Source organism: Amborella trichopoda, chromosome 6 (assembly GCF_054954075.1).
Source record: "Amborella trichopoda isolate Santa Cruz 75 chromosome 6, AtrichopodaSantaCruz75HAP2 v2.0, whole genome shotgun sequence".
Lineage (NCBI taxonomy): Eukaryota > Viridiplantae > Streptophyta > Magnoliopsida > Amborellales > Amborellaceae > Amborella > Amborella trichopoda.
The window spans coordinates 43893199-43965287 of record NC_142341.1 but is presented as its reverse complement, the minus strand read 5'-3'; the positions used below and the strand labels follow the sequence as shown (position 1 = coordinate 43965287).

General features: G+C 33.6%; 3 protein-coding genes and 1 non-coding gene across 5 annotated transcripts in view; 3 read left to right on the top strand and 1 right to left on the bottom strand.

Annotated features, from left to right (window-relative positions):
• Positions 1–13339: 13339 nt before the first annotated feature.
• On the top strand, positions 13340–16191 carry LOC18428534 (cytochrome P450 71AP13). The gene is made up of 3 exons (XR_016058582.1): positions 13340–14591; positions 14740–14767; positions 15198–16191. It is a non-coding gene; the product is annotated as a cytochrome P450 71AP13 (transcript).
• Positions 16192–39193: 23002 nt separating this feature from the next.
• Positions 39194–45797, top strand: LOC18431179 (putative 2-oxoglutarate-dependent dioxygenase AOP1). Its single transcript, XM_020665349.2, has 3 exons — positions 39194–39698; positions 42486–42807; positions 45677–45797. The coding sequence occupies exons 1-3, from the start codon at positions 39325–39327 to the stop codon at positions 45707–45709; spliced, it is 729 nt and encodes a 242-aa protein (XP_020521008.1). The 5' UTR covers positions 39194–39324; the 3' UTR covers positions 45710–45797.
• Positions 45798–57216: 11419 nt separating this feature from the next.
• LOC18431181 (cytochrome P450 71AP13) lies at positions 57217–66087 on the top strand. 2 transcript variants are annotated; one of them, XM_088871002.1, is made up of 4 exons: positions 57217–57645; positions 62055–62141; positions 62239–62573; positions 65084–66087. In XM_088871002.1, exons 2-4 carry the CDS (start codon positions 62066–62068, stop codon positions 65690–65692), a joined length of 1020 nt encoding a protein of 339 aa, XP_088727128.1. In that variant the 5' UTR covers positions 57217–57645; positions 62055–62065; the 3' UTR covers positions 65693–66087. The 2 variants fall into 2 exon arrangements, with proteins under 2 accessions (XP_088727128.1, XP_006841358.1); XM_006841295.4 differs by having other exon boundaries at positions 62055–62573.
• Positions 66088–70990: 4903 nt separating this feature from the next.
• The window catches only part of LOC18431164 (cytochrome P450 71A9), an 11359-nt gene continuing 10260 nt past the window's right edge, over positions 70991–72089 (bottom strand). Inside the window, 4 exon segments of the mRNA XM_088870900.1 lie at positions 70991–71530; positions 71532–71677; positions 71786–71804; positions 72017–72067. Coding sequence (XP_088727026.1) covers positions 71065–71530; positions 71532–71677; positions 71786–71804; positions 72017–72067 — 682 coding nt within the window. The 3' untranslated portion in view covers positions 70991–71064.

Genomic DNA, 72089 nt, shown 5'->3' with positions numbered 1-72089 from the left:
TGATTCATATACATTCACATATGTATATATACTATTGAGTTGACAAGAATCATATGTATATATATATATAATGGAACCAGCGTATCTAAAATAGTGTAAGATTATGGGGGAGATCAGCTGGCCAATGTTTAGCCCGATTAATGCTGCCCTTTTGGTGCAAGCACGCTCCATAACCAAAAAAAATAGTGACGGAAGGGGCTCAGCTGGTGGTGATAGGATTCCCACACCGAGTTACCACATCGTGGTATCTATGTTTATCGCTAATACCCCAATTTAACACGTTCAAAATGCGACTCCCTATTGGGCTTGTCTTTTCTACTGAATTACCCAAAAAAAAAAAAAAACAAACAAATAGTGTAAAATAATAGGGGATTTTACCTGGAGTACAAAACACATACACTTTCTCCATCAAAATACCTACTTAGAAGTACTTTTTTAAGGATGAGTTTTGACAATCTCGAATTTTAAAATCTGCTTCAGAATCGTTGTATAAGTATGTTCTTGCAAAACGAATCTTGTCTTCTTAAACACACAGAGCAGTATCTTCTAAATTTTAATTCTTAAACACCAGATCATCTATAATTTGAAAGGTTAATGTTCAATCTTAGGACATTATTTTTGTCTACCAAAAGTAGTGTATAGAATATTGTTTTGGAAAGTACACAAAGAGGCCATTACCTTTAATATAGGGAGGTCACAATCACTTTTATCCATCAGATTTCAAATCCGGTGGTTGTGTGTGTGTCATTGACTAAACTCAAAATTCAAAAAAAATAAGGCCATCAAATTTTAATTCAGTCATTCTTCTTGTACTCGAGTTTCACTTTGACTCAAGCATTAAGAAGGAGCCAACTACGGGGTTCACCTCCAAAGAACAATACAAAATCATAAATGAAAAAGATAATCAAAATAGAGTGGGGTGAACAATCACTCCTCACAATAGCCAAATAGGGTATTCACGCGTCATACTTCCAAAGGAATTAACGTAGAATGAATACCATAAATTATTCCATTAACGGGGAAAGCCTTATGAGTTTATCCATCCCAACCAAAGATTGAGGGATTAGGAAACCGAGAGTGATTCATAGGAAGAAAATCAAGGTCCAAGTGGAGCAGTTCAAAAGAAAAATCAAATAGAATTCAACGATCATTGTCAAAGAGATATTGGATGCCAACCTGAGGCAAGGAAAATCTGAGGGTAACCAATAATAGAACCTTTAAGCCTCTTGAAGAAGGAAAAGATGATCGAATTCCTACATAGTCCTTGGACGAAGTACCACAAAAGAGAAACAAAAAAAAAGAGCTCCACCGACTCATTTACTTCGCCTCTTCCTTCGTCATCTTCATCTTCATCTTCTTCTTCTCAAATAAAAAATAAAAATCTGCTAGGTTGAAAATCTGAATGGAACCCCAAGCGTTGAGAAAAAATATCACCGGGCTTAATACCTAAAAGGAACAACAGGGCGATAAAACAAAAAAAAAATTCCGAAAGGAACCCCAAGTGTTAGAAAAAAAGCTACGGGGCTGAATAGCCAAAAGGGAGCCCGGGACAATGAAAAAAAAAAGTTATATCTCTTTTCCATCTCTTCTTTAAAGTCTTTTTTCTCTCTAAACATCTTCTCATCCCTTTTCTTGTATCCAAATGGTGGCAAAAGAAAAATCAATGAGCATATAGTGAAGGACCTTGATCATCTGGACTTGGAAAGGTAAGTGGGGAGGAACAAAACTGCAAATCCAAATAAATTTTGAGTACTCAGGGGCAATATCTTGTATTAACTGAGACATTGGTTTACTCGACAACTTCATAGAATTCTCCTTTGAATTGAACTATAAGAGCCATGGTTGGAACATAAAGGAATACTTGATGATTCCTTGTTCCAAAGACCCAATCAAGAACCCAACAAGCTCATGTCTTCGAAAAAAATAGTAATAAAGAAAATGGGCAACACGGTGTTGGATAAGCTCACTGCAGCAATATAGGATAAGTGAGGATAAATACACATACTTAAGGTCCATTAATAATTGGACAACCGACAGATCTACCGCTTAGACCGCAATACATCATTACAACTATAATCTAGCAAAATAAGAAACTCAATGTAGGAAAATCAATATTTTGTAATCCACAAATAGGAAATTTAATATCTTGCTACTATAATCGTCAACATGTGGGTATAATTGATGAATGTCGGGTTTCTTATGAGTTCAGCTGATTATAAAAAAGGGATCTTTAGGTACAATAGTTGTACTCATTTATGTTAATGATATTATCATTACAGGTAATATTTAAGAAAGAATCATGAAACTTAAAAATTATCTTCACAAGATATTGACATCAAGGACCTTGGTCAACTAAAGTATTTTCTCGACATTAAAGTAGCACAATAAAAAGATGGACTCTTCATTTCTCAAAAGAAATATGTCCTATACCTGTTGAAAGAAACTGATAAACGGGGAGTCAAACTCGTTAACCTCCCCGTTGATATTAATTGCAAGTATAATTCAACAAATGGTAATCTCTTGAAGATGTGGGTTGTTTTCAGAGACTTGTAGGCAGAATGATTTATTTGATTGTGACACGACAAGATATAATATATGTAGTTAGCCTTGTGTGCCAATTTATGCGTGCTCCTAGATCATATCATATAGTGGTTGTCAATAGGATTATCATATATCTTAAATTGTCACCCGACATAATCATTTAGATGAAACAGAATGTCCACATTAATATGACTAGTTATTCTGATGTTGACATGGCAAGTAGTCCAATTGACAGGAGGCCTACTACTGGCCATTTGTATATTGATCAAAGAAACCTTAATTAATTTGAAAAGAAAAAAGAAAACTTAATTACTTTGAAAAGCAAAAAAAAATATAGTTGCTCTATCCAGTGCAGAGGCTGAATACAAAGCTATGACTTCAACTATAAGTGAATTAATATGGCTAAAATCACTATTTTGAGATATGAGGTTCCCAACGGTCAATCCAATGGAGATGTTATGTAATAATCGCCTCCAATCCAGTCTTTAATGAAAGAACCAAGCATATAGAAGTTGACTTACACTTTGTGAGAGAAAATATTTAGTGAAAAAGTATTAGCACTCTTTATGTTCGAATTGAAGACCAATTTGCAGACATGTTTACCAAAACTATTGCAAGTGCAAAAGTCCAACTACTGTCCAAGTTGGGCATCGTAGATATACCCACCAATTTGAAGGGGAGTGTTGACGGTAATACTAGCAAGATATTAAGTTTCCAATCTTGTGGATTACAATATATTGAGTTTCCTATTTTGTTTCATAGTTGTAATGAGATTTGTTTTCTAAAAGACATGATTCATAACTTTATAGATCTATGGTAAACCAGAGTAATCCTATGAATGAGAAACTGATTTACCCTCCATGAAGGTAGGCACCATTAATGAACCATGTATATGTCTTGTTGATATTTTTCTCTCTCGCTTGTCATTAATTCTTTTATTGCAAAATATACAGCCTCCCTCTTAGACTGCTTCCAACTTCTCCTTGAGATGACTAACACGTTCTTGAATTTTAGCTATGAGGCAACCTGCCATGGCCATGGTACTGCATTGTGATACCATTTATCACGAGGATAGTTTTTCATGATCAAATCCGTACGAATCTTGCGAAAGTCGAATTTGGAGCAGCGAATGGAGAACTTCCATAAAAAGCGTAACATATAAAAAAAAAAAGTCCAAACTCATTTATTTATTTTAAGGGTAAATCAGTAGAAGGCCTCTTACCCATATTTTGCATTAATCGATAAAATTAATTGATTACCGGGGTTTATTAGAATCGCACAAAACCGTTCATATCAGTTATCGTGTAGGCAAGGGGTTATAAAGCCTCGAGAATCCAAAGCCTACGCAGGCAAATATAGAGCGTACAGGCTGACTTGCCGGAGTCAGCATGAGACCCAAGCAGATACCGACGTGTTTCAAACTTACTGAGGCGATTCTACATCGAATCGGCAAAACAAGCGTTCTTGGCATAACTGCCATAATCGTGTAACAAACCAAAACATACGTAATGTCTAGGATAACCTTATTTCAACTTTCTGGTACAATGCCAGTTTTTTTTCCATGCATACATATTGATTTTCGATGGCCAGCTAAAGCACCATTTGGCCCCTTATTTTTCTCTCGATTCTATAATCGTAGTTTAGGAAACAAAGACTCAACCATGGGGCTCGGCCCTAGGCTGAGACGAGTAACTCAGACTACGTTACTTTGCCTATGTCGGATGAACTCAAACCAAGCCAAAAAGGGTTAAAAAATATATATTAAAAATCATTAAAAATTAAAAATATGTTTGAAGTGAAATTAAACAAAACACATTTAAATGAGGTTAAAAAAGTAGTCAGATTTTGAAAAATATCAATTTGTGACAGGGGTACTTGAAAAATAATCCAAAAAGAAAGAAAAATGTAAAAAGAAAGATTATTGGCCAAAAAAAACATATTCCAACTACATTTCTTGTTTTTTGGGTTATTTTCTATTTTATTTTCTTTCAGATCCCTGAGTCCGCCATCCAACTCGGTTGACTCGGACACACCAAGGTCGCCAAGGCAGATTCATCCAGGGAGCCCGCATTGGATTGCCCGAAGTATCTGCCACTGTATGACATACCAATCTCATGCACTAGAGAAAGTCTTCTAAGCAAGTCTTCTACGGGTATTGATGAAATAAGAAAACCCTCAATGAGGGAATCCTGCGATTCATATCATGTGGAGTTTGCATCCATGTCATGTTCATGTGAAGAAAGTAAATTTGCATTTGAGCGGTGATAATTTATTTGCTAAGTTAGGGTGGAAAAATATTAAAAATTAAAAATAAACAATTTGAATACCACACCCGGGCGCAAAGGCCGGAAGGTTTGCTCTTCCTTTTTTTTTAAATTTTTAATTATTTAAATTTTTTTTTTTTTGGTTGTCTTTCTTCCTTGAATGTTACACAATGGGAAATCCCTCTTTGGAGCTTCAGTCACAAAGCTCCACAAGTGGCATCACCGACTTGTACAACACATTTATATCTGACTGCTATTCATCGATCTAAATGGACGGTGGAAAGCTTTAGTTATAAACTTACCTTCAAACAATCTCCCAATAAAATAAAATAAAATCCTACACTTCAAACTGTTTTATTTTTTAATTTGTTAAACAAATCATTTTAAACTTGAAATTTGGGGAATGCCCAATTATTAGAGGTTCGCAGCTACTAAAAGTAAAAATATTTGTCGTAAATAAAATAACAAAAAAATCCCGGCAAATTATGCAGGTATTTTGGTCGATTTTTTTATGGAAGTAGTCGGTTTACGATGCTCCCGTGGGAGCGTACTGCACATTTACTCCCTGACGCAAAAGTATTATTTGGGACAATTTTTTTGGAAAAATACAAGAAAAAACTTCAAAACTATATTTTTTATGCAACTTATGTCCAACCAAACTTTTTCTCTCACTTTTTTTTCCAAAATATACTTTCTATACAAAAACCGCCCAACCAAATTAAAAATAAAAAATGCCCAAACTACTCTCTATTACTTTTACCTTACCCATGCCTCTCTTTCCTCTATCCCACCAAAATCGGGGCCCCGGCACTGTGTAAGTGCCGTCCAGCAGTAGCGCTTCGGAACTGTGTAAAGTTCGGTTCGACAGTAGGGCTCCGACACTATGTAAAGTATGGTCCCGTAGTAGGGTTCCGGCACTGTGTAAAGTGTCGTCAGACAATTGAAAAGGGGTGTTCCGGCAGTTGCAAAGGGCGGTCCGGTGAGCTCCGGCAATGTGATGGTGCGCTCCGGCAATGGGGTACTGGGTCCAAAACTAAACATCAAATCTATCCAAAATGACTTTTGTGTATGTTAAGGGCATTTTCGTCTTTAAAAAAATAAACATTTACCTTGGGGGTATTTGCACAGAATGTTTGTTTTGGAAAAAAAAGTGAGAGAAAAAGTTGAGTTGGGGGTAAGTTGCATAGAAAGTATAGTCTAGGGGGTTTTTTATAAGTTCTCTAATTTTTTAGTACGAAGTGGACCACCTAAGAATTACTAAATGATTATTTAAAAAAAAAAAAAACAAATGAATTTGAGTTTTCTGAAACTTAGATCTTGCTCTTTAAAAATTGTAGGGTCTTTTTTCAATCTTACTATTTAGAGATTTCATTATTATTAATTTTTGTAACACGGTTAATATACCAGTTGAAGAGGTCACATTTACAAAACTTAGATTCCTAGAAGTACTCCTGCATTGGATTTTACCACACGGAGAGAACAAAATCCTTGTGCTTTTAATTGAGGGAAAGGATTATATAAAGATGAGGCCCTAAACAATCAAATTAAGTTGCATCTCAAAAACTTATTAGAATAGAAGAGGTTATTTCAATGCTGAAAAGCCCTCAAATTTGATAGCCTCTAACTCAAGATTTGACATAAGAAAATGTAGATTTTAAGTCTTAGAAATAATGCATCGTGTAATGCATTATCTAGACCGTCAATTTTTAAGTGTTCAGATATCTGCTCAAGCTACACTATTTTTAAGTAATTAAATTTTGTTATTAGAGATGAAGATAAATTTTCACGCTATCATAAAAATTGATGATACTGAATCAAAATATTTCGATACTATTTAAATGAGCGACTTAATTTTATTGTCTAGGACCCCAATCTTATGCAAACCGCACCTTTTATTGAGTATGCCTCTTATGAGTGCAATAGCTCAAAATAATTCATAAAATAAAAAAGGATGAGGTTTTTATATGTTCTTGGCTTTATTGTAACAAAATAAAACCTCAAATCCTCATCCAAAAAGCACTTTCAGAACTGTACTTCTCAACGATGGCTCTAAAATCAATATTCAATACCGACAATGAAATTCTAAATTTAAAAAGCGGTACAAATCATTCTGACCTTTGAAAACTTATTTTTTGGGAGAAATGGAGAATCTAGATAATTTATTATAATAACTATATTTTTAGAGCTTGAAACTTTTTTTTTACCACCATAATATTCAAGCCAAGATGATTGATGTATATGTTTTCTAATGCTTGAATTACAATTTTTTATGGATGAGTTTTCTATAAGGTCTAGGCTTTATATAAACAAAATAATGCCTCACCTCAAATCCTTGTCCAGAAAGACTTTCAGCGACAAAAATATTTATGATAGCTCTAAAATCAATTTCCAACATCGAAATTAAAATTTGAAACTCAAAAAATTGTACAGATCTTGCCGATCTATGAACACTTATTTTTAACGAAAAACAAATGGCCTCGATAATGTGCTACAATATACATTATTTTTAGAGCTTGAAATCCAATTTGTTTTAACAACCATAATGTCCAAGTCGAGATAATCATTGTAAAGGTTTTCCAATGCTTGACTTGCAATTTTGAATGAATTATAAGGTGGGGATTTCTTATTTTGATATCAAACTATTTTACAATTTTTATGTTACTTACCAAACCATTTTCCAATAAACAAAATGAAAAAATATGTACTTTGACCCATCCAAGGTATGATCAAATTACGACATTATGAAATGGGCAAGCTTTCTATGCTTCCCCTACAACATAAAACTTGTATGCTTCCCCTTATCCAATCGTCCATTTTGAATGGAGGGCAAAGATTGCCCAATCATAATGCCATGACTCTACTCTATTTTATTTTTATTTTTTTATAGAAAATATTTTGATGCTAAATTTTGGGCATCCAACCCTCCATTAAACTCGCACATGTAAGAAGTATAAAAAAAATATTCTCAATAAAATAAAATTACCAAAATATCCCTGAAAGTTTAAAAAGGTATTTTGGTAATTTTATTTTATTGAAAAGTTATCTTTAAATATTTTTTATAGGTGCACCCCAATGAGAAGATGGCACGTACTAAATTTCATATTCATATAATTTTATTAAAAAATTAAAAATAAAATACTCTGATCTATCGGATCTAAGATCAAACGATGAATAACTCACTTGATCAAAATTGAACGGCTAGATAACAGGAGAAGCATAGATCTATATGCTGTAGGGGAAGTATAATGAAACACTTCGCTAGTTTCATGGAACACTTTACAAGTCCAGAAGTGGCATCATGTAGGACAGCTGGTGATAATATTTGCCCAATTTAGAAGGACATAACATGTGATCGGTTCATTCTCTACGGTATTGACCCACAATTTAACGTTATTTTGTAGGGAGTTGACGAGGGCGGCATTATATCTCGCGAAGTCCTCGTGTATTAAAGATTGGGAAAAGTTTTTATGGAGTGGAGACTCTAAACAATTAACTTAGAACCTACTTCAAAAACATCACTAAAAAAGGTTGTTTTGATACTCAAATTTATCATTTTGATACCAAGATGTATGGACATGAGAAAAAAATGAATTTCAACTTTTGAAAATAGTGTATTTTGTAATGCAGTTTTGGACTGTCAATTTTCAAGATTTTTAAGTTTTCATAGATCTACTTGATCTACACTATTTTTGAAGCTTTAAACTTTATAAATAGAAATAAAAATATATTTTAAAGTTATCACAAAGATTTCTATTATTGAAACCACATTTATGAATAAAGGTAGCTCTAATTTGATTGTTTAGAGACTAGGCTCTATACAAAGCTCACCTCATCGTATGAAGTCAGTCTCCTATTTGGACGGCTACACTTATAAAATAGGATGGGATTTCTGCATATGCACACTCCCACTAAAATTTATCCTAAGAATAGATTTTTAATCCAAAATTTTGGGATTCATGACCTACGTTAACATGACCATAAATATTAAATATTTGTACACCGTCTAATTTCATTTTAGCCACTTGGGTTCGGTAGGCTCTTGAACCACGCAACAGACCATATAAAATTGAAGGAGTGCGGAAATGATGGAGAAAAGACAAATTAGGGAGCCTTGCTCTAGTGTATTTTTTTTTTCTTTCTTTCTTTTTTTTCTTTTTTTTTTAATAACTTTTTTTTTTCTTTTAACAAACGCAATGATCTTTATTGATTATGGAAAGTACATCAGAAAATAACAACTACGAGGGCAAAATAAGAATGTGATCAGTGTAAACCCTATTTTTAGGAATCTGCCATGTCATTGGCTTTGCTATAAACATAATGAAAAGCAACTACGTGACTCTGACAATATCCATCATTTCGAGCCAATACTTCCTTAAGAACAATAGATGACTCCATTTTCCAGAGCACCCATTAATCACATTCAAAGAGTCTTCTTCTACCGGCCAACCTAAATTAGCACAACGATCCTTCAAAACCTTTTGCAATGTAATACCACTAACATCTCAGCACAATTTGCCGTAGCAATGCCATAAGGATCATAAAAGGAGAAAATTTCTATGCCTCTCGAATCCCTTACCACTCCACCAAAACCAGTAAGGCCTGAATTAGCCATAGAACTCCTATCAAAATTAAGCTTAACACAACCATGAAGAGGAGTTATCCATCTCCCTAGAGGTCTAATTTTCAACAATGGCTGAAAAATCAGGGAGTGAAGGCTAAAGAGAATATCAGTTTTTGACATCCCAATACCTTATTTAGTATTGGATAACCAGAGCCGCACATTAAGTGAAAACTTTTACCTAATACAAACAAGCTCTAAATGTACACCTTCGAACGTTCTCCTCTTCCTTTCCAGCCAAACTTCCCATAAAATTTATACCCTATAGATCTTCCAAATAATTACTGCTTTATTTGGCAAAGTAGGAATTGATAGTTAATAAAAAATAATTGTATGCCTTTGAGGCAAAGTAAGAGGGCGCCCTACTAGTTGAAAATCCCATATCCACAAACTGAATGTGAATTTACAATGAATAAACATTTGGTCCCCACTCTCTTCATCGTCTTTGCACAAACTACATATATTGACAATATGCCTACCCCATCTTCTCAAGTTACCTACTGTCAATAGTTTGTCCTGGCACATAGCCCAAAGGAAACATTGCATTTTATGAGGAATTCTCCACTTCCAAAATGAGTTGAGATTAAATTGCTCCCATCTCAATTTATCACGAAAAAAGATATGATAAACAAATCTCACCGAGAAGGCCCCATCAGATGTTAGCTCCCATACTACTTCATCTACTTGATTATGAGAAACATACACTTTAGACAACTCCGCCATAAGATTAGAAAATTATGTAATCAGCAAATCCGGTAATCTGTTATAAATGAACTGAATGTCCCAATTTACCCGCTGCATTTCACCCTCAAATAGCTCACAACCTTTCAAATTCTCGTTTACAGCCTTTTTGTAGAGGACCTGAAACCAGATCTTTAAGACAATATCACCCAACTATTTATGATTCCAAAAGTCTATCATAGCACCATTTCCGACTTCCCACCAAATATTACACACTACCACATTCTTATTGAGATAAATACCCTTCCAAATCTAAGATTGGGCTCATCCACCTCGTCCTTTACCCATGTATCCTGCATGAATTTTATAATTTTTCAAATTTTAGGGCATATTGCCTCTAGTTTAACATGCTAATCCTATGTTCTAGAAACTAACGATTGATGATCTTGGCATGGAGGCGCCATGTAGTATGAAGGTTTCTAGTCTTGGAACTTATTTATTATGTATAGAAAATTGAGATAAAATTCCTTAATTTAACTATACTTAAAAAAATAATATTAGTTTTATAGTTTAGCTGATATCTCTTTTGATGGTGGTTTCCTCTGTCCAAAATTTTCCTGTTTGAGAACTCCAACTTCTCAATCAGGGACAAGTCACTTTTTGGCAGTTTTGAAACATGAATTAGTTTAGAACTTGAATGTTCCAGACCAGCTCACATGTCTGTTATTTATTCAACACTGGTCCAGAGTTTGCTATCGTGCAATGGTAAGTTTAGAACAGAGTAAAAAGAAAGAAAAAGCAAAAAAAGGAATAGGTATATCAGGTCAAATAAGGAAGTACTCTAGTTTGGAACTTCGAGTTTCAAATCGGGGTATTTATAAAAAATTAAAAAAAGAAAAAGAAAAATTAAAAAAAAATTAGAAATTTACATAAACAATGAAAATGGGAGAAGTTTTTTTAGTGGAAATCTTATTCTAAATATTTGAATGGCTCCATGTAGTTAACTTAGTAGGCCAGGAAACCAAATGTTAAGAGAATTATTGGAATGCAGACCTCTCTACTAATACTTTAAAAGATAGATTTTTTTTGGGGGGCATGTAACTTCTCGAATACCTCCTCACCTCTCTATGAAAAGTGCTCCAACCAAGAAACCCTAACTGCATATTCCCTCCAGGAGAAAGCAAGAACTCTCAGGTCAATTATTGAGGTTAATGATTTGTGATGTGCACTATCATCTTGGTTCTAGTAATCAAATGAGAGAGAGAATTTAGGGGGATTGAACATTCGACATGCAAAAGAGAATATTTGGTTTAAAAACAAAGCAAAAAGATCAGGTCTATAAAAGGTATGTAATCTCCATCCGATTGTTGTATACAGTGTTTTTCTTATCATTTCTAGTGCCTTAGGAGTTAGGACACGAACTTCTGTAACAATATATAACAAGATGTATACTTGGTTGAGAGCGGGCAACCTAAAGATTGCAACATGGACGTCCTTTTTTTGTTTTTTTTTGGTTTGATAAATCAGCTAGCAAAGTTTCCAATCATTAACGGGCCCCTTAGTTTGAATGGTACTATTTTATTCAGCGAGAGATTGAAGGAGAGAGGGAGATCATATCCAAACATTTGCAACAGTGTGAATTTTTCCATGTTTCACACAGTTATCTAATGGTGATGACTCTTGTAGTTAGAAAAAAAAATAGTGCTGATTGTTTACCTTTTCCTTAATGATGATTCCACATCATGCTACTCTTTCATGCTAATCATTAAAAAAATGATCAACATCTTTTTAAAAGAAACCTGATTAAGAACACTGACATCAACATGGACCTCTTCTTAAGATGAATTCTCCAAATACCAGATCTTACCATTTCGAATAATGTAATCCCAGTTGGGTAATTACCTTATAAATAAAATATTATAACAATTTTCAAAGAAAAGTAATGAATTTTCCGAATAATTAAAAAGTGCCAACCAAATTTATGAGGACTGCATTTCGAAAGATGGCGGGTGTCTAATTGAGCCTTGCCAAGTATCTATGTTGAGGAGGTAATTGTATTTTCTTCTTCCTTATTTTAATTTTTTATTGTTGTCTATTTATTTATGTATTAACAGCACTAGACGTAATAAGCGATAATCAGTAAAACCCATTCATTTTCTGCCTATGTTCGTCTTACAGCTAATGTATTTGATCGGTTGATCGGAATAAGATTAAACTTGCGGTGAGGCATCACATGCCCGGCCTCGTAGCCCTCAAGTAACCCTGACTCCATAAAAAAACAATGCCCTCTATTTAGACAAGGACCCACTTTCTATGCGGCCATCCCGCATATTGTAGAAATGCATGATTGGAAATAAGTATATTTTTTAAATATAATTTTATTTTAATTTTTAGTGAATATATAATATTTAACATGAAGATCATGAAAAAAAATAAAAAATTGACTATTAGAAATAATAATTATATTAAAAAAATATTTTGACTGTTAATTCCAATCGTTTTAAGATGAATCACATATTTGCATCTATCTTTAAGATGAATGTTTTATACCTCTAGACCCCACATTGCAGAAATGTGGTCTAGCGTGCCTGAACAATTTTCCTTTAGATAAAGAAGTTGCAACCGACAAAATTTTCTAGGGTCCTGCTTATGTTTAGGGCGTGCTTGGCTTGCTTTGTGGCGACCCGGGCCTAGCCTGACCTGTCCTAGGATCACATTTTGTTACCCAATGTTCAATGCTTAGTTTTTCAAGACCAGGCCGGTCGGGCCAGGGTAGACGTCGACCCAAAAGACACGCAAAAAGGGCCACAAAGGAATCGTTACCTTAGAGAGGAATTTTGTTGAAAGCTACTACGAGCAGACAAACCTTGTTGAAAGCCATAGTGAGAAATTTTCTATCTTATGATGTCATCTGAACTAGTTTCTCTTGCATCAGGCATCTGTATATGTAATTGCATCACCAACCTATAGTTGTAATCAGTTGAAACTCATTCTTCTCATAATTCAAATAAAACTTACGCCAAGGGAACTAATAAAAAACGATACTTTTTTTTATTTTTCTGGAGGTAGAAGCAAAAGGATTTTTTCTAGGTTTTGGGGGGATTCGTAATCTAAGGTACTGTGGATTCATCGGATCTCAGTAAGCATTGTGGAATAACTCATTAAAAAGGCCGTAACCGGGTGCCGAATAACTCATTATATATGTTAAAACATAGTCTTTTACAAAGAATAATGGACGTGATCATTTTGGCTAGTCATGTTCACACACACACAGAATTTCCTCCGCTCTCTTGGTATTTTAAAGAACATTCAAGAAGAGAGATAGAGAGATGGAGCTACATTTTCTTTGCATTGTTCATTAGTGGAATGGAGTCTTTCACCCGACTCACATATAAAAAGACTGGTAAGTTTGTTAATTTAAGAAGACTATAATTGCAAAATATTTTATGACCACTTGCGCACCCCTAGCAACTATAAACACGAAGGTAAACGATACGTCTGAGGCACAAGTTGATGCAAAGTGCAATGGCCTACTTTTTGTTAAATGCAGTGGCTCTTAAATTGTGCATCGCCAAAGCTCAACTCTGGGGATGGTGGTACGAATACGCCGTCCTTCTGGTGACCTTAATTATTGGCTCTCTGTTTGTACATCAGAGGAGGAGAGACAATCGCCTCAACCTACCGCCCGGTCCTTGGAGGCTCCCAGTGATCGGAAACCTCCACCTACTACTACCCGGCAAGTTGCTACACCAGTTGCTCCGAGACCTCTCGGTCAAGTATGGGCCCATCATGTTCTTGCAGTTAGGGCAACTTCCCACTGTCGTGATTTCCTCACCAGAAATCGCTCGAGAGGTATTGCAGACCAACGAGCGGGTCTTTTTCGATCGACCGAGTCCATGCTATTGCAAGTACCTCCTGTACGGCGGAGACAACCTCAGTCTGTCGCCCTACGGCACGTTTTGGAGGAACGTAAGGAAGTTGTGTGTAATGGAGCTACTCAGCAATAGGAAGGTCCAGGATTTTAGGGAGGTAAGAGAGGAGGAAGTGGCGACACTCATTCAAGATATTGCGACCACCACTGGTATGGTGAATTTGTCCCGTTTCGTGCTCTGTCTCACCAACAATGTGGTTTCCAGAATCGTCGTCGGAAAAAAGTATCGAGAGAATGGCGTGGGTGGATACGCAGATATGGTGAATAAGGTGGCGAACATGCTTCATGGATACAGTATTGGGGACTTGTTCCCATCGATGCAGTGGATCACCTTCTTCACCCCAATGCATGCACGCGTACGACATTTATTTCGCCGGGTCGACGCTTTTCTTGACGGGATTGTGGAGGAGCACCTGAAAGAACGCAAAAATGGTGACAAGATAAAGGACTTTGTGAACTATCTTCTTGACATTCAAGAAAGGGGCGACCTCCATTTCCCTCTCACCCGTCACCATCTGAAGGCGCTTCTCCTGGTTCGTCCCATCCTCCATTCTAAGTTGCACATTAGAATTATCAAAATAGGGAAAAAAAAAAAAAGAATTTGAATTTCTAAACACTTAACCTTTGACAACCCCAAGGTTAGAGTGTTCAATCTTGTAACGTTTTCTCGGCTGGGTCCACTCAGACTTGTCCCCTTTGGTTAGACGAGTACCCATATGCAACTTGTGCTATGTAAGAAAAATAAAAAAAATTCATAAAAACTTGTGGTTGGACGAGTACCCATATGCAATTTGTGGTATGTAAGAAAAATAAAAAAATTCATAAAAATAAATAAAAATATGTAGTTGATATATAAAGTTCTTTTATGTATTTCTCGCAAATATTTGTGAGGTTTTCTTAAAATATGCCCGATTTTTTTGTTTTCCTATTTTTTGGGATTTTTAAAATATCTCCAACTGTAAATCAAGTTTTCTAATTGTATTTCTGAATACGTTTTTTGAGCCCATTTGGTTTCTAGTTTTGTTTTCTATTTAATAATTTATTTTTTTTATTTTATTTTAATTTTTTCATTTATTTTTATTTTGATATAGCTACATCCATTTGCTTGTTATTTTCTTTTTGAAGGGAGGAGATTGTAGCATGTGATTGCTTGATTTTGTAGTTCGGGTGGTATTTCTCCAACCCAACTCTACTAACTGCTAAGCCATGCTGCCAAAAGCCAATATTCACTGCTTTCTATCTTATTTTCACTGGATTAAATGTTTGTTTCTCTGTCTTGTATTTGTGGTATTGGCAGGATATGATCGGTGGGGGAACTGAAACATCATACGTTACAATGACTTGGGCTATGTCGGAGCTCATCAGGAACCCGAGAATAATGAGGAAAGCTCAAGAAGAACTCAGAAACACAATTGGGGAAAAACCAATGGTCGAAGAGAGTGATTTACCTAAATTGACCTACCTCAAATGCATCATTAAGGAAATCTTTAGGTTCCATACCCAGATTCCTATTATAGCCCGAGTTTCACGCGAGGATTGCATAATTGGTGGCTACCATGTACCAGCTGGAACAAGGGTTATGGTGAATGCTTGGGGAATAGGAAGAAGTGCAAAAATCTGGGAAAATCCAGATCAATTTATACCAGAGAGATTTGAGAAAAGCACAATTGATTTCAAAGGCCAAGATTTTGAACTCATACCATTTGGTGCAGGGCGAAGGGGTTGCCCTGGCATATCATACGCAAACTCAGTGATCGAAATTGTTCTCGCTCAACTTTTGTTTCATTTTGATTGGGAGCTTCCAAATGGAACCAAGCCAGAGGAACTTGACATGACAGAAAATACTTCAGTAGTGAGACAGAAAAAGTCGGATCTTATTCTAGTTGCAAAGCCTAGATGTCCCCGTTCCAAGCTCCATGTTTCACAATCATCACCATCTGAATCCGGAGATCATTAAGGTAGTAGAAGCCCATTGCTAACTGATGAATGAGACTTCAGAATAAACCATGCTCTGTATCATGCTTCTGGTTGGGATGTAAAATTATTGTTTTGGTTCATTGCGAATTGGCCTGGTCCAGAACATGCATGGAAGTTCCTCAAATATGTTACATGGCTTCTTTTGTGATAATTGAATTGTCCCCATATTTAGAAAGATGGTACATGGCCTTAATGAGTAATTCAATGATATTTATGGTGGTCTTAAATTTGACTTCTATAAACGTTACTAATAAGGACATTTATGAGGAGGACAAACGGGGGTGGTGCTGTAATATTCCTATGAAAATAAAATAAGAAAAGGATTTCCCTTCAAATGTTGCGGTATATTTTAAGGGTGTATTTTGAGGGATTGTTTACAAAAAGACCGTTTATCTTTTGTACATAGAGATCAAAATTATTTTTTTTAAGTTTTCATAGATCTGCTCGATCTACACTACTTTTGAAGCTTTAAATCAGTGGTTTAAAAAATAGATCTGAGCGCCAGATCGGGCACCTCAAAAACCCATCCGGATCGGTGAATCGGCAATCCAGATCAGGAGTCGGCCGAATCGGTCTGATTAAGCCTTAAAAAAAAAAAAAAAATTCATTATAAATGTTATTTTTTAATAATCCAATAAGCAATATGGGTATTACATTATTAACTTTCATTTTTAATCAATTTGCAAATAATTAAGATATGTTTTCTCTGTATGAACTTATATTAACCATTAAATTTGCATCACATAAAACAAAAACATAGAATTACTATGGATAAAGTATATAATCATATATAGACTACAATAAATAATGGATTTAATCGATGAAAAATGGCCACTAAAATCTCGAATTGGAGGAAAATCCTAATCCACTAAAAAAAAAAAAAAAAAACCAAATTATTACGACCTAACTAACTATAATCCAAAATTATTACAACCTATCTAACTATAATATTATATATTGCAATGAAAATTGTTGGTTTATATTTTATTATATAAATAAAAACAAATTTAAAATATTTTATAATATCATTTAATTTAAACTGTATTATTGACAACTGTAAGAAAAATAATATATTACAAGATTTATAATGCAAATAAATAAATAAATAAAATATTTGATTATCAATCTAGAAATTATTCGAATGCGCATCAATTTTCGATTAACACTTCAAATTTTCAAGAATATAATTTTTTAAAATTCTATAATAAATTTAATGGAAGAGATTGTTAGAGACAAAAAGATATTTCAAATGTGTATGAATCATTTCTTAAAATTAATATTCCTAAATTTATGTTAAAGCTGATCATATTATAAAAATAATAATTATAATTAAATCAGTTATTCTTAGTTTGAATAAAAAAATATTTGTTGTATTAAGAAATATCTTTTATTTTTGTTAAAAGAAATACTTGTATTTTTTTTTTGAGATAAAATATGATATTTGTTGTATTACTGTTTTGTTTTTGACAAGAAACCAAAGAAGGTGTTATATTACTTTTTTTTTTGCTTGTTGTATTACTTTTTATTTTTGTACAAGAAAATAAAAAAATAATGTTGTTGGTGCCTTTTATTTTTTATACCTTTTATTTTGTTTTCTTGACAAGAAATATTTATTTTATTACCATTTTTTTTACAAGATAAAAAAGAAGATGTATGGTCTTTTTTATTTTTTAGCAAGAAATGCTTTTTGTATTACTTTTTATTTTTTTGATGATATTATTTTCTTCATTTTTTTTTTTATGACAAAAGTAAAAACCTATCTACTTTTTTTTTATTTTTTTTATGATATTATTATTATTATTATTATTATTATTATTTTTATTATTATTATTATTATTATTATTATTATTATTATTTTATGAAGACAAAAAGTGAATTGCACAATAGCGTCCCAAAATTCGAGCCTGGACATCACACATAGAAACATTGCTGCTAACCACCTCAGCCCTTCATGCGCTGCTAAAGAGTCTTCTACAATAATTACTCATATTGAATGACTTTTCAACATAATATCACTTAGCACAAGTCCCACATCGAAGAATTGGAGAAAGTTTACACAGTATAAATATCTTTACAAAAGCTTTAATGTTAGCACGATAGAAAGGGTATTGTAATGATCTTAAACTTTCAAAAAAAAAAAAAGAAAAAAAAAAAAAACTTTTAATAAGTGATGGTCCATATGAGCATGATGGTCCTTAGGGACCATCACTACTTTCAAAAGCTTTTGGTTTAAGTTTTTGCTACCTTGCCACGTCCTTTAGTGAACGTGGGCTTTAAACGTTCAGCTGTAATATAATTGTTACACCTCATGTATGAGGTGTAACTTAATAAAATAAAATAATAAGGTGCCTTAAGAATTTAAATAGGAGAGGCGAAGACTCCCACCCTATAAAATTTTTGAGATCTTTCTCTCTCTAGTCGAAATGCAGTGAGCTCTTTCTCTCTTTAGCCGAATTTTTATCGGAAGCTCCCTCTTAAATATTTTAGGTAAGTGACTTCATTATCTTGAAAAATAATCCATTCTTTTTAAAAATGAAATGAAATAATTACTTCTTCTTATTATCATGAATTTTAGGCGCGATAAATTTTATGCACAAGCGACCTCATTATTTTGAAAAATAATCTTTTTAATAAAATTGTGATATTTTATCTATGTTACAAATTTTAAATGCTGTAAATTCTTAGAAATAAATTTATTTATTTTGCTTGTCTATCGTTAGAGAATTTTAGATACTATAAAATTATTAGAAATAAATGTGATATTTCTGCTTTTAGTAAAATTGTGAGATTTCTTTCTACTGTTTTGGAATATTTAGACATTATAAAATTCATGTGCAAAAGACTGCCTTATTATTTGAAAACTGATATTTTTGCAATTGATTATAGCATTATCTGTGAAATGTTTATTTACGAATTGACATCCCATAAATTGTGATAATTCTGTATTCTTGAATTTCTATAAGAGTTTTTTTATTCCTATTAGATTGGCAATTATGCTAGAATGTCTTTACGAACTGCTACCTTTCTAAATCTGAGCCCAAAATATTTGACTGGTTATTTTTGAAACGTTATTGAAAGTGACTGTTATTAATGGTTTAAGTGAAATTCATATTAATAATTTCAGTGATATGTTGAGTATATGATATTGTTGCTTTCGAATGTTTAAAGAGATTTAGAAATACTTTAAGTATGCAAGTGGACTCATCCGGTTCGCCGGTGAGGTATAAGTGGACCTATCTGGTACGCCTGTAGGGATTAAGTGGACTCCTCTGGTACGTCGGTGAGGTATAAGTGGACCTGCAGGGATTAAGTAGACCTATCTGAAACATCGATAGGGATTAAGTGGACCCATCAGGACGCTGATGGGGTATGTAGGTGACCTACTTGGGACACCAGTAGGGTATTTTGTGAAATCTTTTAAAATATGCTCTGACGTTAAAATGTTATACGCATTTCAATTATTCGAATTATGCTTAATTATGCATTTTGAAAGTGAAACTATTGATGCATTTCTGTTAATAGATCTCCTTTTTTAAAATATTGATATCTTTCAACCTTGATTATTTTTAAGATTATGATGATCACTTACTTAGTAGCCAAACTCATTAAATTGTTGTAAACATTTTTTCCGGATAACTGTGGTTTCATTTTGACTGCTCGTCAGGATCAACTCTGGAAGATATTGTAGTTGTGCTTAAACTTTCTTTTGTTACTTTGTAAGAATTCGCCACTATAAATTATTCCTATTAAGAGATGTATATATGTTTTGACTGTCACATCTCAGAAATATCAGTATTGTAAAATCTTGGGGAGTGTCAATTATGGTATCAGAGCAATAAGTTTAAGATTCTTAGGAAATTTAAAAAAAATGTACTTAAAATCCAGAATAGTTGAAGCTAATAAGGAAGGAATTCACAAAGCCTTGGAAAATATGGTTGCTCTAATGCAACGTCAGATGGGAAACAACAATTCACCCAGGCAGTCAATTACGGAAAATGGTAAGAGTAATATCGAACAATTTAAGAAATTGAACCCACCTTCTTTTAAGGGTGCTGTAAACCCACTGGAAGCCGAGGGATGGATTATGCAATTAAAGAAAATATTCGAGGTAATGGAATGTCCTGATGATAGGAAGGTGGCCTCCGCAGTTTTTATGTTAGAAGGTGAATCACAACATTGGTGGCAAATGGAAAATGGAGTATTGGTCAAAGAAAACCCTTGACTTGAGAAGTATTTCTAGAGGCATTTAATGAAAAGTATTTCCCAGATTTTATTCGAGACCAAAAAGAAATAGAATTTCTGGAAATAATCCAAGGAAACCGGACAATAGCACAGTACGAGGCCAAGTTTACCGAATTGGCCAGGTTTGCACCACATATGATTAACAATAAGGCAAGAAAGGTGAAAAAATTTGTAAGGGGTCTCAGACCAGCTATTAGAAGCAGAATATCAGTCTTAAAATTGAGAACTTATGCTGAAATAGTGGATCAAGCTCAAATTGTCGAAAAAGATTTCGAAGATTACCAAAAGATAAAAAATCAGAAAAGTCAAGTTAAACCCACACCGTCTAATCGACAACAGCTTGAAAGGGCAAACAAGAAGTAAAGGCTCTTGCCACTTCAAAGCCCAATTGAACCATGTAAAAAGGTGGGAAAAACCATGGATCGAGCCCTTGTTATTGGAATATTGGAACCTATTTTAAATGTGGAAAATTGGGGCACCAGATTAGAGAATGTTTTAGGTTATAGATGCAATAGCTTCCAAAGCAGGGAAAGATAGCTCAGAAGCCTCAGATGAAGGGAAGAGTATTTGTGATCACCCAGCAAGACGCTCAGGCTTCAAAATCAGTGATCCAAAGTACTCTTATTATCTTCCAAAAAGTAGCTCATGTTTTAATTTGATCCTGGATCTACCCATTCATTTGTGTCACCATACTTTGCATGCCACTTAAAGGTATAACCAGAACAATTAGAATACATTCTAGAGGTAGCCACACCGATGGGAAATTCAAGTGACACCAATATAGTGTATGAATCCTGTGTAATAAAGATAGAAGAAAAAGAACTGTTAGTTGATTTAATACTTCTAGAAATTCAAGATTTTGATGTAATCTTAGGCCTGGATTGGCTTTCTGTATACCATGCAAATATTAATTGTTACAAGAAAATGGTTACCTTTAGTATTCCGAATCAACTAGTATTTTACTTCAATGGTATCAAAAAAGACTTGCTATCCTATTTAATCTCCTATATTTGAGCTAATCGCTTCTTTCGAAAAGGGTGTGAAAGCTGTCTTGCCTATATCAAAGAAGATAGGAAGGAAGAAATAAATTTGGATACCACTCCGGTTATCCGAGAATTTCCCGACGTTTTCCCTAAAGAATTGTCTGGATTACCGCCTGACAGGGAAATTGAATTCTCTATTTAGTTATTGTCAGGGATAGCCCCAATTTCTAAGGCACCTTATAGAATGGCACCTGCAGAACTTAAGGAACTTAAACAACAATTGGAAAAATTATTAGATAAAGGTTTTATCGGGCTCAGTGTGTCACCTTGGGGTGCTCCGGTATTGTTTGTTAAAAAGAAAGATGGAACCATGAGATTGTGTATCGATTATAGACAGTTGAACCAAGTGACAGTGAAAAATAAGTATCCATTACCTAGAATAGATGATTTATTTGATCAATTACAAGGATCACAAGTGTTTTAAAAAATTGATCTTAGATCTGGATATCATCAGCTTAAGATTAAAAGTGAAGATGTTCCCAAAACAACTTTCAGAACAAGGTATGACCATTATGAATTTTTAGTCATGCCTTTTGGATTAACCAATGCACCGGCTGTATTTATGGATTTGATAAATCGGGTCTTTAAGCCCTTTTTGGATAAATTTATTGTGGTATTCATCAATGATATTTTAATTTATTCCAAGAATCAGAAAGAACATGAGCAACATGTAAGAATGGTATTGCAAATATTAAGAGAAAAGAAATTGTATGTCTAACTTAGTAAATGTAAATTTTGGCTTGAACAAGTGACATTTTTAGGACATGTCGTATCAAAGGAAGGTCTATCAGTTGATCATTCAAAGGTTGAAACCGTTATTAATTGGAAACAACCAAGTAATGTGACTTAAGTTCGAAGCTTTTTGGGATTGGCAAGATATTACAGAAAATTTGTAGAAGGATTTTTCAAATCGCCACCCCATTGACTCGATTGACACAGAAAAATGCCAAATTTGAGTGGACAAGTGAATGTGAAGAGAGTTTTCAAGAACTAAAAGTTCGATTAACTTCAACACCTATTTTAACTATTCCTAAGGGGAGTGGGGGATTTGTGATTTATAATGATGCATCACATAAAGGCTTGGGCTATGTATTAATGTAATATGGGAAAGTAGTGGCATATGTATCCAGACAGTTGAAAGAATATGAGAAAGAATATCCAATTCATGACTTGGAGTTGGGTGCAATAGTATTCGCTTTGAAAATGTGGAGGCATTATCTATATGGTGAGCATTTCGAAATATACACGGATCATAAGACTTTGAAATACCTCTTCTCTCAGAAGGATTTAAATATGCGGCAGATAAGATGGATGGATTTCTTAAAAGATTATGATTGTACAATCCATTATCATTCAAGAAAACCTAACGTTGAGGTCGACGCTCTAAGTAGAAAATCTATGGGAGTCTTAACTCATCTAATGATCTAAGAAATGAGATTGTTAGAGGAAATAGTGGATTGGCATCCGGCTCAGTCCATTAATGGTGTGGTAAGTATGATTGCCAACATTAAGGCAGAACCCCAATTAATCCAATAGATTCGATCAGCACAAAAGAAAGACCCTCAGCTAATACAATTGTAGAAGAGGTAAAGCTGGGAAAGAGAGATGAATTCTCTATATGTAGTGAGGATTTGCTAAGATTCCAAAGTCGGATTTGTATCCCGAATGATGAGAGTATGAAGAAAGCAATCTTGGAAGAAGCACATCACTCTCATTATACGATACGTCCCGGAAGTATTGAAATGTATCAGGACCTGAAGAAAACCTTTTGGTGGAATAATATGAAAAAAGAAGTAGCACTATTTATGTCTAAGTGCCTAATATGCCAGCAAGTAAATGCTGAGCATCAAAGGGCCGCTGGGTTGTTGCAACCTTTACCTGTGCTAGAGTGGAAGTGGGAGCACATCTCTATGAATTTTGTCTCTGGCTTGCCTAGAACAAATTCAGGACATGATAGCATTTGGGTCATTATGGACTGGCTGACCAACGCTGCTCACTTTCTATCGATTCGCATGACGTACACTTTGGATCGACTGGCCCAGTTGTACGTTAAGGAAATAGTGCGCATGGAGTTCCGGTCAATATTGTATCGGACATAGATACTCGGTTTACTTCTAAATTTTGGGCTAGGCTACAGTCAGCCATGGGGACGAGACTCACCTTTAGCACTACCTTTCACCCCCAAACTGATGGACAATCGGAGAGGACCATCCAAACCTTGGAAGATATGTTGAGGGCCTGTGTCATTGACTTTACAAGAAGCTGGGATGACCATTTACCCCTGTTGGGACGAGGTTGGTGAAAGAAAGCATTTGAGGTCAGAAATTGTCTAGGTAACCACAGATAAGATAACTTTAATTCGAGAAAGCCTCAGGACAACTCAGGGTCGGCAAAAGAGTTATGCCGATAACCGACGGAGAGAACTTGAATTTGAGGAAGGTGATCAAGTTTTCCTAAAGATCTCACCAATAAAAGGCATTATGAGATTCGGCAAGAAAGGAAAGCTAAGCCCACGTTACATCGGACCATTTGAAATCCTGGAAAGAATCGGAGGTGTCGCTTATAGACTTGCCTTACCACACGAATTGGCAAACGTCCATAATGCCTTCTATGTATCATCACTACGAAAATAACAGCCCGACCCATCCCATATCTTGAAATATAAACCTTTACCGATCAGAAAGGACCTATCTTTCATTGAGCCGCCAATTTTGATATATAGAAAGGTACAAGTGTTGCGCATTAAGGAGATTCCTTCGGTCCGTATATTATGACAGTACCATTTAAGAGAGGAGTCGACTTGGGAACGAGAAGACGATATCAGAGAAAAATATCCCTATTTTTTTCAATAATCAAGTACACAAATTTATAGGACTAAATTTCTTCAAGGGGGGATGAATGTAATGATCCTAATTTTTTTTTAAAAAAAAAAAAAAAAAAAAAAAAAGAAGAAACTTTTAATAAGTGATGGTCCATATGAGCATGATGGTCCTTAGGGACCATCACTACTTTCGAAAGCTTTTGGTTTAAGTTTTTGCTGCCTTGCCAGTGGACGTGGGCTTTAACGTGCAAGTGTAATATAATTGTTACACCTCATGTATGAGGTGTAACTAAATAAAATAAAATAATAAGGTATCTTAAGAATTTAAATATGAGTGGCGAGGACCCCCACCCTAGAAAATTTTTTAGATCTTTCTCTCTCTAGTCGAAATACAGTGAGCTCTTTCTCTCTTTAGCCGAATTTTTATCGGAAGCTCCCTCTCAAATATTTTAGGTAAGTGACTTCATTATCATGAAAAATAATCCGTTCTTTTTAAAAATGAAATGAAATAATTACTTCTGCTTATTATCATGAATTTTAGGCGCGATAAATTTTATGTGCAAGCGACCTCATTATTTTGAAAAATAATCTTTTTAATAAAATTGTGATATTTTATCTATGTTAGAAATTTTAAATGCGGTAAATTCTTAGAAATAAATTTATTTATTTTTCTTGTTTATTATTAGAGAATTTTAGATGCTGTAAAATTATTAGAAATAAATGTGATATTTCTGCTTTTAGTAAAATTGTGAGATTTCATTCTACTATATTGGAATATTTAGACATTGTAAAATTCATGTGCAAATGACTGCCTTATTATTTGAAAACTAATATTTTTGCAATTGATTATAACATTGTCTGTGAAATGTTTATTTGCGAATTGACATCCCATAAATTGTGATAATTTCGTATTCTTGAATTTCTATAAGAGTATTTCTATACATATTAAATTGGCAATTATGCTAGAATGTCTTTACGAACTGTTACCTTTCTAATCTGAGCCCAAAATATTTGACTGGTTATTTTTTAAATGTTATTGAAAGTGACTGTTATTAATGGTTTCTGTGAAATTCATATTAATAATTTCAGTGATATGTTGAGTACATGATATTGTTGCTTTCGAATGTTTAAAGAGATTTAGAAATACTTTAAGTATGCAAGTGGACTCATCCGATTCATCGGTGAGGTATAAGTAGACCTATCCAGTACGCCAGTAGGGATTAAGTGGACTCTTCCGGTACACCGGTGAGGTATAAGTGGACCTGCAGGGATTAAGTGGACTTATCTAGGACCTCAATAGGGATTAAGTGGACCCATCAAGACGCTAATGGGGTATATAGGTGACCTAGGACGTCAGTAGGGTATTTTGTGAAGTCTTTTGATATATGTACTGACGTTAAAATGTTATACGCATTTCAATTATTCGAATTATACTTAATTATGCATTTTAATAGTGCAACTGTTGATGCATTTCTGTTAATAGATCTTCTTTTTGAAAATATTGATATCTTTCAACCATGATTATTTTTAGGACTATGATGATCACTTACTGAGTAGCCAAACTCATCAAATTATGGTAAATATTTTTTCAGGATAACTGTGGTTTCATTTTGATTGCTCGTCAGGATTAACTTTGAAAGATATTATAGTTGTGCTTAAAATTTCTTTTGTTACTTTATAAGAATTCACCACTGTAAATTTGTCTTATCAAGAGATGTACATATGTTTTGACTGTCACATCTTAGGAATATCAGTATTGTTAATTCTTGGGGCGTGTCAGGTATGCTTGCGGTTATATTTTTGAACAAAATTACCAAAATGTCTTCAGTTAAGGACTCACCTTGTGACGTCACAAAGCGTCTGGAATCGTGATTTGTGACGTAATCAGAGCGATTCACTATTCAAAATCTTCGATTCTCTTCTATGATTGAGCAATTCTCGATTTTATAGAAGAATCGACATGGGGTGACCGATTTTCATGTCGACTCGGGCGAGTCCGATTTTATAGAAGAATCGACATGAGGTGACCGATTTTCGTGTCGACTCGGGCGAGTCCGTTGCGACTCGCCAATTTGTTAAACCCTGCTTTAAACTATATAATTAAAGATGAAAATATATTTTAAGGCTATCAAGAAAAATAAAAGAAAAACCTAGAATCACAAAAAAAGTTATAAATCTTATAAAGAAATCCTAAATCTAAAATCAAAATATATATTTTTTAAATTTTTAAAGAAACTAAAAGTAACCCCTCCATCTTTCTCCTCTTGGATGGAGAAAACTTGTCATCGAGTTTTGAAATATGCTAAGAAGAATTCGGCATCAAAATTGCTTTCTTCAACCTTCTTCTTCTTTATTGGCTCCAATACTATTTGTGGGAAAAATAATTTCTCCAACAACAAATTCTAATATATATATATATATATATATATATATATATATATATATATATATATATATATATATATATATATATATATATATATATATATATATATATATATATATATATATATATTACAAATTCAGATTGGTGTAGTTGTGAATATTTCATTTTGAAAAAATTCACAAACTCCATTGATATATATTCTTCACCATTATCGGTCCTCAAAAACTTGACCTTCTTCTCATATTGTCTTTTGACTGAGCTTTCTAATGTTTGAACGTATTAAATACATTTGTCTTTTTTTTTAATATTGAAATACTTTATTTCTTTGATAAATCATCTTGAAAGGAAACAAAGTACAAAGATTCACCTTTTGGAACATTCAATGCAAGACCCCATAAATATGAATCAACATAATCAAGAATGTGTTTTGTAATATGATCTTACATATGAAACTATACCTTACATGGCTTGCCATAAGTACAGCGTTCACAGAAGTCAAACTTGTAGTTTTTATTCCATTGAGCATTTAGCATTTACTTAGTTCCACCAAAGCCCTCTTATTCACATGGCCTAGCCGCAGATGCCGCAAATAAGTCAAGTTGGAATTACTACCTTCACATATGAAAACTATCGCATTATCGGAATACTCCCAAGCAGTTTCACTCAAATCTATTTGTTGTTCATCACAATAAGGGCAGCCTTTAAAACTTTCAACGCTCGACTTTCTTAGATAAATTTGCAGGCATTGGAGTTAAAGAAAACTAAGGAGATAAGATTCATTTTTACATCTAAAACATGTTTTCTATCAGTCGATGTTCTAACAAGTCCATCATACATTTGAATAGCAATTGTCCCAATGCTGACAGTCTTACAAGTCACATCATTCGCCATCAAAATTGACTCACTGACTCTTGTATGTCGTGAACTAGTTCTAAAGAGGGCAAAAATGATAAAAACATTCAAAACCCACGTGTCTTTAGAATAACCATAAATTTTAAAGACTAACAACACATTACTTGTTCCATTCAGCACATTACCTGTTCCATTCTCTAAGTTAAATATTCGGCACATTAGAAGCTCCTCTTTGAGTTTCAGATGCTCCTTTTACCTTCTCTTTGACCTTATAATAATACTTGGTGACATGCCCCCACTTCTTATACTAATAGCATCAAATATTACTTTTTTGTTCATGATTTTAATCTCGGACTACCTTTCGTATTTAGATCAATAGATCTTCATATAACCACTAAAGTATTTGCATGTATTTGAGCATTACTTTATTTTTTTCTCAAATGATTGTAGAGAAGAGTCGAAAAAGAATTGAATATATATATATATATATATATATATATATATATATATATATACACTTTAGCTAGATCACACGAGTCCTTCTTTTAAAGCACACAAAGATGCAATTAAGATTCCTGAGTTTAGGTCTGACAGACCTAGACTCTACCTGTGTTGGCCTAGCCATTGCTAGGACAATTCAGGGTCAAGGTCAACACAACATGGACCCACGCATTTGCATTCCCATTGACTTGTGAGCGCCCTGTCGACATTTATGCACGTTATAAATTGGTATTATATCTTACTTTCCAAGAGAACAAATTTGAGGATGGAGAAATTGCACCAAGGGTGATCAAAGACTTGTAGGTAAAAGCATCAAGGATCTATATCTATATATGGAGTACATTGAAGTTCATATTTTTCTCCGTAGCGAAGAAAACAAAACATGGGATGTAGAGAGGAACCTAATCCAGTTGGTAAGAGGGTGTGACAAGTAATTTTCTATTTTTCATCAATTTAGATTAGGTTTCTTATTTGAAGCGGCATGGTCATAAACATTGTTAGGAAAATAGAGTTGGCTTTCCATTAAACTAAGATAAAAAGTGGCTTCAGGACACATTTTAGGTTGGAGACACGGTTTATTAGTTAGAGGAAAGTATGGAATGAGATCATTTATCTTTGACGCCACATTAATCTTGACCATTGGATGTGAAATTGGGTGGTTGCAATTATTTTATTGACCAAGCTCAAACTTTAAAAGAAATTTTTTCGAACTTTGTAACACATCCAAGCTATCAAATTTCATATCAAATGGTTATAAGTAATTGTGACCACCTTGTACAAAGGATAAATGGTCTTATTGTATACAAATTCATTAGTTAAAGGGAAATAAATAGGGACAGAGTAAGAAGTTGGTGAGGGCTTGGAAATAAAACTCAAAGCTGAGATCTGCCCTCAAAAGAGGCAATATTTTAATCAAATAATTATTAATATTCGATTTTTTATCTATATTTGTGAAGAATAGTAACAATTGGTATCAAAGCGAGGTTCTCAGGCCCTACCAAATGGAGGTGTTGCATTGGAAGGGAAGAAAAAAAAAGACGGTGGAACTAATATTCTAGGGCATCCGAACGGATGACTCGCTCATTGACGATGGAGAGTGAGATTCCAATTTTTTGTCAACATCTTCAATATATTTAGCATACAAGACTACAATGCTCTAACTAAACAGCGATTAGATAGTTGCATTATTTATGTATTTCATTGACCCTTCTTCTCTTCCTATAGTTTCTATGGTGATGACGTATTCACAGCATTCTTGGCGTTAGATTCCATCATAGCCCTTGGGAATCATAGAGTTCATTGACCTCTAGCCCATGTCCATTTTTGGACTTTTCCCTTGGGCTCTTGGCATCTTTAGAGCATTAACCAGGCCTAGACACCGAAATTACATGGTGTCGTATTTTTTAAATGGATCTTAGAACTGATTTTAAGAACTAAAAAAGGATAATTTTATGAACAACCATTGATTTAAATTTTTTTCTTAAAGGGATCACCAATTTGAATCCAACCTTAAGGTGGTTGTTTTATGCCTCGGCGGATGCAAATGGAGGAATGTGTTCCCCGATGCATACAACAATTAGGCAACATATAAACATGATTAAGCAAAGGATGAGGTTTGTATTAGGTGGCCACCTTATACTATACAAGTCACATACTCCTCTAAGCTTTGAATTTGGAAATCATATGATTGTATGAAAATCTATTTTCAACCATAATTAAGAAATTTCAAATTTAAAAAAGTAAAAAGTTTATATAAGGATGCTAACTTATAATGTAGAACTACGGATGCCCTTCAAAAATCCATTGGAAAAGGTAGTTTTAATGTTGAAAAACCCTTTGATTGATCATCTCGACATCGAGATGTATGACTATGAAAAGAAAAAGATTTTAAGTCTCAAAAATAGTGCATTTTACAACATATTATCTACACCGACCATTTTCGTGATTTTCATATGTTTATAGATCTACTTGATTTTAACCTTTTTTGAAATTTAAAATTTTATAATTAGATATAAAAATAGATTTTGAGATAATCCTAAGGACATTTTACATCAAAATTATATACCATGATAAAATTTGAAGGTGCAGATTGAGCAGATCTATAAACACTTCAAAATATTGAAAATAGAAAATTTAGATAACTTGTTACATGATACTACTTATAGCAATTAAAATTGTTTTTTCTTCATATCCATACCTCTAGAGGTCAAGTTGTTCAATTGGAAGGTTTTCAAACTTCGGCGTACTATTTTCTAATGGATTTTTGAGGTGCATCTTATTTTGATAGGATATGTTTTGCACCCTTGTATAAACTTTTCCTTAAGGAAATTAAGAGAATTTCTCACATTCATCGATTGCGAGCTATCCTCATACACTACTATGGTACATGGATTGTACACTTTCTACAAAAGATACTCAGATTTCACTATGGGGATCTTGCTTTGCCCTTCACCTAGAAACTATCTATTTTGTCGGAAAGTTATGCCTGCACCAGTCACAACCTTGGACAGTAACAAATAGACCACTAGATTAACAATTATTTCTCTAATATTAACACCCGATGACATCCTATAGTTAGAAATCATATAGGTTACATATAGAATAGAATTAATATTGTAATGTTAACACCAATGAAAAATGAAATTCTATAGGTTGCATGTAGAAAGGGGTGTAAACTACCAAAACTATACTAGTTGCCTCTTTTTTTATTCCATTACTAAAAAAATGAGCAAGGGTATTTTTAACTTTAGATATAGTAGTGCTGATATTTGCATTAAAAGACAGAGTATGTTTGTCATTTCAAGAATGATATATTTTAAATATTCATTAAAAGACAATAGTAAGTATATTAATAAGGATAATAATACAATGAGGCCATTTATTTTTGTTACAAGGTGGTCACAATTATTTTTCACCATCGGATGTGAAATTAGATGGCTGCATTTATTCCATTAACTAAGCTCAAAGTTCAAAAGAATTTTTCTAAAACTTTGTAACACATTCAGATTCTACATTAACAAGTTATAAATATTAAATAATTAATAGGGAAACTACAATAATTCTAACATTTTACATTCCTTTCTTAATGTGGCCTATAGGATTTTGTAGAGTGCTAACAATAATAATAATAAAAAAAGAAAAAGTTTATACAAGGTTGCAACCTTAAAATGTAGAATTACATATGCACCTCAAAATTGCATCGGAAAAAGTTGTTCTATTATTGAAAAACTGTCTAATTGATCATCTCGACATCAAGATGTAAGAATATGAAGAAAAAAAATATTTTGAGTCTCAGATAATCTTAAGAATATTTTACACCAAAATTATATGTTATGATAAAATTTGGATATGCGCCTTAATTGGATTGTGTAAGGTTGCAACCTTATAAAAACCAAACCCTAAAAAAAATACAAACACAGACACACACACACACGCATACACACACACGCATACACACACACACACACACACACACATATATATATATATATATATATATATATATGGAAAAACCTAAAAAATGCCTATACGTGAAGTGCTATAGTGTTTTGCCACCATCATAGACTTGCTATGTCCGTGGCAGTTCATTGTTGGTTCTACTTTTTTTTTTTACCGTCACGGACATACAAGGTCTGTAGTGGTCGAAAAACGTACGCCGCCCTATTTTTTCGGATGGTGATGAGCCTATATATATATATATATTATATATATATATATATAAAAGTAGAATTCAATCAAAATAAAGTGTGCCACAAAACCCTATTGTAAAATGTTGTTTCAATGCCAAAAACTTGTGATGGCCTAAAAATCTATCTTTACCGTAATTATGAAAGTTAATAATGAGTTCATCATGAAAAAACTGCAAGGTTATCCCAGGATAGAGTTGACTACTCAACATAGACTCGTAGTCAGAGACATCTGCATGAAGACATAGAACAGAAAGGGTAAAAGTAATGGGCATCCAAGAACTAGATAATGGAATTTAAAAGATGAAAAAATTGACTAATTCGAGAGAATTCACAATGACTCTATTCTAGAGAATTTAGGCGTGACGCCATTATGCAATAAAATGAGAGAGAGAGTATACTAAGGTGGGCTGATCATATGTGGCGCCGAACAAGTACAACACCTATTAGAAGGTGCGAATTAGTTTAAGTGGAAGGACTGAAAAGGGCAAGGCGTTTGCCCAAAAGGACATGGTTGGAAGTAGTCTGAAAAGATATACAAACTTATGGCCTCACTGAGGATATGACTTTTAATAGAACAGAATGGAGATATATGATTCATATTGCCGTTCTCAATTAATTAGGATAAAAGGAAAAAGGATGATGAATTATGAGTTCATCTAAAGGCCCTTGAAATTTATTAAAATGGAATAGTTTGGGTCCTCTGGTTTCGGGAACATATCGGGAATCAGAGCTACTCTTACTAGGATCCGACCTGCCGGTTATGTAAGTGCCATGTTCCCATATCTAAATTACTAATTTTCTTTTGCGTAATGATCCTTTAAGATCCTCCCCCACCTATGTGCGTAGGACCCCCAAAGAATCACCATTAAAGTTGACATGGATCTCTAGAAAAGTTAGAGTCTTGACTTTTCTATAAATCCGTGTCAAATTTAATGGTGATCCTTTAGAGTCCTACACACATGAATAGGAGAATGTCCTATAAAATCATTTCTCTATTTAATAATTTATTATTTTTTAAAAAAATTAAAAATTAATAAAAAAATATTTTTTAAAAAAATTAAATGCTCAGGCGCGACCCAACAATTCTATGTGACGCGTAGCCGACAATGTTTGAGAGAAGGGTGGGAGGTCCTTTTTATATAATTTGCCCCATAAGGCTCTTATGTATATCACCAATGCGGGACCAAACGCCCTTTGGATGGTAAATGTCCTTTGAATATGAATATTAGTACCTTTCTCCTTATCCAAAGCAACTTGTAAGCTCAGTAGCTCCCGCTTTCTGCTTTGTTTTCTCATTTGGCCCTTTCCTCTCCCTCAGTACAACAATTTGATTGTTCCTCTACATCTCACACTTTCTTTCTCATAATTTGTTGTTTTATATTTTTTTCCCATTAGGTCTCTCTCCCTCCCTCTCTCATTAAATATAGTTCCCAAGATATGCAATCTTGTGCTTGGTTTTCTCATTTGGCCCTGTACTCTCCCTCTGTACCACAATTTGGTTGTTCCTCCATATCTCACACTCTCTCTCATAATTTGTTGCTTATATTTTTTCCTATTGGTTCTCTCTCCCTCCCTCCCTCTCTGATTATGCCATAATTTCCAAGATATACAATCATGTGATAAAGAAAAACCAATGGAAAATATAAATACATAGCATAATTACCAAGAAATATTATCTTGTGCTATCAAGACTATGGAAAACATAAATACAAAAATAGAAAAGAACATATGGAACATGCCAAAAGAAAGACAGTGGGCTTTCAAGAATATGGGCAAGAAGTATAATGATTAATAGAGTAAGGAAAATACTGATTTAATGAATAGAAGGAAAACACACGGGTTTCAAGAAGCATAGCATAGGACATGCTCTCTCCAATCCATGATCTTCAATAAAAATCACAAAATTACTATAAAGAACTTTATAAAAATAAAATTCTTAGAAACGCTTATGGGCGAATTTGAGTAGTGTTTCACCCCGAAATGGATATAGCATGTCCGTTGCGGTTTATACAAAAAACCTGCAACGGCTTTACGATAGCTACGGCGGAATCCCATATTTTTTTGTGTGAAGAAACCCTACAACAGACATACTATGTCTGTGGACATCTTCTAATCCACGCCGGTCGAAAAAATCGAACGGCACTAAGCCTATGGGTGAAAATACAGTTTATTTTCGCCCATAGATGTTGTGTAGTCTCTTCTTTTGTAAAAACACATTATTATAGTTAGTTTACAAATTTAGCATCAAATTCAATATCAACAAACACTCAAACAGGAAACGACATCTCCATATTCACTTTTTTGTAAAATAATTAAAATCCATATTGCACAGCCCCTATTTTTTCTTTGGAAATCCAAAATGCAATATTTGTAACAAATTTGAATATTTTTTTGAAGTACTTTTTTTTAGGCTAGAGTGGCCTGATCCAACCACTCCCCAAATCCAAATCGCCGATCGACTAACGTAAACTAGTTTTTTGGACGACCAATTTACCCACCAATCCGACATTTCAAACACTTGTGAACCTTACTAAGGGCAGATTTTTTTTATTAAAGAAAGTGCATAAAGGACATAAAGAAAAGGATGTATTAGACGGTCAAAAATTATAGATTGAATCTCTAAGATGTCTTTTGTTGAACATATCTTCTACAAATTTTTAGCCATGGCTAAAATTTGAGATATGTGGCATCCAGCATATTTACTAGAGTACGCTTTTGTGGAGTGAGAGTAATGCATATCAAAATTTGGTGGCAAAAAATTTTAATTTTATTTTTTGTCAATTTTATTTTTAGAGATTGGGTTGATTTTTTATTTATTTTGTTAGGATCAATTTTTAGAAATAAGATTAATAAGGATATGTTTTAGTTAAGTTTAATGAAGTCTATATTTTAGGAAGTATCTTTTTTTTAGCAAAGATAAGTTTTTAGTTGTATTTTAGTGTCCGTATTTTCTAGGCGGGTTTTCATTTAAGAAAGTTAGAGTATTTCTTTTAGAGTCTTCTTTTGAAATAAAAAGGCAAGTACGATGTAGTTAGCTTGTTAGGAAGGTTATCTTGTAATTCATTTAGGAAAGTTTATCTCTTGTATTCGTTGGAGTAAAAGGTGTTTATCTTTAGTTTTTAAAAACTATATTTTGTTTTCTATTTTAAAGGGGGTGTTGTCTTTTTGTGTTGGGTTAAAACTACAAAAAATAATGAGTAATGTGGTGAAAATGATGTATTAGGGAATTGTAATTATCTTTTATGAAGTTGGATGGAAGAATATGGAAAGAATTTAGAGATAGATTCATTTTAGTTAGTTCTCATTTTCAGTTTTTAGTAGGGAGATATATTAGGGGTTATCTTTTGAGAGTCACATGAGGAGGTGATTTAAATGTACAAAAGGAAGCACACACCATGTAAAGGGGGATTGAATTTTGATTAATAAAGAAAGTGAATTCATGGAGAGAGAGAGAGAGAGAGAGAGAGAGAGAGAGAGAGAGAGAGAGAGAGAGAGAGGCCCTTTCAGGATGTTATTTCTTCTCTTGTATTTATAGGCCCGTGCTGGACTACTCAGATCCGCACGTTTTGTTGTTTCTTCTTGGTGTTCATCGAATGGCATCATGCTCGTGGACAAGTTCTATGGTCGTGTATCGAGACTCCACCCTTATAGCGATAACAAAACCTCCGAGCACTCCGAGAGATGGAGAACAAAAGTTTGAGAAGGCAAGTAAAATAGCTAACCCTGTGCTTAATGTAAAAACTAGCTTCGACACACCATGATGATGGCAGAAAATTGGATGCGATTTTCGAGAACCCATCCCATGCTAACGCTTTGTGTCGGAAACTGATGGTCGGGAGATTGATCTACCTAAGTTTGATGAAGAACCAGTTGAAGATGAAGAACATGTAGTTTTGGATCTTCAATTGCAATCATCATTCTTGGAAGTCGCAGGTTACCCCAACTTTGTTGAAGTTTCTGTTTTTTTATGAAGAACAAGAAAAAAGGAAAGAATTTATCTTTGAGGTAGCTGGGATATCTAATTTTGTTATTGATAGAGAGATGGAAACTCAAAATCTTTATTTGAACCCAAAGGAGATCGAGCATTTGGAGATGCATACCAAATAAATAGAAACATATGTGATGTGCCCTAACGTGAAGCAAGAGAAATTTCAGCAAGTTTATGTGGTTGAAAAATCAATATACAATGACGCTTTCCTCGAGGGTTTCATAATTTCAGTGCACCATTGTTGTGTCTTGATCAATGCAGAAAACCATAGGTCACATGATTATTTTTTCAATATTCAGGTTGAAGAAGGTGGCGTGACTAGTACAAATTTTATCTTAGTGTATTTTAAAATTCGAGGATGAGTATTCTCCAACCAGGGGAGAATGATACAGATCAAAATTTGGTGGCTACAAATTTTAATTTTATTTTTTGTTAATTTTATTTTTAGATATTGTGTAGACTTTTTATTTATTTTATTAGGATGAATTTTTAGAAATAAAATTAATAGGGATTTGTTTTAGTTTAGTTTAATAAAGTCTATATTTTAAGGAGTATCTTTTTTTAAAGATAAGTCTTTAGCTGTATTTTAGTGTACGTATTTCTAGATGGGTTTTTATTTAGGAAAGTTAGAGTATTTCTTTTGATTTCTTCTTTTGAAATAAAAAGATTAAGTGTCATGGATTTAGCTTGGGAGGAAGGTTATCTTTTAATTCGTTTAGGAAAGTTTATCTCTTGTATTAGTTGGGGGTACAAGGTGTTTATCTTTAGTTTTTAGGAAATATATTTTGTTTCCTACGTTAAAGTGAGTGTTATCTTTTTGTGTTGGGTTGAAAGTAGGGAAAATAATGGGTCAAATTTATCTTTTGTAGTAGTTGAGGGTACAAGGTGTTTATCTTTAGTTTTTAAGAAATATATTGTATTTTAAAGGGCGCGTTATCTTTTTGTATTGGGTTGAAACCAAAAAAAATAATAAGTCACACAAGTCGAAAGGTAAAGTAGGGAGTCCTAATTATCTTTTAGGAAGTTGATAGATGAATATTAAAAGAATCTAAAGATAGATTTATTTTGGTGTGTTATTGTTTTGAGTTTTTAGTAGGGAGATATATAGTAAGAGTCATGTGAGGAGGTGATTTAAATGTATAAAAGGAGGCACGTACTATGTAAAAGGGAATTTAATTTTGATGTATAAAAAAGTGTTTGTTTGGAGAGAGCAAGGCCCTTTTTGGGGTGTTGTTTCTTATGTTGTGTCTATGGGCTCGTGCCTGACTACTTATGATTCCATTCTCGTTATTATTTCTCTCTTTAAAAAGCTATCAATTTTTGTCGATATTGTTTGCCGGTAAATTTTATAATGTGTCAGAGAGCCTTTAGGGTAACATATCCTAAAGGAGGAGGAGGTTTGAAGTAATTCTCTTGATTAGATGATCACTAACTTATACTTGGTTTTATGAATAATAATTTTGTCAGAAAATTAATCATAAACTCAAATTGTAGGATTTTTTCTTGAAATAAGTCTTTTATGCCATTGAAATTGTGTATGTCATTTCTCGTATTAGTAAAAATCTATCGGGGAATAGTTTTTGGAAGCTAAAACAACGGATGTCAGAACAAACATCTAACGAAGGGCCTTTTTGGATCCTTGGAAAAATTCTCTTATTGTAATGTGATGGATCCACTTATGTTCTTTTACATCTTTCACATTATTAAATATTTCGACCTCTTCTTGCAACGCTTTTTACATTTTACCATAATTCAAGTATACCTTGATAAAATAGCTATCAAGGTACTTCCTCATTGTAGTTCAGCCATTGGGTGTGAGTGAAATTGAAGTACTAATGGTTGAACACTCGTAAGAGAAATCAAATGAATTCATATTGGCTTTGAAAGGTCATTTTTGTTCATTAATATTTAAACTTCTAAGAGTGATATTGAATAGGAAAATGAGTAGCACAACCTAGTTGATCTAGATGCAAAATTGAATGGAGATATAACAAAGGAGTAATTAATAGAAGAGGAGTAGTTAGTGTTGCGTAATATAGCATTTATTGAGACAATTGGTGATGAAGATGATGGAGAAAGAGAGGATGAGCATGGAGGAGTTGGTGACTTGCTAGTATTTGAGCAATTCATGCGAAATATAGGCCGTTATTTACCTATTGAAGGAGGGGGAAAGAGAAAAAGGAAGTAGGTGGGAGTGAGGATGATTCTGAGACACCAAGTACGAGCCAAGATATAGCTCACCCAGGGTGCTAGTAGCAAGAGGGTGGGAGTTAGCACAAGATATGTACTAGTCTTCAGTATTTCGGGCAAGAAAACGATTCACCATATGCTCGATTTGTCTCAACAACTTTACAAGTAGAGTGAACGCGGAGAAGAAGCATTTAGTATTTCTTTTTGGTATTAGGTTGCATCTTGAAAATTGTATGCGCTAGTTTTGACAATATATGATCCAGTTTGATTGTGAAACAAATGTACGGACACGGTTAGCATGCGGGCTAAGCCCTCACATGTTGAAATGTGGCGCCTCTTAAAAATCTATTTTAAATATGACGTTTTGGACTCAATTTTTAAGGACATATAATCTCTAACATGGATATCATGAATAGGAATAAATAAATAAATTTGAAAAACTAGAAATAATAATTCTATTAAGAAAATATTTGGACCGTTAGTTTCTATTGTTTTTAGATGGATTGCCTACTTGCATCCATCTTTAAGATGGATGCTTTACTGTTCTGGACCACATATGTAGAAATGTGGTCCAGCTCACATGAAACAATTTTCCTAAATGTAATGATCAACAAATACCCGAAAAAAGAAGACATGTTACTATGGAAAAAGTTTATATATAGTTAGAACCTTAAAATGTAGAAGTAAAGATGCACCTCAAATATCTATTGTAAAAGGTTGTTTTAATGTTGAAATATCATCCAATTGATCATCTTCCCATTGAGATACATGAATATGAAAAAAAAAAGAGTTTGAGTCTTAGAGATAGTGCATTTTGCAACATATTGTCTAAACCGTTCATTTTCAATATATTCATATGTTTATAGATCTATTTTGATTTTAGCCCTTTTTGGAGTTTAAACTTTTATAATTAGATATGAAAATAGATTTTGAGATAATCTTAAAAGAAATTTACACCAAAATTATATGTTATGGTATGATAAAATTTTGAGGTGCGCCTTAATTGGATTGTTTAACGTTGCAACCTTACAGAAACAACAATTTTCTAAAACAAAGAAATCATAATACCTTTTTCTTGGAAACCCAATAAAAAGGATTTATAATTTTTTTTTAAATTTTTTTGAAATTTTCTTGAATCCAATTTGGCTTGAATTAGGTTATCCACGAATCAGGAACACGAATTAACGATCCAAACCTTCCCTAATTGGGAAGCACGAATATTATTTTGGACTTGAGCAACAATTATGAATGTTATTTTTCTTGTACTTCACCTAAACCATTAAATAATATGAATGATACGTATCACCTTCCACTCTTAATAAATTTAACAATGGTGTCATGCCTAATAATGTCATAGCAAATAAATTAATAAACAGTGACAGTTAATTTAACTAACTGGTTGACATTGGTATCAATTGCCAATAACAAGCGACATGTATCTATGAACCAGTTTCTTATTATATGTCCTAGTAACTAACGAGAGGAAAAGAACTTGCCCCGAACCCCATATATACTAAGCTCCTCTTGCAAATAAACACACAAAAAAATCCAGACCTATTTCCTTTCACCCCAGCAAAAATCAATCCCATTTCTCTTCAACATGGGTTCTCAATCTCTGATGAAAGTACCAGTCCTTGATTTCTCAGGAGTCTTGAAGCCAGGAACTGAGAGATGGAAAACGCTGACACAAGATGTGCGAGAAGCTGTTGAAGGCCTAGGGTGTTTCGAGGCCGTGTACGATACCAACTTCCCGGATTCTCTGCAGAAGGAATTCTTCTCTGCTATGAAGGAACTCTTTGATCTTCCCCTGGAAACGAAGATGAAGAACCAATCTGAGGTTCTTGCCCATGGATATTGGGCTCCCAAATCACATGCTCCTTTATATGAAGCCACTAGCATCAACCATGCGGAGCAGTTGGAGAACATTGAGCAGTTTACCAACCTCATGTGGCCCCAAGGACACCCCAAGTTCAAGTAAATTCATTCACATCATTAAAGGGTTGACCCATTTTCATAATTTTCATGAATTGGGTTTTGGTCAGGCATGAAAAGATGTTGTATTTTACATTGAATGTCAGTTTCCGGGTTCAATTTTTTTTTTTTTTGGGACAAAAAAGTTAAACTTTTCTTTACGGAATTACATAAATTACAAAGAGCATTTGATCACCGTCACAACCCAGGACATTTTTGTAGGCTAAAGTAACCATTTCTGTAGATGATCTATCCCCATCAAATTAGTTAGAATTATAACCCTCCTTTTCCACCCTTTTCCCTTCTTTTCTTTTCTTCTTATTTTCGTTTTCTTTTGCCTTTTTTCTTTGTAATTTCTCATTTCTCAATGAAATTACCGTTAACACTCAAAAAAACAAATATAACCATTTTTGACAAAACACCTTTGTATTAGTTAGAATTAAACTTTATGTGATTTGGGTAGTTCTAAAGAAGATTTTTTAACTTCCAGAAGATTTTTTAACTTCCCAATTTTCCTTTTTTTAAAGAAATACTTGAATCACTTTTGATGTAGAAACGCTTAGAAAATGCGTAAAAAATATAAAACAAATAGTGAAAATCCCAAAAAATTGGAAAACACTGTTATATTATTTAGAATTAAGAATTATATGATTTTCATAATTCTTATGAGATTTAGGAACAAGGTTTTCAAACTCTGGTGAGTCGACTCGGCCTCGACCGACTAACAGGTCGAACAAGAATCACCGAAAACATGGAAGAATCGGTTCAAAAAATGTGAAAATCACCCGAGTTTTCGTATTTGGCATGCAAAACTCCTTTTTTGTAATACGGAAACTATTGTAAACTAAAAATATTAACATTGTGAGTGATTTTTATCGATTTTTAGAATCTTTTCATGTTTTTATCAGCAATATTATGTTTATGTTAAGATTTGGGTTCATCAAAACCCAAATCGAACAACATTTATTACGAAATTATTAGGTTTCTAGGGTTCTTCGTTCATAAAAAAACAAATCTGCCAATCTCTTCCATTCTTTCTTATTTATTCATGAAATTAATTGATTATGGGTTCATTTTCAATCTAATGAAGTTATCTACAAAATCCCTCTGCGGATTCTCGTGTTTTTTTTGTCAAACCTCATTGTTCTTGATGATTTCTACACCAAATTGAAATTATTTTGGCTTGTTTTGAAGCTTTTGAAATAACCTTCAACAGCCCTATATAAATTAATGGTTTTATTTTGTCATTTTCTACTAATTTTGTGCATCAAAGAGCTAACATCGTTAGTGTGTGAAAATATTGTCAATTTTATTATATCTCTCTAATTTTTCCATAGTTTTTTATGATGTTTAGTTTATTTTGAAACTTTTGAAATCATCTTCAAAAGTCCTATACAGATTCATGGTTTTTTTGATAAAATATTGACTGATTTTGTGCATCATAGAGCTAATATCGATCAACAATAAAAAATTTGTAAAATCTAAATTTTTTTTCTAATTTATCAATAATAATATTCTGATTATTATTATTTTTTTAAGATATTGAAATAACTTGAAAACCACTATATTGCTTTGTGTTTTTTTTCAGTGTTCGCAAAATCAAACTGGAATGGTTAACAACACATTGGCCCTGAAGTCGTTTAACCAGTCTAACCGGTAAACCATCTTATTTAACCATTCTAACCACATATAAAAAGATCGGTATGTGAAAAAACCTAGGCGGTAAAAAAATTGTTGAAAAAATAAAAAAGATACAAAACAAAAAGTCAACTAAAATATGAAAAGCATATAAAGAATGATTAAAACAAAACACATTCAAATGAAGTTAAAAATTAATGAAATAAATGAATTTTAATGAATCGATTTTTTAATTAAAGTGAGTATTAATGACCAAAACAATTTTTAATCTTTACGATAACATACAAAAATATGGAAAATACATTACAAACCAAATTCCTTTTTTTTTGAGAATTTATATACATTTTTTTGAAATTTTTTTAGATACCTGACGATCACCAAAACACCCAAAATCAGAACTGGCCAATGACCAGTTCCAATCTAACGGGGCGATTAGCAGTTGGAACACCCGGTTTTTCCAACATTGGTTTTTTTTGCTTCAATATTGATTAATTTATTACATCATAGATATAATATCATAGTCATATTTAATTAATTACAAAAATAAATGTCACTTTTGCTAGATTGTGCAAGCATTTTATCTCTTTTCAGATATGTAAGATTGGTTTTTAATTATGAAAAAATGGGGGGTCATTTTTTTAGAATTCACGAGATGTAAGAATTTTTTTTTTTAAAAGAGTTAAGATAAAAAGAGTTCCGAAATAAAATATAGCCCCCTCCATCAATTGAAATCAATACCTCTTATAGACTCAGGCAACATAATTTTTTTTAAGAGAGTTATAAAAAAAAGAGCTCCAAAATAAATACAAACATTTAAGAAATATACAGTTTAAAAATATATTATTTAATAGAGTTATGAAAAATAACCGTAATAATGATGGCTAGTCTTTATCAGGACGTTCCAAATGGCGGGTAGAAGACAAGAGACAAAACACTAACACAAAGCCAAACGCACGATTTGTAATTAAAATTAGCTGCTCGTTTTATATATACACCTGCTTTGTATGATTTTTTGTTAAAAAAAATGAGCTTGTTTAGGAACATCCCTTGTTTCCTTTTTTTTCTCAGAAATATGTCTAAACAAAACTTTAGCAATCTATTTTTCATAAAACTTTTTAGTCTTCTAACGATTGTTGGTTTTGTTGGCCATAGCGAGACGGTAAAGACAGCAACAGAGAAGATAATAGAGGTTTCTAGACTAATTCGAATAATGGTTTTGGAGAGTTATGGTGTGGAGAAATACAATGATGACCTTGAGAGAACCACAAATTATCATTTTCGCATGATGAAGTACACGGCCCCCAAAGGAGACAACCAAGTGAAGGGCTTGCATGATCACTCGGACAAGAACATGATGACCATACTGTGCCAAGACCAAGTCGGTGGTCTCGAGGTGCAATTTAAAGATGGATCCTGGTCACCAGTGGTGCCCTCGGGAGGCTCTCTAGTTATCACCATAGGCGATACTTTCATGGTTGGTCTCTTTGTCTCTCTTAATACATAGGAATTGTCAATATTTCATAATACTTAAAAGTACGAAGGTTAATGTTTCAATGAGTTATTATAAACTATGTTTCTTCTATTTTAAAGAAAGAAAAATTTTATATAAAGCTGAGAATTTAAGGAATTAACTTAGAGCCCACCTCAAAAATTTCATTAGAAGAGGTTGTTTTGATGCCCAATTATTCTCAAATTAATCATCTGGACATCAAGTTGCATGATATGAGAAAAAAATGGATTTCAAGTTTTTGAAATTATATATTTTATAATACATTTTTGGACCGTCAATTTTCAAAATTTCATATATCTGCTCAACTTATATTGTGTTTAAAACTTTAAATTTTATAATTAAATATGAAAATATATTTTAAGGTTATCATAAAGATTTCCAGTGTTGAAACCCCATTTTTTGGCACTATTTGAAGTTGCACTTTACTTTGATTGTTTAGAGCCTCAGCTCTATACAAACCACACCCTTTAAAAAATTAATTTTTGTGGGAGATTTCTCTTTAAATAAGAGTACAAAAGTACTTATATTTGTGGCATTTGTTTTACCCAAATTTTGCATAAGCACTCTATTCATCGAGACAATCAATCTTAAAAAAAGAAAATTCAATTTGCACCTTGGATACAATCAAAATAAGTCCCCATCCAATAACAAATCTAAATCTCCATATGGTGAAATTTAAGATCTAGGCCTCTAGGAAATCAAAATAAACTATTTTCATATTTATGATTCTTCATGTAATAATAACAAAGTCTATCTACAAAATCTAGAGGAAGGAAACAAATCCTTCTAAAGTTCTAACATGTAAAATAGATGGCCTATTTTAAGCTAGTTAAAAAATATTTTCTAAGTTGTATTCTTACATTTTATTCTTTGGTGATCGTTGACCAAATAAAAAGAGTATATGTTTGAAAAACATGGTCAAACAAATAGTGCAAGCATGGTTTTTTTAGATTGTTTCATTATATTATGATAAAACCATTGCATAGAATCAATCAACCATTTCATGTAATGGTTGTATAGTAATATAAAGAAACCACACATCTAGAAAGCTATATTTGTACCATTTGATGACCCAAAAAATTGCACATACGTATTCCTCATACCAATAGTCAATTTAAAAAAAAAAAAAAAAATCAATTTACATCATAGATATGGTCAAAATGAGTCCCCTCAAACAATGAATCTAGAATATCCAATTGGTGAATTTCAAGATCTAGGCATTTACGAACTCAAAACTATTTTTTTAGTTTTCAATATTGTTCATCTAATGATAACATAGCTATCTAAGACAAAAGGAAATGGGAAAAATCTTCATAAGTTTTGGATCTAAGATCTTAACAAACTAGAAGGCTTATATTAATCGGGCTAAAAAGATATTTTCCAGGAATGTTTTCAAATTTTGTTTTTATGTGATTATTCATTGGAATAAAATAGTGTATATTTAATATGGGATTGTCTACAAAGACACCATTTATCTTTCGTACATGGAGGTCATAATCCTTCTCACTCATTAGATATCAAATATGATGGCTTGGGATGAGTTACGAAGTTCGAGAATTTCTTTTTTGGGAAAATTTCCTATAGGACCCTTATTCCTTGTATTATTTTATAGTAGACCCTCCTTCCGCTTTTCTTCCAAGCAGCATAAGAAAACCCCTAAATATTTCACCATACGCCCTCATCTCTTATCTCCCTCTTTTATTGACTTTTGATCATAAAAATTAGCCCCAAAAATTTTTTTTATACCATTTCAACTCTAAAACGCTTTTAATGGGTAGAAAGAGAAAAAGAGGGTTAAATTTTTTTTAGGATGAAATGATAAAAAAAATATTTGTTGGGGCAAATTTTTATGGTCAAATGTCAATAAAAGATGGAGATAAGAGATAAGGGGGTACGGTGAAATTCTTAGGGATTTTCTTGAAAGAAAACGGAAAGAGGGTCTACCATGAAATAATATGAGGAATTAGGGTTCTATACGAAATTTTCCCTCTTTTTTTTTTTGGAACTTTGTGTCCATTAAGTGATACCCTTACAACTATCCATTTTGAAATTTAAAGGAAAAGAATGATTGTGACAACCATGTACAAAAGATAAATGGTCTCTTTCTATACAATCCCATCATATAATTAGAATTACAATTGTAGTTATATTATTTAGATTAGATTATAAATACTGAATTTCAAATCAGATTTTAAAGTCCTAAAAATTGTGCATCTTGAAACATATTATATAAGCTGTCTATTTTAAGAATTTTTTAAGTATTTTTAGATTTGCTCAATCTAAACCACTAGTCGACTTTAAATTTTATAGTTTGGTTTAAAAATAAAAGTCGAGGTCATTGAAAGGGTTTTTTATTTTTTTTATCAAAACTACATCTTTTACCAAGATTTATATGCGCGCCTTACTTTGATTGTTTAAAGTTTACACCCTATACAAACCACACCCTATTACTACTATGTGTATGATAAAAACAAAAGAAAATTTATTAGTATTTATAATCATATAATGTGTGATTATCTTTGAAATGCCCACATCCATGTTGATCCTGTCCTATGTAACAGACCATACAGACCATCATACCCTTAGACAGCCGGAATCAACTCTTGCATGTGCCGATGATGGGCAATGACAGTTTAGATTTAGATTTAAAGGTCACTTTGTCTCAAGAAATTGTAATTGTAATGATTCTCAGTTTTGCGAGTTTCTTTTCAATGAGCCATAGCTTCTTTTAGAATATAGCTAGTTTTCTCTTATTCAAAATCTAGTTAACAAACATATTTTTTTGTTGCATTCGTTTTTCTGATTATTCATTTCATGCATGGACCAATGGTAGGCTTCATCCGGTACGACATCGGGTGATGCATAAGGGATACGAGGACAGATATTCTTGTGGGATATTTTCATTCCCAATTCCAAATGTATTGATTGAGGCCCCCCAAGAGCTCGTGGACGAAAATCACCCTAAGATTTTTAAACCCTTCGACACTCATGCATACTATAACTTCTACTACTTCCACAGGGCAAATCAGAAGGAGTATGGCCTCAAGGAATTTGCAGGCATCTAGACACACTCTCAATTATGATTTGCTTAGACACTTTTCTTTGGTTCCAATGTCTATGGCACTGATGGTGGTTGTTTTACGTCTTGTTTTCTTCGTAATTGTGAGCTATCAATATTATTATATCAGTTTATGTAGTCGATCAACCCGCTGCCACTTTCAGCTTTACTATCAGTGATATACTAGTGGTCACTGTTTACATGCAATTCTAAGACTGACCGGACTGATCTGATCCGTCAGAGGTTGTGTCCAAACTCATATATCAAAAGTCAAAATATGAATTTAAACAAACCCATTCCTTACGAATTTGCGGCCGAGGTCAACGTAGGTTGTGTAGTATCCAAAAGAATAAGAAATAAAGGTAAAACAAGAAGAAAATAAAAACTAAACAAGAATAATAGATCTACAACGAAAATAAAGATGCATGCAAGAAAACAAGGAGAAATAATAAAGAAAACAAAAACAAAAGAAAAAAAAGAGAAAAAACCACCAGCAGCCAGAGTTGGCCCTTGACCAGATGGTGAAGATAAACTCCTTATTCCTTGATCTTCAACATTGATGACTTTGAATGGATGTTCTTTGGGAAAGATAGTGATTCCTAAGAATTTACATCTAGGGCTATTGATTGAAAAGGTTTGTTTATATTTATGTTTCTGCAGAATTGAAGTTCCTATATCTAGGGCTTCATAGTTCTAGGCCTAGGGTTTGAAAGCTGGAGCATTCTAAGACTACGAATCGTAGTTAGGGTTTCTATTCACCAGTAGGTCCTCCAAATTGGCTCGAAAAACATCAGTTTATAGGCTAAAATCATCCCAAAAACATGACAGCGGTTAATTAGGACACAATGAAGGCTGACAAATATCAACAACACAATAAGCGTCGTTGAACTCTCTGTGTCTAGGAACATGATATGAATCTATAGTCACCCTTTTCCTAGTTGAGGGAATTCCAAAAAACCGAAAGCCCTGAAATTGTTGGTACCATGATCTAGTCACTTTTGTGAACTTAAAACCTACACTTTGGAACCATCTAGTACCTCAAGTTCATCATCCTAAGCATCCTTAAACCTAAGAAACATCAGAAACAGACACATATACAATTCTGAAACCCATAACTTTGAAAATTGATATCCTAAAGTCCATGGCTTTTCAATCCCAACAAATTTAGTCAAATTAGTCCAATTTGGATATAAACTTGTACGAAGATCTAATAATCTTTCCAATGGTTCAAGGATCACTCAAATTCAATATATGGTTTGGATGTTATGACCATAACAAGATTGTTTCCAATAATTCCATTTTCGTCCATCCGCCACAAAGGTTTAGTTGATGCAAAAAACATATGCAAATTGCAACAAAGGGTTTGATGCATGCAACTAAAGTCCATTCGTAGAGCTTGTTTTGGACTACACTTTCTAGTTAATTCCCCTGGCTATGACAAACACATTTACGCATGCAAATAACCTTTAATCGCAGACCCATAACTGCCCGAAATTCCTCAAAAACGTGTGAAAATCATGGTCTTAGTGTACACGTCCACATAGTCTTTAGGGTACATGTCCCCCATGGTCTTCAGTGATAAGAGGTCACAATCTTAGGTTTTTTCTATAAATAGACTGTTTGAGGGTCTGAAAGGATTCCATTTGACCCAAACCCCAATTCTACCAAAAAAATCCTTTAGCCCTATGCCAAGAAACCCTAACAGCAACCTATACCTATCCCCAGACCTCTCTAGGCCTTCCTACCCACAAAAAGCTAAGACCACCTCTATAACCCTTAGATGGACTTCAAAAGCCTTAAAACTACATTAGGGGTCATCATTGGACTACCGTAGACCATGCTGGATCATACTTTCCTCAAAGAACCATCTTTGAGTCCGATTAATCCCTAACAGCGAGCATATCTGGTTTATCTCTCCAAAAGGCAACGGGGACGACCCTCCTCTCTCTCTCGCTATATATATATATATATATATATTAATGATCTTATGAGACCCTCCTACATCTATAGGTGTAGGACCCCAAAGGATCACCATTAAATTTGGTACAGATCTCTAGAAAAGTTGTCACATGGATGTGGGACTTGATTTTTCTAGAGATCTGTGCCAAATTTAATGGTGATCCTTTGAGGTTCTACACACATGAGTGTGGGAGGGTCTCATAGAATCATTATTCATATAAACCATTTTTTTGACATTTGTTATGCCCCCAAAATTTTCACACACATTCTCTTTATCCTCATAATCCATCCTACGAAAAAACATTCAATTTGCACCCTAGATATAATCAAAACTATTATCCTCCAACAATGAATCTTGACTGTAATTTCAAGATCTAGGCCATAGCAAATTCAAAATCACTTATTATCTTTTTTAGCATTGTTAGTCTAATGATGATAATGATATATGAAAATTTAAAGAATAAAAAAGTCCTTTTAAATCCCATATCTAACAGTCTCACTAAAGTGGACGGGTTATATTAATTGGGCTAGAAAAATACTTTCTAGGGAATTTTTTTAAACTTTTCTTTTTTATCATTGTTCTTTAGAATGAAAAGAGTGTACATTAAAAAAATTTTGTCAAACAAATGTTTTTAACATTTTTGAAGATGGTTGTATTACATTACTATACAACGGTTGAATGGTAATATAGGTGAAGATATGTCGAGGCTCTAAACAATCAAATTACAGCCCACCACAAAATTTTCATAAGAAGAGGTTGTTTTTTTATATCCAAAAATCCTCGAATTGATCGTCTCGACATCAAGATGCAATTACATGAAGAAAAAATGGATTTCAAGTTTGAGAAATAGTGCATCTTGCAATGCATTTTGGGCTTTCAATTTTCAAGGTTTCCAAGTTTTCATAGATCTGCTTGATCTACACTACTTTTGAAGCTTTATATTTTATAATTAAAGATGAAAATATGTTTTAAGGCTATAACAAAGATTTCCAGTATTAAAAATTATTTCAAGGTGCGCTTTACTTTGATTGTTTGGAGCCTCAGCTCTATACAAACTAAACACACACACACACACACACACACACATATATATATATATATATATATATATATATATATATATATATATATATATATATATATATATATATATATATATATATATAATAAAAATACTACGCAACATCTACAGGTGAAAATAAACAGTGATTTTGCCTACCCTCATAACCGTCCAAAGTTCATAGCGCGACCACGATTGTCCAGTAGTATCTTATTTTTTTTTTTTTTTTACAATTCAAAATGACCGTAAATTTGGAGCGTTTAATCATAAAAAATAGAGGAATATTTGAAAAATATAAAAAAAATATTTAACGTGAAAAACATTGACCAAAATACCCCTGAAAGGTTTTGGGGGTATTTTGGTTATTTTTTTTTACAGATAATTTTTTTTATATTTTTATTAGATGCGCCGCAGTAAGATGTACATACCCTCTAAATTTCACATTATTCCAATTTATAGTAACAAAATGAAAAATAAAATACTATTGGACAATCGTGACCGCACGATAAAATTTGAATGGTGAAGAAGGTAGGCAAAATAACTATTTATTTTCTCTTATGGGCATTAGGAAGAATTTTCTGATATATATATATATATATATATATATATATATATATATATATATATATATATATATATATATATATATATATATATATATATATATATATATATATATATATATATATATATATATATATATATATATATATATATATATATATATATATATATAGTAATGTCCTATGAGACCCTCCCACACCTATGGGTATAGGACCCCAAAGGATCACTATCAAATTTAGTACAGATCTCTAGAAAAGTCAAGTACCACACCCATGTGATAACTATTCTAGATATCTGTACCGAATTTAATGGTGATCCTTTGGGATCCTACACATATCGGTGTGGGAGGGTCTCATAGAACCATTACTTTATATATATGTGGGAGTAGATACCATATGCCCACACGCTGACTGCTACAGTAAACGTTTATGGCCTAGATTGAATATAAGCCGATCTAATGGTCACGACTTGATTTCGTATTTTATTTTTATTTTATTTTCTACAAATCTAAAGCACTTAAAATTTGAAGCATTCATTCTTCTCATCAAGGCGCAGCTAATAAAAATATATAAAAAATAATTCTCAAAATGTAAAGTGACCAAAATACCCTTAAAAGTTTTCAAGGGTACATTGGTCAATTAATATTTTACAATTTATTTTATATATATTTTTATTAGGTTCTTCTATTTTTGAAAAATAGACACTCTAAATTTGAAGTGATTTAGATTTGAAAAAAAAAATGAAAAATTCAAATATGAAATGAGATCGTGATAGTCAGATCTGCCATTGGCCTATACTGTAACAACCAGCCCATGGTTTGACATGATATTTTCCCTATATATATATATATATATATATATATATATATATATATATATATATATATATATATATATATATATATATATATATATATTTATATATATAGAAAGACACTACAAAACTCCTATAGGCGAAAATGATTAGTGATTTCACCTACCCTCATCACCGTCCAAAGTTCATCGTATGGTCACGATTGTCTGGTAGTGTTTCATTTTAAATTTTTTTTCTACAGATAGGAATGACCTGAAATTTGTAGGAGGTATTCATAAAAAATAGTTGAATCTACGAACAATATCAAAAAAAACATTTTATACAAAAAAATGACTAAAATTCCCCTAAAGCCTTTCTTGGGTATTTTGGTCAATTTGCTTTTTATGAATTATTTTTTAAAAAACTATTTTTATTAGATGTGCCTTATTATCTTGTACACGTGCTCCAAATTTGAAGTCATTTCGATTAGTAAAAAAATATTAAAAATGAAATGCTATCGGATAGTCCTGACCTTGCGATGAACTTTAGACGGTGATGAGGGTAAGTGAAATCATTGTTCATTGCCGCCTATAGGTGTTGGGAAGACTTTTTCATATATATATATATATATATATATATATATATATATATATATATATATATATATATATATATATATATATATAGGCAATGCAACGATTGTATAGTAATATGATGCAACAACCTTCAACATCATTTTTTTCCTTGATCCAAATTTTAAAATATACACTATTTTTATTCTAATGAAAAATCACAAAAATAAAAATTTTAAAACGAAACCTAGAAAGTATTTATTTAGCCCAATTAACATAGACTGTTCATTTTGATAAGATGCTTAGATCTATAACTTAGATGGATTTTGTCTTCTCCAATTTTCTTAGATGACTTTATTATAATTAGATGAATAATGTTATAAAAGAAAAATATGAATTCGAATTTGTAAAGGGCCTAGATTCGATTATGGAGTTGGAGGAGACTCATTTTAACCATATCTAACGTTTAAATTGAACTTTTTTTTTTTCGGGATTGATTATTGAGATGAAGAAAGTGTGTGCGCAAAATTTGGGCTCATGAAAATACAAACATGGTTTTCTAGAAGTGTGGTTGCATTATACTATGATACAACCGTTGCATGAAATCACTGCCTATATATATATAAAAAATATTACACAACGCCTATAGGTGAATATAAACAGTGATTTCGCCTACCCCCATCACCGTCCAAAGTTCATCGTGCGGTTACTATTGTCTTATAGTATTTTATTTTTCGTTTTTTTTCTACAAAACGAAATAATCTGAAATTTAGAGCGTGTATTTATAAGAAATAGGGGAATCTTTGAAATATATAAAAAAATATTTTCCATGAAAAATATTGACCAAAATACTCTCAAAATATTTTGGGGGTACTTTGGTCAATTTGTGTTTTGCGGATAATTGTTTTTATATTTTTATTAGATGCGCCTTCATAAGATGTACATACCTTCCAAATTTTAGTTCATTTCAATTTTTAGAATAAATAAATAAAAATAAAACACTACAAAAAAATAGTGACCGCGCGATGAAATTTGGACAATGATGAGGGTAGGCGAAATCACTATTTATTTTCACCTATATATATATATATATAATGATTTCATACAACAATTGTATCATAGTATAATACAACCACACTTCTAGAAAACCATATTTATAGTATTTGTATGACCCAAAATGTTCACACACACTCTTTTCATCTTAATAATCAATCCCCCTAAAAATAAGTTTAATTTGAACCCTAGATATGGTCAAAATTAGTCCCTTACATCAATAAATCTAGGCCATTCATCTGGTGAATTTTAAGATCTTGGTCGTTACAATCTCAAAATCATTTTTGTTAAAAAAAAAATTATTCATCTAATGATAATAAAACCATCTAAAAAAAATGGAAAACTATTGTAAACTATTGTTTTAATATTTTTATTAAGTGTTCCTTGATGAGTAGAATGGAAGAGCCAATTTCATTTGATTTGAAGCTATATAAAAAAATATTAAAATTATGTTACGAAATGACAATTGTGACCATAAAATCGGCCCAAATTCAATTTGCGCCATTGCGTTTACACTATTTCATTAACCCATAGCTAACAAGATCTTTTTCAGTATGCAATATAATATATAAGCTATTATAAAGTAATATAATATCACGCAATATAGTATACTATAAACTAATATATTGTTAAACTATTAGTTAAATATTATTTATATTAAATATAAAAGTATCTTTGGTATATTAAATATTAACTAAATATAAATAATTTATTAATTATATTATTTAATATATAAATATAATATTATATAAAAAGTGTAAAGCATGACTACATACACATCTATCTTAAAAATGGATGCAAATAGGTGTTCCATCTAAAAACAACGGAAACTAACGATCTAAATATTTTTGTATTAAAATTATTATTTTTAATTTTTAAAATCTATTTACTTTTTTATGTTCATGATCTCCATGTTAATGACTTCGTAAAAATAAAGTCCAAAAATCCATCTCAAAAATAGATTTAATGAGATGCCGGCATTTACTATGGTAAAATTCTCTCTCTCCATACGTTTCCTGTAGTTCCACGTCACCAGTCTTACTCCTACACATTATTGGGGTGGGCCTCTCACTCTTCCTATATGCCAAAACACATACCCAAAATAATCCGCATGGAGCGGCTGCCAACGCTTGTCCCGTTCTGAAAAGCTCGTTGCAACTTTCCGGACTTTATGCTCGTGTCTTTTTCTCCACTCTTGTTATTTCAATTTTGACTCCAGTTTGTATTGCAAACATTGAACAAGTTTTATTTTATTTTTTAATAAATTTCATGTACGGACTGTGCTAAATCTCAATGTGGGTTTGAGCGAGTTTAATATTTTTAATATTATATAAATTTTATAGATAGTTTGATATGTGTATAAATCTTTGAGTGAACTATAGGTATTATGTTATACGTCATTAATTATGTTGGTAAAGTCGTACGAGAGTTCTAGTAAATTCATCATAATTTTTTGAGGCTTGATTAAATACCATAAAACTCAATAGAATGTGCTAGATTTGGTCTAAAGTTATCCATGGTCCCATAAATACAAGCAATTGGTTGAGAGAAAGAAAGATATATGTAGTTGGTTGAATTCTCCCCTTTTTCTTCTTGAGTGGATGGTGCTCCTATCCAATCTCCTTGATTCCTTTAGGCCATCTCCTTGATTATTTGTCAACAAATCTTCATATTCGAGCGTTTTAGGTTCATACTACCTGAAGTTATTAAAATCAGGCCCGAGGTCAAACCGGTAGAACCAGTTACTGGAACCTTGTTCGGTCTAGTTAGTACTAAAACGTGATGTACACAAAACTAGTCAAAGAGTTGTACCAGTTCGATCGCTGGTTTTGCCAGTTCTATCGTACCATCCAATTTGGAAAGTTGAAATTAAAGTTCCATGTGTTTTGCATATTTATAGCCAGTTTTTTACAAGATAATGCAAATGTTTTACAAGATTTATTTTTTCTTGTTTTTCTTTCTTTATGCTGATTGCTTAGCAACTTTTTATTGCCAAAAGTTATACCTAGAAGTAATGATAAGACAACAAACTATATCTTGTTTTCCTTTTTGCAAGACATGAAGCTAATTTTGTCAAAGATTTGCCTTTTATTATCCTCACTCACACACTCACTCTCTCTCTCTCTCTCTCGTTCGTGCACTTTTCCACTTTAATCTATAGTAAATATATCTTATTTAACGATGTTTAATATTGCTACTTTACTAAATTGAAAAATCCAATGTTTGATTATTTAGGTTAGAATTTCTACAATAAATGCAAAATTAAATTCTTATTTTGGTTGTATTTTTCAATTGCTATTTCTTTTTATAACTTTAGTTGAATTTAAAAATTTACTAAATTTTTAATTTTTATGTATTAAAAAATATAATAATTGGTCTGACCATCGCCAATTGGACCGACTTTGATTAGACCAGTCCCTTCCTTCACCAATTTAAGAAACGATCTGGTCTTGATAATACTAATCATATCTCTGCTCTACAATATTTCAAACGGCTTGATGCTTACGAGCCTAGCAATACTTTCATTTGGATAAAAGTGGTATTGTTTAGAGTCAATTGGTTGTACACCCAAACAAAATCAATTACTAGGGATGACAACAAGTTGGGTATGGGTTGGGTTCGGCTGGACCCAGACCGCAAGCCAAATAATATCTGCGTACATGATTTGGACCTGGACCCGACCCATCGGTTCAAAAGTTGGACCCATACCTGTATCTGTCAAATCCTGGGTCTGATTGGGTCCATTGCCACCCTCACTATGAGCATCTTTTTTTTTTTTTCATCTTTTTTTTAACAACATATATCTAGGGTTACGGGTTAAGGGAAAAACGCATATCTCTTTGTAATTAGATAAAAACAGAGAGGCGTGATGAAGAGAACGTATTGTAACCCTATTCTTATTGCCACTAAAGAAGCTCAAATCTCTCGTGGATGTAGGCACGTTGCCGAACCACGTATATCTTTGTGTTGTGGTTGGTTGTCCCTTTCTTTTGTGTTTATTTTTTCTTTCTTGTTTTTGTGGATTGTATTTCGTTTCTACAAATTGGTACAGAGCCTACAAAGTTATTACGCGTTCTTGGGTTTGCTACCACAATGACAGGAAAGGGCTCAAGCATCAAATATGACATTGAGAGGTTCAATGGAAAGAACAATTTCACCCTTTGACGATGAAAGATGAATGATATTTTGATACAGCAAGATCTGGCTAAGGCTTTGCTAGGCAAATAGAAGAAACTAGCAAAGATGGACGATGAAGAGTGGCAAAAGATGAAGGAAAAGATGGTAAATGCGATTCATTTGAATTTCTCAGATGGCGCCTTGCGTTATGTGGAGGATCTAGAAACTTCTTCTGAGGTTTGGACAAAACTCGAGAGGATCTACATGACGAAATCTCTGACGAACAAGTTGTTCTTGAAGAAACAGTTGTATTCTCTTCAGATGGAAGAAGGCACAAATTTACTTGAACATCTCAGCGAGTTCAACCAGATCATAAGTCAGTTAGCAAGCCTTGAGGTTGAAATCGATGATGAAGACAAGGCCCTACTTCAGTTGGCTTCGCTTCCAGGATCATACGGTCACCTGGTTACAACTCTACTTTACGAGAATGAGACTCTTGAGACGGACGAAGTCACTGCTACTCTTATGTCAAACGAGACAAAGAAGAAGACTAGCAGTAATAAATCTTAAGGAAAATGTTTCTTTGGAAAACGCAAGGAGAGTCATGAAAGGGGCATATTAAGTCAAAAGAGGTCTGGAAGCAAAAGTCGGTCAAAATCGAAGGGAAAAGGCGAGTTTATTTACTAATACTGTAAATAGGAAGGTCATATGAAGAGAGACTGCCCGAAAAGAAATGAGGATATAAAGAGGATAGAAACAAAAAAAACATCTGATGAAGCTAATGTGACCGATAGCTCTGACAGAGATGATAGAGATCTTCTCTCTATATCTTCTGGTAAGAATCAATTTACTGATTCTTGGATTTTAGATTCTGGTTGTTTTTTTCATATTTATCCTAATTGAAAATGGTTCGAAACCTAAAAGTCACATAGTGGTGGGTCTATTCTAATAGGGAATGATGCGGTATGCAAAACCATTGGATCGTGAGTTGGGGATGGAGCAAGAAGGTATTGTGTTGCATTGTGATAGTTAGAGTGCTATAAATATTGCAAAGAATTGAGTGTTTCATGCAAGGAAAAAATACATTGATGTGAGATATCACAAGTTCAGAAAGCTTGTATAAGAAGGAATCGTTCACCTAAAGAAAATTCATACAAATGACAACCCTGCAGATATATTTACAAAGCTTGTCACTACGGAAAAGTTTAAGTTTTGCTTGGACTTGCTTAATGTCTCTCATTATTGAGAGTGAGGGAAGCACCTCATGGCAGGTCGGGGTACAGTAGCATACCTTTATGGAGGTACAGGGATAAAGACATCTTCAGGGTAGCTCAATAAAATTCAAGCTAAGGTGGAGATTGTTGAGGATTGATATCTTGCAATATGATGAATAGATCTGCCAAGGTGGAGTCAAAAAGACTATTCCGGAGGGCCGTTAAAAGCCCAAAAGGCTGAAGGCCCATAAGGCTTGAGACCTGGAGGAGTCGTCTTGATAGGTTAACTTTATGGACTCGGCCCCTACGGGGGTTCGGGGCCAGTAGGCACCGAAGGAAAATTCAGATATATCTGTATATGGGATTCGATATATCTAGGAATTGATATATATATATCCGTACAAGGGTATTTCGGTAATTTATACCATCTATCTAAGACTCGATATATATTGTTGCGATTGGGGGTTTATCTAGGGTTAAGGGTTAAAGAAAAAATGCATATCTCTTTATAATTAAATAAAAATAGATAGGCGAGAGGAAGAGAGCGTATTGTAACCCTATTTTCATTGCCAGTAAAGAAGCACTAATATCCAGTGGACGTAGGCACGTTGCCGGACCACGTATATCTTTGTGTTGAAGTTGGTTTTCATTTTTTTTTGTATTTGTTTTTTCTTTCTTGTTTTGGTGAATTGCGTTTCGTTTCTACAGGGTCTCCGGTCAGGTCTGGGTCCATTGACACCGTATCAATTACGTTGTTGGAAAATTGTTTGATAGTGATCCTGTTGTCTTGATTTCACTAACATGTAGTGTAGGGAATCCATATCCGTAGGTATCATTTCTCACCCTGACAGCAGCTTTTCCATATGCATACAACATATTTAGACTTTATGGCCCAAGACAAAACATCCTCAAAGATTCCCTACTCTCTCCGAGTACGTTTCCAATCAATTATTTACTCCTCCATATCCCCTCATAAACCACTCAACCAAGGTTTTACTGAAGAAGAAACCCCTTTTGAAGTCCTAATTTCCATGTCTCCACAGCAAATATGCCTGCTAGCCCTTGCCTTACCTTTGCTTCTCCTCATATTGAGGCTCATCAGAAGGCAACAGGGATGGAGGGCTAACCTCCCTCCTGGTCCCTTGAATTTGCCCATTATCGGAAGCTTACACCGCCTTGGCAGTGCGCCACACTTGTCGCTCGCCGAGCTTGCCCGTCAACATGGCCCCATCGTTTACGTCCGCCTCGGTGAGCTCCCAACTTGCGTGTTATCGTCCGCTGAGATGGCAAAAGAGGCACTCAAGACGCATGATGCCGCTCTCGCGAGCCGACCGACACTCTGTGCAGCACAGCAACTGTTCTATGGGTCCACTGACATTGCATTCGCGCCCTATGGCCCTTATTGGAGGCAGGTGAGGATCATTTCCCTGTTTTAATAGGTGATTTGGGTTCGAGCCGGATGAGAAAACGGATGGAAATATATGAGGCCTCGGGCATTGCTTTATGTTGAGGCATTCCACATTTAAGAAACCTTAAATTGTATAGGATCTAAACCAATATATAGGACTGCACCAATTTTGAAGTACAAACCAATATAGTAATTCTGAAATTTAAATCCTGCAATCTGGACATGGAATTTTTTATTCGGATGGCGAATTGGATGCCACCAAACCAGTACAAGGTAAATGTTGGTCCGGGCCCTGTCCTTCCCCCTACACCATATTTTTTTTTGGTCAAGTTTATCTAATACTTTTTTATTCCCCACAACACAAATTACTATTTAAATTTTATTTTATTTTTTTATTTTAAATATTTTTTGAACTTGAAATCGCCGATCCAATGATCTAACATGGATTTGCGGGGTGGACGATCCACACTCCACTGATTCAGATTTTGAGAGAAGTGGCAAAACTACCACAGGTATCCTAAAAAGTATTGTTTTAAAAAAATGGATTAGTGACCTCGTTTGTCCATCTGGAAAACTATTTTGGATTGGCGGATCGATGTTCCAGATGAGTGAATCGGCCAGATCAGCCTGATCCAGCTTTAAAAAAATATAAAAACATCACTAAAATTTCTTGAAAATCTAAAGCTTATAGTTTTCCAAAAAAAACAAAAAAAAGTATTACATTACAGGTTTTCATTATTTTAACAAAAATACATAAATACTAACAACACGTCCCATGTTAGAATGTTTATCCATTATAGAATGTTTATCCATTACACTCATTCTACAAAGTGAAATTTAAAATAAAATTAATTACTAAAAATAGGCCTATCTAACTTTAAAAAAAATTATTTTTTATTTTTATAATCTATAATGCCACTTGCATTTGTAAATAGATCTTACATACTTATTTTTTATTTTCTCTTTTTCTTGAAAATTGATTTATTGAAATAATTATTAATTTTAATTCTGATTTTTTTTAATATTATATTTTTCTAGGAGTATCGTATTTATTGTATAGTTCGGACAGAATCAGTTCCCGATCAGAGAGAGAGAAAGAGACGGGGCAGAGGGAGAGAGAATGAAAAATAAAAAATCCAATCCGAGAGACGGAGAGAGAGAGAATAAAACTAGAAGCACTGAATCCACGAGAAACTTGTGTGTGTGAAAATGAAAAAAAGGAAAACCCAGTCCAAGAGAGAATTGGTGAAAGGAAAAACCCAATCCAAGAGAAAGAATGCGCGACTGAGAGTCAAAAAAAGAAAAGCCGAATCTAATACAATCTCAAGAAATGAAGACGGGATATTGGATTGAAATAACCAACATTTGATGCAAGTCAAATTAAATAAAATCAAACATAACATAAAAGAAATATTGGATTGGTTAATGATTTGCAAATTTATTGTGGGGATTGCAAAATTGTTTCACCAATCCAATTATACTTTAAGCTTTTTTATGTTTTTCCTTATTTAAAAAAGATCTTTGTTTTCCCTGCATCTCATTCGTAAAGGGAGTTAAGTGTAACAGGAAAAAAACAGATTGTATCCCCTCTTCTATTTCTCTCTAAAATTTTACCATTTTTTTTTTTGTAGAAAGGGGTAAATTTATTAATCCTTGGTAGCGTATGAATTATTGAAAAAAAGTTTGGTGAGGGGACCATCTATTTGTCCTTCATTGTTAACACTCAAGAGAGAGAATTAATATTAAAAAGATCATCGTTGATTGCGGGTCGAAACTACAAAGCAGTTACGCTCTGGTTGTGGGGCGCTTGGTAAAAAGTTTCAAAACAAAAAAATTATTTTTAAGGAAAAAGTTTATATAAGGTGTCAACTATAGAAGCACCTAAAAAACCTATTGAAAGATGATGTTTTATTAATAGAAACTTCTCCAATTGATTATCATGATCTTGATATACATGAATATGAAAGAAAAATTGAATTTCAAGTTTTAAACATTGTGCATCTTATCACATTATCTGGACTATCCATTTTCAAGATTTTCGAATGCTCATAGATCTACTAGATTTGCACCATTTTCAGAGCTTTCAATTTCATTATAGGGGTGAAATATAGACTCTTAGGCCATAATAAGAGTTTTGGCATTGAAAATACATCTTCTAATGAGATTTTGAGGTGCACCATATCGTGATTGTCTAATGAGACCAATTACCTTTGATACAAGGTGGTTACAATTAATCTTGACCACTGGTTGTAAAAGTGGGTGGCTGCATATATTTCATTGATTAAGCTCAAAGTTCAAAAGATTTTCTCGAACTTTGTGACACACTTAGATGTCAGATTTCACATCAGATGGTTATAAATAATTGTGACCTCCTAAGAGCAAAAGTAAATAGTCTCATTGTTGACAATCCCCCTTAAAAGGTGCACCTATCCTAGAATTTCCATAGTATTAGGTCCCTTTATTTTCTTGTGACATCTGTTCCTCTCTTAATCGTGGCTTAATATTGTATGATAAGTATACCAAATTTTTCTTATGCCTTTGATATCCCTTATATATAAATAAGGGAAAATATCTCTATATCCTTTATTTTTAGGTTTCATTTCTTGATAAACTCAAGGTTTCAAAAGATATCTTCCAATCCTTTGCCCCTTTTAACTTATTTTTTAACCTAAACAAATGTGAGAAAGACATGATCTTTTTAAACCCAATCATCTCTCTTCACTTATATATTCCAAATTTCTCTTTCTCTCTCTTCATGCCTCTCTCATTATCTCTCTCCTCTCATATTTTTCCAAACACCTCCCTCTCTCTCTTTCGGGTAACGTCTCACCTCCATGAAACCCGTCTCTCTCTATAAAAATTTGGGAGGATGGCTACTAGAAAAAGCTCGTCTTTTTAAATTTGTTTGACCTAAAAAAAAGTTTAAATTAGTTCTGAAGATTAGAAGAAATAAAATCTACAATTTTTATACTCCAAGATATCTTTAAAACCTTGAAGCTATTGTGAAATGAAACCTAAAAATAAAAAATACGGAGATATTTTCCTTATAACTAAATCCGAATCCATTTATAACAGTTGCATTGAACGTAAAATTGACTGAGTTAAAGTTGTTTACAGTGGTTGCTTTTGAAGAAGCATTCGCTAATGTTATCGTTACTTCAGTACATTACTAAATTGTCTAAATTTTTGCTCTACACGTACAAATTGTTGCCAATGGTATGTATAACGACAAGGCCTTTATGGTAGCCTGTTACATGCCTTGTTGTTTTATTATTGAAAAGGTTTTTTTGGTCTAAAGATAATATGAAAAGATTACCTAGGAGATCTAGAATCTGTGAATAAGATCCTTTCACTTAAATACCTCCTCAATTATACTCAAAATGTGCCAATTTATTGTTTGGAATCTTCAACTACCAGTGTTATTTTAGAAATTTCTCTCATAATACATCTATGTTATTGAGAAAATATCCCACTTGTTCCTGATTCTAAACCCTAAGCATGCGATTTTTTTGAGGAAAACACATGTTCTTAGTTTGGATCACGAAACAATTTGAGATAATTTTATCGTTTAGGTCAGAGTACCTAAATCAAGTGAAATGATATAAATCATCTTTTACGGAAGTAGGAAACTTGAGCACATAATGTTATTTATGCCATCTGGCTTGGGCCATCTAAAATCGATAAATTACTGGGTATATCCACCTTGTACAGGATTCTATATATTGAAGTACATCTTTTCAGAGAAAATAATAGAGGAAGGCCTTGCGTTAAATGGTCTTTTTAAAGTAATCATTTAGTTGAATCGATAACCGCAGTGGTTTTCTAAGCTAAGGTTAACATTTTACTCTTTTTTTAGAGTGATTTATGTACGGTCCCTATAATTTTTTCTAAAATACAAAATGCTCCACTTTCAACCCACTTTTTTTATTTTTTCTAAAATTGCTCCTTGGTATAAGGATAGCATCCTCAATCTGAATTTTAATTTATTATTTTTTTTCTTTTAGTTTTTTGTTTATAAGGCATTACCTCAAGCTTTAGGGCAGTGCGCTACTAACAAAAAAAACCTAAAAAAAACAAAAACTAAAATTCAATGCAAGGATGTCTACAGATCGAAAGGTAATTTTGAAAAAAAAAAGGGCAAGTTGATCGACTTTCTTTGTAATTTCTACCTGTAAATGAAGCATTTTCGTCGTTACGTAAATTGCACTTTCTGTTACATTTTAGTCGTTACGTAAATTGCACTTTCTTTTAAAAGAATTCGAAAATCAAACTAGTGCTCGTCTTTCATTTGAGTAATGGTTTTCTCCCTATAAATGAAGCATTCGGTTGACACGTAAATTGCTCTTTCTTTTAAGAGAATTCGAAAATCGAACTAGTGCTCGTCTTTCATTTATGTAATGGTTTTCTCCCCAGGTGAGAAAGATATGCATCCTGGAGCTATTCAGCACAAAGAGGGTGCAATCCTTCAGATCCATGAGAGAACAAGAAGCAGCACATTTGGTGAGCTCAATACGTTCATCATGCAGGGTTGGTGAAGTCGACCTCACCGAACTTCTAGGCCCTTTCGCTAATGGCTTACTGTGCCGTGTTGCATTAGGGAAGAACTACTGCGAAGGTGGGGAGTATGAGAGGGAGTTCAAGCGGATGTTAGAAGAGTACCAAGTATTGTTAGGAGGTTTTAGTTTGGGAGATTTTTTCCCTTCTTTAGAAGGATGGTTGAATTTGATCACGGGAATGGCATCGAGGATGAAGAAGACTTTCGAGGATTTTGATCGATTTTTTGATCGAGTGATTGAGGATCACCGCAGGAAATCGAAGGTTCCTGGTGGTGAGAACCATGTGAAGGACCTCGTTGATGTGCTCTTGGAGATTCAAAGTGATGGGCTTGAGCAGATTCCTCTTACCATGGACAACATCAAAGCTATCATATTGGTACCAGCTCTCATACTCTCTCTCTATATATATAGACTCTCTCTCTCTACAGGATCATTTTATCTCAGGTACGAAGAGTTCACAGTAACCTTGATTAATATGTGAAATCTGATCGTCTTGAATGCATAGCAAAGTTAAAAAAAATTTCTGTGGTAGCGAGCCTGATGAGTAGAACACCTCCAGCCATCCAACTTCACATCTAGCTGCTGAAAACCATTGTAACCTTGAATTACAAAAGTTAAATGTTGTCCTTTTGTTCTGCTCATTACTTTAATTGAGTGATATGTTCCTTAGAAATCAATTGCAATTAAGCCTCTTAGCGCACCATTCAAGTACTGAAGCGGTAGTGAGAGAGAGCAGACTTACCAAAGGGTCACATTCCATAACATCACTCTTTGCATTCCTCTATGATGTTGCTCCACTAAATCAATATGATATAGAGTGTCCGCACTCAATCTTGATCATCGTGGACTTTTCCCAGATTCAATCTATATTTGCAATCCTCATGTACTCCGAAGACAAGTTCACCAAACCCCACTTTTCCCTTCTTTTTTTTTTTTGATGTCATTTAATGTTTGATTTCTTTGATAAAACAGTTGAGTGCATAAAACATTGTTTGAATTTTATAATTTAATGAGAAAGAAAATCATGATGAAATTTTTAGAGTGAGTATGATTTGCTAGGTTGCACCAGCAAACAATATAAAAAAGTTTCAAAAACTAAAAATAAGAAAAATACCCCTAAATACTTCAAGGGTATATTGTTATTTGTTTTTGTCAATTGTTTATATTTTTTAGAGTGATTTACCTATGGGTCTTAAATTTTTTTAAAATAAAAAATCTCCATTTGTAGGTGGAAATTACAAAGGTCTTTCAACCTTTTCTTTTTTTTTTTTTCAAAATTGCTCCTAGGCCCAAGGAAATTCTCGCACCAAATTTTAATTTTTTTTTAAGTTTTTTCGTTAGTAGGGCACTACTTTTAAGTTTAAGGCACTGCCCTACTAACAAAAACACTAAAAAAAATTAAAATTACCGAGGATTCCATCCTCGGATCAAAGGGTAATTTTGAAAAAAATAAAAAAAAGGTACGTTGACCCACCTTTTTTGTAATTTTTCACTATAAATTTGAACACAAACTATTCTACTATAAAATTGTAAAATTAAATACATGGGCATACACTTAATTGTCTGGTCAAGAATCAGACAATTGAGAGCAAAACGTATTTTAACGTAGGAAAAACATTAGTTCTTTTTAGATCAGACAACGAGAAAACACAATCAAATATTTTTTGCATGTGTGAAACCACATAAAAAGTTTACCCACCCCCATATGCCCTAGTTGGACAAACAAGTAGTTAACCTCCAAACCATGTATCATTTCATTTCCTAACGTTACTTGATTATTTTGGTTTTTTAAATTGCAATCAATCGAATTGGAAGCATTGCATATTAATTCTTTAATAATATGCAAATTTCACTGTTTGGTGAAAATCAAGATGCTCCCTGAATATGATATTTTATTGAAAGAAACCGCAACTGATTTTACTAGAATAAAAAAGGCTTTTAAAGGAATGCCTTTTTAAGTTCTCTTATAATATTAGAGTTTTTTTATTTTTTGCTTTACTTTTTCTGATAGTTCAGCCACAAGAATCATACTTCACGTTGTGGTTTGTGTTAGCGTAGGATATGTATCATGAAATCAGAGCCATAGACTCCGAGCTCTGTTGGGTTGTCATGATTGCTTTGGCAAATTGGTCTCTTGATTGTGATTTGTTCTTCGCACATCGAAATAGTGGAAATTGTTTTTCATTTGTTAATCAATAGCGATATAAGTTCCAATGAACTGAAGTAGAGGAAACCAATAGATGAAAGAGATATTCAAGATTTTGGATCACTCTTGCATGCCTATTCACGGTTACAGCTTACAACAGGCTCTAGTTACAATTTACGAAATATAGTTTGATATTGCTAATCATAAAGTGTTTGATCTTTTCTTTTTATAGAGATTAGATCCATAGCTGAGCTTTCCTTATTTAAGCATGAATAAATATGTAGGATTTCGGCCTGATCTTGATTGTAATTCTGTTTGACTTTTAAAAATGAAACCAACGCCTAGTTCAGAATTACCCTACCCCCATCCCTCCCCCAAAACCAACAAAAAAAAGAAAAGAAAACAAAAGTGACAATGTAGTCAATGGCTTGTTCATCTTTCACGATCTTTACTTTTCTGACAAATTCATACGATTGTAATTGCAAGCTAAATCAATCGTTGTTGTTTTTTTTTTTTTTTTTCCTTCTAAGGTTCTACAAAATTGAAATTGTTTCTATTGCCCATATCTCTATGTTCTGTAATATATTGACATCATCTTTCAATAAAATGTTTTGGAGCGTTGGAATTTGCATATCAACCAACAATAGTGGTTATTTTTTAATAACAATTTATGAAATGAATCATTATCTCTAATATCTCTATCTATGTATTCTTTGATACAATATTCATTGGCTTTCTAGGACATGTTTGCCGCCGGTACAGACACAACATTCATAACCCTCGACTGGGGCATGACAGAGCTCATTAGGAATCCAAGGGTAATGAAGAAAGCCCAAGACCACATTAGGAGCAAAATTGGACATAAAGAACAAATCGAGGAGAGCGATTTGCAAGAACTAGATTACTTAAGTGCTGTAGTAAAAGAGATCTTTCGGTTACACCCAGCTGCCCCGGTGTTGATTCCTCATTTATCCATGGAAGATGTGAAGATAGGTGAGTACAATATTCCAGCAAAAACCCGATTCTTTGTCAATGTCTGGGCAATTGGAAGAAATCCCAAATCTTGGGATAACCCTGAAGAGTTTTGCCCTGAGCGATTTATGAATAGTTTGATTGATTTTAAGGGCCAAGACTTTGAGTTGTTACCATTTGGTGCTGGTCGTCGGAGTTGTCCTGCCATTACATTTGGGGCAGCCACAGTGGAGCTTGCCCTTGCTAATCTCCTCTACCACTTCAACTGGGAGCTACCCCCCGGGGTGAGACCAGAAGAATTCGACTTGACGGAAGTATTTGGTATAACAATGCATAGGAAAGAACACTTAGTTGTCGTTGCCAAACCATATAACTGATCGATGAGCATAACTTCTGTTTCAGTTGTGATGTGGCTATCTAAGTTTTATTGATGGTCAGGGGGTAACAAGTGCAAATTGTGCGGACCATACTACAATCCATTTGCTGGCGAAGGATAATTAGGAGCAGAGTCATATTCGTTGGAGCATGTTGTTAGAGGTTAGGTAAAGGAACATAGTTCCTTTCAGATTTCCCGTTGGAATTCTGTAAACTTTTCATGCTTGGGTATCTTGGAATTCATGTGTGATATAATGTTCAAATAGCTATATGTGCTGTTATTTAAGTGTACAGTACCTAGCTCCATGGAAGACTTCAAACTCCAATATGTTATGGCTTTTGTGTAATTTTTACACTCCCATATATAAAAGAACCCCTTTCAAGATTTCCTTTTTAATCTTGATTCCTATTTAAGTCCCTTAGATTTATCTTTCGAAGATATTCTCAATTACATTTTATTTGAAATATCCAACCTGTTCTGCTTTATATTCTCTTCTTTCTCTTCATGACACAAAGTCTCCAATTCTATGGAAGTCCTTCCATCCACAAGGAGCAAGCCATCGGAAAAATTACCACCAAAGAATAATCTTCAGATTATGAATATTCCTTGATTCTAATGACAAAACGACATGAGTTTGGCTTTATAAAAGGTGCTTTTACTGTGTGAAACTTGATTAAAGGCCATGCGAGTGAGAAAATTCATGCATGCTCGGTGAAAAGACAATTCCAAGCAAAGATGTTTTAACTTCAAACCTATGATCGGCAACTCATCCATAGTGCTCTATATGAAACCATGTCACTCAAACGCAACGCTTGAACGATTTTGAATCGAAATCCTAAACGGAAATGAATGTGAACAACATTTGGTCCTAAGAGAGCGAAGCACAATATTATGACATCTTGCTCTGGCCCTCAACACCCTAAGCAAGGGGTCGTGTGCACAAAAGTCACAATATAACAGTTTTCAAATACCAGAGTCTACAAAATACTCAATCCACTTATCTCCTTGTTACACATATATTCTTCAATCATTATCGGCAAGAAATCCAAGGTCCGCATACCCATATACGTGTGGTTCTTGAAAGTTGTTGTGCCTGTAGCCCTTCTTGGGGTGAACAACGTAAATTTTTTTATTCTTATGGTATTTGTTTTTTGTTTTGTTTCTCGTACTTTATTTACCAAAAATCAACCTGTTAGGTTTAGAACTTTTGCGCATAATACACATTATCTTCGAAATGCAAGCTTACTCTCTAATAATAAATAAAATGGAATTTTTGTATATATTTCATTTGTTCTTTATTATCGTTCTATATTTGTGTAGGGATAGTTTGGTCTACACTAAATATATATTGTACATAAGCCCTTTTAGGGTTTCATTCTTATTTATGAGAATTGGCCACATATTCTATTTATCTCTATGTCTCTCTCGCTTTCATCTTTGTTTTCTCGAAATCTATCATGGTATTAGAGCACTAAATATCAGATTATTTCTTTGCCTGTGCTCATGCAAGTTATTCATTAATTCATTCATTGCTGATCATAGATTATCGTATTTTTTTGTGAAGTTCAATTAATGGATTGATTTTTGGTGTTATTTTCTCAAACTTGACGGTAAAGAGAGATATCTATTTGTTTCAACTCTAGAGGGAGAAAGTTCATCATTTTTTTGTTCTTTTGCTTTTGCTTTTATTTATCCGTTTTTTCTCTCGACTACCTTTCTTTCGTTTTTTTCTTTTGATTTACTTTCATCCATTTTTTTTGCAACATTACTTAAGCCTTTTATTTGCTTCCTCCAACACCCTTTCTTTCATGGTCCATCTTATTTTTGTGCATCTAAACCTCAATGTTGGCACATGGCTATGAATGAGGAAATTACAGCTTTAGAGGCGAGCCACACTTGGGATTTAGTTCCACTGCCCACTAACAAATATGCTATTGGTAGTAAATGGATTTATAAGGCTAAGTTGTGGGCTGATGGCATCCTGGACCGGCACAAAGCACAATTAGTTGCACAAGTTTATGCCTAAGAATATGCCATTGATTATGAATAAACTTTTGCTCATGTTGCTAAGATGACTACAATTCGTACTCTTTTTGCACTAGCTTCACTTCATGACTGGCCTATGTAGCAGATGGATGTCAAAAATGTTTTTTCTTAATGGAGAACTTCAAGATAAAGTTTATATGTGCCAACCACCTGGGTTTGCTACTCTAGATGCGTCAATGATCTATTGACTTCGTAAGGCAATTTATATTCTTTAACCACCTCCTCGTGCATGGTTTGAGTATTTTACGGATGTCATTTTTGTAACTGGTTTCATTAAAAGTAAACATGATCACCCCATGCTTATTCATACCACAAAGCATATCATTGTATTATCTTTCTATATGTTGATAATATTCTCATTTTTTGATATGATTTTACTTCCAACAGAAATGTGAAGCTACGATTGCGAAAAGAATTTAAAATGAAGGATCTTGGGGAAGTATCTTATTTCTTTGGCCTTGAAATCACTCGTTCTAAATGTAGTATTTATACCCATCAATAGAAGTATGCAGTTGATCTTATTTTCAGTGCCCGTTTGAGGTTGTGGATACACCAATGGAGCTCAATTTTAATTTTTTTGTGCATATTGGAGATCCTCTTCCTAGGCCTATAATGTATCACAAACTCATAGGCTCCCTCATCTATTTCACTATGACATGCCCAGATAATGCATATGTTGTCCATGTTGTAAGCCAATTTGTTTCAGATCCTCGACAACCACATCTATCAACGGATGACTTAATCTTATGCTATGTTCGAGGCACTTTCAATCGTAGGTTATTTTTTGCCACCACGTCCTCTTTAGATCTAAGTGCATATACTAATGTACATTGGACAAGTGATCCAGACACTTGCCACTCTCCTACAAGATATTCTGTACTTCTTAGATCCACCTTAATATCATAGAAGAACAAAAACAATATATTGTCTCCAAGTCAAGTACTGAAGCTGAGTATCGTGCTATGTCTGCTATTGCTAATGAGATTATTTGGGTTTGTGCTTTTCTTAATGACTTCGATGTCACTATTTCAGATCTTATACCTTTATATGCTGATAACAAAGTACAATTAAAATTGCATCTAATCTAGTCTATCATGAGAGGATAAAACATATTAATGCAGATTGCCATTATGTTCGTGACAGCTACCTTGATGTCACATTATCTCTCCCTTTCTTCTACTGCACAAACGACTGATATTTTGAATAAATCTATTACTCAAAAACGCCATGATTTTCTCTTTGATAAGTTAGTGCTTTCCTCATGTCCGCATCAGCTTGAGGGGTGGTAATAATAAATAAAATTTTATTTTTGTATATATTTCATTTGTCTTTTATCGTCTTTGTATATATGTGTAGGGATAGTTTGGTCTACACTAAATATATACTGTATATAGACGCTTTTACGATTTCATTCTTGTTTATAAGAATTGGCCATACATTCTATTTATCTTTAAACTCTCTCTCTTTCATCTTTGTTTTCTCGAAATCTATCACTCTCTTCAAAATACAAGCACTCTTTCTTTCCTAAGTATCTAGGGCATAAGAGCTAAATTGCATCTTACCAGACTGGAAAAAAAAAAAAAGGAAAAGAAAAACACATAGATATGCTAGCTTGTTTGGGTTTCTTCGACAAACTTCAGAATTTTGAATCCTCGATCATCTAAACCAATTTGTACATCTATTGCAGCACTTAAGGGATAAGTACTGTCACTATTAAACTGGAAAAGAAACAGAAAATGTTACCAATTATCACCAGTGCTACTATGAAGTGTTTCATGGAGTTGCCACAAGGAACGAAGGGTTTTTCATATGCACAGCAAGCCCGAATTTTGGGTAAATTATGAAGATCTCTCCTACCATTTCGTTTTTGGGCTAGAATTTGACCAACAGGAAGAGGAAATCGTTCAATAAATATTATAAGCTATATACAAACACTTTTTATGATATAGCTTTATATAAGTCTCTTCAAGCTTTATACTATAGTCATGGGTAGCTTATACAATAGCTAGCAAAATTGCTTACAAATGAATGCCAAAGCGTTTGTATATATGTTTCTAACAAGTTTTAGTACTATATCAGGGAGGGGTTAGAGATTAGCGAAAACCAGGATACTATATAAGTGGTTCGCTTAACCACTTCATGTGTCTAGCTTATAAGTTTTAGCCTCACATTGGAGAGGTGTAAGAGTTTATTGGGCGGCAAGGCAATACAAATATAGTTTACTCTATGCATAAGGTTCACTGATTGCACATAATAAATAGAAAAATAAAAAGTCAATAAAAAACAAAAAACTGGGAACTGGGACCTGGGAACTGGACGATTCAGTTTAGTCCAAATCCCCCAGTTCTCTGATGAAAATTGCTAGGTGCATAAGAACTTGGCCAATCCTGGTTCCCATTGGAAACCGGCCCAATCATCACTAGTTCCATACTGAGATCAACTGATTTCTAATCGCTGGTCTGTCAAACATTGACCAAACTCCATGTTACGCATATAATCCTTAATAATGTGCTGTTGTGGCAGTTTTTAGTTTTTACCCTCCAACTTCGGTTTACTTATCCTCCAACTTTGGGTTATTCGGATTACATTAAGTCATGCCTTACTCAATGAGCCATTCTGTATTCCAAGCTCATGGGTGCGCACCAATGCTTGCAATTATAGAGGGATTTTCTGTACATCACCATTGGAGGGCTCTTCAGAGCTTGTAGTCATTGGTACAGATCTCAACCTTGGTTTGAAGGGACCTTTCTCTGATCTCTCTAATTGCTAATCTCTCTCCACCTCAAAACCAACAGGTTCAAAGGCACATTCCCTGAGTTTGGACTTTCTCTAGCTGAGAACGTTTGAGCAACAGCATATTTACAGGGCCCTTCCCTTTTGTTGTGTTATAATTCTGGTCTCATATACCTTGACATTGGATTCAATAGGTTTCGTGGGGTTTTGTTTGATAACTACCTATTTCTTTACATGGTATACGAACTTAGTTTTGCATGTGGCGGAAATGATGCCATCCAATTGGCATACTTTCTATGAAATGCGATCACTCTCTTCGTCCTTGCTGTGTACAGCCTAAGAGCTAACTCACAGCTTACTTCAATTGGAAAAAAAGAAAGAGAGATACATTAGCTTGTTGGATTATTTGGGAAAAATTTCATCACTCGCCTCTGAGTTCGCCCACTATCGACTTAACACGGCACCTAACCTTTCCTGTCACCCTTTCCCTTTAAGCTGACAAGGGTTCGAACCCTGGAGGTGAAACCAAAATGAAAATTAGCATTACTAAAGAATTGGAAAAGAACACAGAAAATGTTAAAAATCGCCACACTGTTAACATGAAGTGCTTGCCACTAGTAGCAAAGGGGTTTTCTTGAGCACTGTGAGCCCTGAATCTTCTGTCATGTCTAGATCCTTAAGATTCATTCCATTAGGCAATGCCCAATCAAAACAAAGCAAGAGATTGGCCAATGCAAGCTCGATAACACTTGCAGCAAAGGAAATTCCAGGGCCCCCCCTTCGGCCGGCCCCAAATGGTATCAGCGCAAAATCTTGGCCCTTGAAATCAATATCACTACCTATAAACCTTTCGGGTCTAAACACTTGTGGGTCTACTCAATAGTCTGGGTGCCTCCCAATTGCCCAAGCATTCACCAAAACTCTGGTCTTTGAAGGGATAAAGTAGGCTTTTATGTCGCAATCCTCTACCGATTCATGAGGAACCAATAATGGAGTTGGAGGGTGCAATCGCAAGATCTCCTTCACCACTGCTTTCAGGTAATGGAGCTGGTGTAAGTCTCTCTTCAATCATGTTTGTGTTACTGCTTTTAGCTATGCTGCGTAATTCGTCTTTGGCTTTTTTCATTGCCAATTGGTTCTTCATCAGCACAGACATTCCCCATACTAGTGTTGTTGCAGTGGTATCTGTCCCAGCTGCAAACATATCCTGCAAACATTCACAATTCAGTGTTCAGCTTATAGCGACTAATTAACAATGTCGACCAATGTGGCTGCCATTAAAGGTACTTGCGGTATATGTATATATAGATCACACTTTTCTGGTAATTGCTTTTCTGGTCATATCATACTTAATGACTCAAAACAAAGAATATGTGGTGACATATCATACTTTTCTGGTTATTGCTAAATTTTAATGTTAGATGACCTTTGCCAGATGTATAGAAGGGGAAGTTCAAAACTTAACTTTGGCTGAAATCAATGCCCTTTTCCTTTTTCTTTTCTTTTTTTTGATAAGTTAATGGCGACAAATGAGGGTGGGGCTTACGTTGAGGCCTCAGCCCCCTGCACCACCGACACCCGAAGCCCATTACCCATGCTAGTCAATCATAATTTGGCAA

Coding starts and splice junctions, on each gene's coding strand:
- LOC18431179 (XM_020665349.2), top strand. CDS start 39,325: ATGGGTTCTCAATCTCTGATGAAAGTACCAGTCCTTGATTTCTCAGGA. Junction 39,699..42,485: donor CAAGGACACCCCAAGTTCAA/GTAAATTCATTC, acceptor TGTTGGCCATAG/CGAGACGGTAAAGACAGCAA. Junction 42,808..45,676: donor CCATAGGCGATACTTTCATG/GTTGGTCTCTTT, acceptor GACCAATGGTAG/GCTTCATCCGGTACGACATC.
- LOC18431181 (XM_006841295.4), top strand. CDS start 57,265: ATGTCTCCACAGCAAATATGCCTGCTAGCCCTTGCCTTACCTTTGCTT. Junction 57,646..62,054: donor ATGGCCCTTATTGGAGGCAG/GTGAGGATCATT, acceptor TTTTCTCCCCAG/GTGAGAAAGATATGCATCCT. Junction 62,574..65,083: donor ACATCAAAGCTATCATATTG/GTACCAGCTCTC, acceptor TTGGCTTTCTAG/GACATGTTTGCCGCCGGTAC.